Genomic DNA, 72,089 nt, shown 5'->3' with positions numbered 1-72,089 from the left:
TATCAGGCATTTTTGCTTTGCCAAGGAAGGATAGGGTTATTGTGAACCATGTGATGCGTAGAAGCAATGAATCGCATGTTTACACGTATTGGAGTAGTTGTAACTGTTGACCTAGTTTATTACCTTTGGGAAAGGTTCATCCTTGTCGCAAGACAAGTATATGGTGTTGTCTAAGTCACCTAGACCACAAGGGATTCATTTGGGCATGGTTCAGTCGATATGATAGGTAGCCCAAGTGCTAACTAGGGTTTTGTGCGGTAAGAATTCGACCTAGCTTTACACTTGTTGCCAAGTCAAAACCGCAAACCCAAAGATCTTACACACAGTCACTAAATGTCGAGTCAAGTGGATGCTCATACATAAAATGATCTAAGGTTTCATCCTAAGGATCACTCGTACAAATGATGAAACTCCGACTGAGTTGGAAATTCCTAGGGCCGTGGGCCAATATAATTAGGAATGGATTGGGTAAGAAGATACCCTAAACCCTGCTACTCGGCTAGAGGTAATTCCGTGGCCGGAGGACGCCATTCAGTGGGTGGAATGATCCCATGGAATGATGCAACGCATGTGCAAAAAGGTTGCAACATCGTATAGACTTGAGATTTGTCCACAAGAGAGTTTTGTCATCTCTCGAAATGGGGTTGGAAAGTTAGTGAAAGAATTTAACTTACAAGAGGATGAGTAATCATCCTGTTACTCAGTTTTCTTGGGGAATAATTGCCAAGGAAAAAGGAAAGTTAGGTATTTGCCTTGAAGCAAATAACCAGACAATAAACTAAAACGACATGGTCGCTGGAACCTACCACAACAAAACCTAAAGGATTGGTAGGGTATGACCCTAACCCAAGAATGATAGGAATCTTGCCAAGTTGCAATTGATTCCGGATCGAATGCGGGTTGCATTCGGAGGAAAGGAAGTCACTCCTTAACGGTTTGCCAGCCAAACGACCACTGGAATTTGATTGTGCTTGTAACAGTTTAGAAAGCACTGTTTGCATTGTTTGCTCAATGAACTAAAGGAGGAAAACATATCTAAATACTTCAGGTTGAAGCCTGAAGGGAGAGGCAGCTTCACTTACCCCCGACTGCCTGCCTAACCCTAACCAAGGGGGTTGTTAGCCGCGCCGGGAACGTGGACCGAACCCGCCGTGAGAGGTCTCTCCGTTGAGTTCTGCTTGGAGCAGGAGGACGCTTGGGTGCCAGGGGGGCTCTGGCTATAAATCCCTCGCCTTCCGGGCCCTGCACAAGAGACTAACGTGACTCGGGATTGGATCTCGAGGCCCGCATACTAGTCTACGGGCGGAAACTTGGATTAGTGATCCCTGGTGGATTACTGGATAGCCTTCGGGCGGATTATGAATACACCTATAGGCGGAAACTCCTTGTATTTCAAAGATAAAAGGATAAAATGATAATAAAGAAGTTGTTTTGGCATTGTTTTCTTTATGTCCTGTGATAAGATTACGTGAAGGAACCAGTGCATAAGAGGGTTAATCAAAGAAGCTGTTTGTATATGTCAAACTAATGTGGTAGGTAATTACATAACTAAAACAAACCGAGGAAAGTGCGGAGGATGGACCATGGGCCCGTCCTATGGATGGGTGGTCCCGGTTAGCCGGGAACTTTTCTCAAAGTCTTCAACGAACAGAGGATGATCGTCATCACCGAAACAAGTAACGAGAACGATGACTTAGAATTAACTATTACCCGATTCGCGCTGTTTTAGGGGAACGGAATGGGACTATGCCTTGTGGCAGAGAGGTGGAGCCTTGCATCCCTCTCGTTTCCCATTCTCCTTGAACCAAGTGCAGTGTGAATCCGCTTCGGATCTGGCGTTTCTGCGTAAAGTAGTTCGCTCGGATCTGACGCTAGTTGTTGCTAGCTAATGACCAAACAGGAAAACCCAAATTCAGGTCGATCCTAAGTGGGAACGGCCAGGATACTTCCGCTACGTGGCAGACGCAGGAAGACCTAGATCGCAAGTCCCGTAACATTCCATGGGAGTGCCGGGCAGAGCTTTCTAGACATCCTTCCCGATGGACTGCTAAGACGTGTCCGAAATGATTCTAGCGGACACGTTACAGTTGGTATCAGAGCAAACCAACAAAGGACTTGTTTTTAGGAAATTTTAATAAGAAGAAGTAAAGCAAATGTTGTGTCCCAAACATTTCCTTACTTTGAATACTGTCTTGCAGAATTATGAAGCATGGAACAGGTTCTTAGTGTTCCGAGTCATGTTTATGACCGCGATGCATTCCACGGATTATCGACAAAGGGTTGAGATGATGAACATCCTAGATCGCATTTACAATCCATCACCTGTGTACGTGGAATGGAGATGGATGGGTGTTACAGGGATCTATTACATAACTGCCTATCAACCTGTGTACCTTCAAATTAACTTGAAGAGAATCAAGTGGATGGAGGATTTGAAGATCGTAAAGCTGTTCGTCTTTATTGAGGCTCACGCAAACGTGACCCTACGGGTCGGAGGTCGAAGGGTTAACCAGAATAAGTATGTGTACGGGGAAGTGATTCAAACAATCCCTGCCGACCGAATCAAGGTTTTGGGACGTCATGAGAAGAATGGATATCAAAGGAAAAGATACCCTAATCTTCCAATGAACTATCGATTCCTGAAAATCAATGACCCCAATCCGTACTACTACTCAGTTCCTGTAGCTGAATGCAACAACATCTTATTCTCCTCGAATTAATGTATTAACTTGTTCCATCGGCCCAAGAAATAATTGTAAGGGCTATGCTGAGATGAATGGAATAAAACTTTTTCCCGATTATCTTGACTATGAATATTGATAAAGAAGTAAAGTGATTTGGTCACTTGGCTAAAGGAATACGGGGACGTAGTTTCTGAAGAGTTAACAGAACTCCCGCTTCAAAGAGAAGTAGATCATGAGATCAAGTCAGTAATAGGAGCTGCGCCGATTGCGAAGAGACCCTATAGGATGTCCATTCCGGAAGCTATTGAGTTGAAGGAACAACTCAAGCAACTGTTAAACCAAGGCTACATCCGACCTAGCAATTCACCATGGGGAACTCCAGTCCTATTCCAGAAAAAGAAAGATGGGACACTTCGACTATGTATTGATTACCGTGGGTTGAATTAATCAACAGTCAAGAACAAATATCATATTCCTAGAATAGATGAGCTTCTTGATAGCCTTCAGAATGCTAAGAACTTCTCCAAGATTATCTCAGGTCAGGCTACTATCAAATCAGGATCAAGGATGAGGATATTCCAAAAACGGCCTTCAATACAAGATATGGGCACTTTGAATTCTTGGCTATGTCATTCGGCCTTACAAATACACCTGCCACCTTCAATAGATTAATGCAGGATATTTTTAGACCATATTTTGATGATTTCGTGCTTGTCTTCTTCGACGACACTCTATTCCAAACAGGAAGGAGATCATGAATCCCAACTTCGGATTTTCCTTGAGACAAGGAGGTCACGCAAGCGGTATGCTAAGATGATGGAATTGCACGTTCCTCAAACATCAAAATGATCATCTAGAATTCATCATATCGGAAAAAGGAATCTCAGTGGAGCCAGCCTAAGTTAGAAATGTTCTAGGATGGCCAAATACCAACAACTGTCAAAGAAATACTCAGCTTTGTTGGATTGACAGGATGGTATGGGGTCTTCATCTAAAACTATGCCTTGATTGCAGCACCTTTGACAGAATTATTGAGGAAGCAAACGTCCATTGCATGGTCAACTGCCGAACAAACTAGCTTCGATAGGTTGAAGCAAAGTTTGGTATCACCACCGATCCAAAAACTTCTAGACCACAGTAAGGAGTAGAGGTAGTAACTGATACTAGCATGCTTGCCTTAAGATATGTGCTCATGTAGGAAAATCATCAGCATATTCTTCAAGGAAATTGAAGAGTCACGAAAAGAATTATGCCACGCATGATCTGGGGTTATTAGCTGTCATCCATGCTCTAAAGCTTTGGAGACACTACCTGTTGGGTAACAAGTTTACTCTAGTAACCGATCATAAGAGCCTCAAATGGATTTTTACCCAGAACGAGTTCAACATGAGGCAACATCGACGGATTGAAGTATTGGAGGAATATGATTTTAAGATCAAGTACCGACCTGGAAAATGTAGTTGTTGATGCATTCAATCGCAAGGCATTCCTTAATTCATTAATCTTGCAAGATCTATCAATAGCTAGATCTCTAGCTACAGAGGTGTCCATGCCAAACGACCTAATACTTGAGCTAGCTAGAGAGGAAGGATGCCATGATCTAGCCTATCAAAGGATGCTAAGGGAAGTCCCTATCAAGGACCAGGAACAAAAGCTAGAGGCTAAGTATCGTGAATTCTCTGTCAATAATGGACACGTCTACTATAGGACGAGAGTATGTATACGAGCAAGCCAGTTATTTAAATAGAAGATATTGTGCGAAGCTCATGATTTCACTTTCTCGGGACATCAAAGCTGCGAAGGATAGACAGAAGGCATACACGGATTTGAAGTGTCAAGATAGAATATTTGAGGAAGGAGACATGGTCTTCATTCACGTATGCCCAAGGAAGAATTCTCTATCCTTAGGAGATTGCAGGAAGCTAAGTCCAAGGTATTGTGAACCATACAAGATCCTCAAGTGCTTAAGACCTAATGTTTATAGACAGCAACTCCCTGAAAACCTAAGGTTCATAAAGTATTCCATAACAGTCTATTGAAGAATGAAGTATGCACCTAGCCCTAATCATGTACTTGATAACCAACAACTTGTAATGCCTAGTCAAGGAGTCCTTGAACTAAGGCCGGACAAGATTTTAGATGCTAGGGTGAGACAACTGACAGAATGGCTCGTCCAGTGGAAAGATTATCCTAAGGAGGATGCTACCTGGATGGATGAAAGCTCTCTCAATCTTCAATATCCCCAGTTTATCTCGAGATGAGGACATCTCAATTCTTCTAAGGGGGAGAGAATGTAATATTTCCACACACTGCATGCCGTAAATATTGACTTCCCTCATGTCATGTAAATCTCGTGCAAAGATTATCACTAGTGCCAGCAGCTAATCTATAGCCATACGCGGGTAATGGAGACACTCCACCTTAGGAAAATAAGGTCAGGGATTCAAACCGGCATAGCCGCGGGAAAACTCCCTCTTGGGAGGAGGATAAGGGGATAAAGGTGGAATTATTACAAATTTTTTTATTATCTTCCCCAGCCGAAGTGTGGCTGGGGGAAAGGGATGGGCTAGCATGAGGGAGGTGAGAAGGGAGAGAGCCATGCAACTGACACGTAGGGAGGACCCCTCACCCTCCTTGGACTATAAGAACCCCCTCTTGGGGGGGGGAAAAAAAAAGCGTGAGAGGGAGGCTGTGGAGGGACAGAAGGCTGTCATATGGAAGGGCCGTAGAGAGGAGGCGCCGGACATGAGAGGGAGGGGGCGCCGGACATGAGCTGGAGGAGGTGCAGGCGTGAGAGGGAGGAGAGCGGGCCGTGTGGAAGGGAGGAGGAGGGCTGGACGAACTGGGGGGGAGGTCGCCGTGTGAAGAAAGGGGCCGTGAGGGGTGTCGGCCGTGTGAAGGAAGGGCCGCCAGGCCACCGTCATCAAGCGCAACGCTGCCACCTCAGTCCGCCAGCCGCCCAGTCCGCCATAGCCGCTGTGAAGCCGCCGGCCCTTCAGTCCGCCGCCACTGGAATACGATCCCCCTCCTCCTCCACACGTGGACGCTGCTGCAGAAGCTTCTTAGAAGCTTCTCTAGGAAGCTTCTAAGGGGCTTCCCAAAGCCCCCCCTTCCCGTGGAGCCTTTATAGCCCATTTTACACCGGGATTTTTAAGTCCCCTTCCTTTTTGATCTCACACAAGCCATGCCCTAGGCGGGTTTTTAAACCCCTTCCCACTACATTGGCCATAGATCTATCCACACACCCCCGGGTCTTTGAAGAGAAGGAGGCGACGGACCTTCTCACCGATTTTCCATAAGGCCTCTAGGCCCAGATCTTGTAGAGAAGAAGAGGGGATCTCTTAACACCTTTCCCCAATATCTTTAACCCCCGAGATTTTGAAGAGTAAAAGAGGAAGCCTATAAAGGCCCTCCCACTAATCACTTACAAGGCCAGTCCTAGGATTTTTGGGAAGGAGAAGAAGAACTCTAAAGCCCATTCTTGCAAGGCCCACTCGCAAGAGCCCTTTTCCGCGAACATCATCGTAAGGCCCACACAATCCTTCCTAAACCCGGAATTTCAAGGTGGATTAAAGCTCTCCAATCTCCATTGTTCAAGGGATCTCATAAGAACCCTAAGGCCTTCCCAAGGCAAATTCCGCAAGTCGGAACTTCGGTCAAGGAAGCCATATATCAAAGAGAATTGCGCATACAAGGGAGACGGACCAAGGTCATAAGACTACAAGCCAAGGCCAAAAGTTGAAATTTACAAAGGCTAACTGGAGATCGAATTCGCGATGGCCTCTAAAAAGATCACAAGGTGCGATGCGGAAGGTTCACCCCGAGCATACGTGGACATTTCCCGGAATTCACAAGTCCAGGTTTGATCTATTTGGATTCCACACAAAAGTATTGAATTAATCACGATGACTTCACGGATTAGGAAGCACTCATGCATGCTCGAATTCAACTAGTCAAGTTAAGTGCAATTGGAAAATGAATTGGCTATTTGAACATTTATTAGAAATAGCCTAAGATATGAAAAATTGATCATTGGTACGTTCAAAGGAATGGGTGAAAAGAGCATAAGGTGTCTATGCATTTGTAGGACCTTATCAGCAAGTTTCCTTTTTGTGTATTCAAAAGTGACGAGCCTAGGACAACTATTGCCTCATTTCAAGGTTGAAATTATTGAGGTACACTTTTTTTACTAGGCATGGAAAGATTAATGGCATGTCACCTTTTTAGATAAATCCTCCCTGTAATGATTCATGAGGGAAAGTTAACACCCATAAGACGTTACTCGAAAAGGAATAGAAGGCACGAAATTGATCTATGGACTTGCAAGAGGCATGATTATTTGAGGTAAGTCCTAGTAGGACCTAGGAAAGTTAGTGTCCGGATTATCAGGCATTTTTGCTTTGCCAAGGAAGGATAGGGTTATTGTGAACCATGTGATGCGTAGAAGCAATGAATCGCATGTTTACACGTATTGGAGTAGTTGTAACTGTTGACCTAGTTTATTACCTTTGGGAAAGGTTCATCCTTGTCGCAAGACAAGTATATGGTGTTGTCTAAGTCACCTAGACCACAAGGGATTCATTTGGGCATGGTTCAGTCGATATGATAGGTAGCCCAAGTGCTAACTAGGGTTTTGTGCGGTAAGAATTCGACCTAGCTTTACACTTGTTGCCAAGTCAAAACCGCAAACCCAAAGATCTTACACACAGTCACTAAATGTCGAGTCAAGTGGATGCTCATACATAAAATGATCTAAGGTTTCATCCTAAGGATCACTCGTACAAATGATGAAACTCCGACTGAGTTGGAAATTCCTAGGGCCGTGGGCCAATATAATTAGGAATGGATTGGGTAAGAAGATACCCTAAACCCTGCTACTCGGCTAGAGGTAATTCCGTGGCCGGAGGACGCCATTCAGTGGGTGGAATGATCCCATGGAATGATGCAACGCATGTGCAAAAAGGTTGCAACATCGTATAGACTTGAGATTTGTCCACAAGAGAGTTTTGTCATCTCTCGAAATGGGGTTGGAAAGTTAGTGAAAGAATTTAACTTACAAGAGGATGAGTAATCATCCTGTTACTCAGTTTTCTTGGGGAATAATTGCCAAGGAAAAAGGAAAGTTAGGTATTTGCCTTGAAGCAAATAACCAGACAATAAACTAAAACGACATGGTCGCTGGAACCTACCACAACAAAACCTAAAGGATTGGTAGGGTATGACCCTAACCCAAGAATGATAGGAATCTTGCCAAGTTGCAATTGATTCCGGATCGAATGCGGGTTGCATTCGGAGGAAAGGAAGTCACTCCTTAACGGTTTGCCAGCCAAACGACCACTGGAATTTGATTGTGCTTGTAACAGTTTAGAAAGCACTGTTTGCATTGTTTGCTCAATGAACTAAAGGAGGAAAACATATCTAAATACTTCAGGTTGAAGCCTGAAGGGAGAGGCAGCTTCACTTACCCCCGACTGCCTGCCTAACCCTAACCAAGGGGGTTGTTAGCCGCGCCGGGAACGTGGACCGAACCCGCCGTGAGAGGTCTCTCCGTTGAGTTCTGCTTGGAGCAGGAGGACGCTTGGGTGCCAGGGGGGCTCTGGCTATAAATCCCTCGCCTTCCGGGCCCTGCACAAGAGACTAACGTGACTCGGGATTGGATCTCGAGGCCCGCATACTAGTCTACGGGCGGAAACTTGGATTAGTGATCCCTGGTGGATTACTGGATAGCCTTCGGGCGGATTATGAATACACCTATAGGCGGAAACTCCTTGTATTTCAAAGATAAAAGGATAAAATGATAATAAAGAAGTTGTTTTGGCATTGTTTTCTTTATGTCCTGTGATAAGATTACGTGAAGGAACCAGTGCATAAGAGGGTTAATCAAAGAAGCTGTTTGTATATGTCAAACTAATGTGGTAGGTAATTACATAACTAAAACAAACCGAGGAAAGTGCGGAGGATGGACCATGGGCCCGTCCTATGGATGGGTGGTCCCGGTTAGCCGGGAACTTTTCTCAAAGTCTTCAACGAACAGAGGATGATCGTCATCACCGAAACAAGTAACGAGAACGATGACTTAGAATTAACTATTACCCGATTCGCGCTGTTTTAGGGGAACGGAATGGGACTATGCCTTGTGGCAGAGAGGTGGAGCCTTGCATCCCTCTCGTTTCCCATTCTCCTTGAACCAAGTGCAGTGTGAATCCGCTTCGGATCTGGCGTTTCTGCGTAAAGTAGTTCGCTCGGATCTGACGCTAGTTGTTGCTAGCTAATGACCAAACAGGAAAACCCAAATTCAGGTCGATCCTAAGTGGGAACGGCCAGGATACTTCCGCTACGTGGCAGACGCAGGAAGACCTAGATCGCAAGTCCCGTAACATTCCATGGGAGTGCCGGGCAGAGCTTTCTAGACATCCTTCCCGATGGACTGCTAAGACGTGTCCGAAATGATTCTAGCGGACACGTTACAGTTGGTATCAGAGCAAACCAACAAAGGACTTGTTTTTAGGAAATTTTAATAAGAAGAAGTAAAGCAAATGTTGTGTCCCAAACATTTCCTTACTTTGAATACTGTCTTGCAGAATTATGAAGCATGGAACAGGTTCTTAGTGTTCCGAGTCATGTTTATGACCGCGATGCATTCCACGGATTATCGACAAAGGGTTGAGATGATGAACATCCTAGATCGCATTTACAATCCATCACCTGTGTACGTGGAATGGAGATGGATGGGTGTTACAGGGATCTATTACATAACTGCCTATCAACCTGTGTACCTTCAAATTAACTTGAAGAGAATCAAGTGGATGGAGGATTTGAAGATCGTAAAGCTGTTCGTCTTTATTGAGGCTCACGCAAACGTGACCCTACGGGTCGGAGGTCGAAGGGTTAACCAGAATAAGTATGTGTACGGGGAAGTGATTCAAACAATCCCTGCCGACCGAATCAAGGTTTTGGGACGTCATGAGAAGAATGGATATCAAAGGAAAAGATACCCTAATCTTCCAATGAACTATCGATTCCTGAAAATCAATGACCCCAATCCGTACTACTACTCAGTTCCTGTAGCTGAATGCAACAACATCTTATTCTCCTCGAATTAATGTATTAACTTGTTCCATCGGCCCAAGAAATAATTGTAAGGGCTATACTGAGATGAATGGAATAAAACTTTTTCCCGATTATCTTGACTATGAATATTGATAAAGAAGTAAAGTGATTTGGTCACTTGGCTAAAGGAATACGGGGACGTAGTTTCTGAAGAGTTAACAGAACTCCCGCTTCAAAGAGAAGTAGATCATGAGATCAAGTCAGTAATAGGAGCTGCGCCGATTGCGAAGAGACCCTATAGGATGTCCATTCCGGAAGCTATTGAGTTGAAGGAACAACTCAAGCAACTGTTAAACCAAGGCTACATCCGACCTAGCAATTCACCATGGGGAACTCCAGTCCTATTCCAGAAAAAGAAAGATGGGACACTTCGACTATGTATTGATTACCGTGGGTTGAATTAATCAACAGTCAAGAACAAATATCATATTCCTAGAATAGATGAGCTTCTTGATAGCCTTCAGAATGCTAAGAACTTCTCCAAGATTATCTCAGGTCAGGCTACTATCAAATCAGGATCAAGGATGAGGATATTCCAAAAACGGCCTTCAATACAAGATATGGGCACTTTGAATTCTTGGCTATGTCATTCGGCCTTACAAATACACCTGCCACCTTCAATAGATTAATGCAGGATATTTTTAGACCATATTTTGATGATTTCGTGCTTGTCTTCTTCGACGACACTCTATTCCAAACAGGAAGGAGATCATGAATCCCAACTTCGGATTTTCCTTGAGACAAGGAGGTCACGCAAGCGGTATGCTAAGATGATGGAATTGCACGTTCCTCAAATATCAGAATGATCATCTAGAATTCATCATATCGCAAAAAGGAATCTCAGTGGAGCCAGCCTAAGTTAGAAATGTTCTAGGATGGCCAAATACCAACAACTATCAAAGAAATACTCAGCTTTCTTGGATTGACAGGATGGTATGGGGTCTTCATCTAAAACTATGCCTTGATTGCAGCACCTTTGACAGAATTATTGAGGAAGCAAACGTCCATTGCATGGTCAACTGCCGAACAAACTAGCTTCGATAGGTTGAAGCAAAGTTTGGTATCACCACCGATCCAAAAACTTCTAGACCACAGTAAGGAGTAGAGGTAGTAACTGATACTAGCATGCTTGCCTTAAGATATGTGCTCATGTAGGAAAATCATCAGCATATTCTTCAAGGAAATTGAAGAGTCACGAAAAGAATTATGCCACGCATGATCTGGGGTTATTAGCTGTCATCCATGCTCTAAAGCTTTGGAGACACTACCTGTTGGGTAACAAGTTTACTCTAGTAACCGATCATAAGAGCCTCAAATGGATTTTTACCCAGAACGAGTTCAACATGAGGCAACGTCGACGGATTGAAGTATTGGAGGAATATGATTTTAAGATCAAGTACCGACCTGGAAAATGTAGTTGTTGATGCATTCAATCGCAAGGCATTCCTTAATTCATTAATCTTGCAAGATCTATCAATAGCTAGATCTCTAGCTACAGAGGTGTCCATGCCAAACGACCTAATACTTGAGCTAGCTAGAGAGGAAGGATGCCATGATCTAGCCTATCAAAGGATGCTAAGGGAAGTCCCTATCAAGGACCAGGAACAAAAGCTAGAGGCTAAGTATCGTGAATTCTCTGTCAATAATGGACACGTCTACTATAGGACGAGAGTATGTATACGAGCAAGCCAGTTATTTAAATAGAAGATATTGTGCGAAGCTCATGATTTCACTTTCTCGGGACATCAAAGCTGCGAAGGATAGACAGAAGGCATACACAGATTTGAAGTGTCAAGATAGAATATTTGAGGAAGGAGACATGGTCTTCATTCACGTATGCCCAAGGAAGAATTCTCTATCCTTAGGAGATTGCAGGAAGCTAAGTCCAAGGTATTGTGAACCATACAAGATCCTCAAGTGCTTAAGACCTAATGTTTATAGACAGCAACTCCCTGAAAACCTAAGGTTCATAAAGTATTCCATAACAGTCTATTGAAGAATGAAGTATGCACCTAGCCCTAATCATGTACGTGATGACCAACAACTTGTAATGCCTAGTCAAGGAGTCCTTGAACTAAGGCCGGACAAGATTTTAGATGCTAGGGTGAGACAACTGAGAGAATGGCTCGTCCAGTGGAAAGATTATCCTAAGGAGGATGCTACCTGGATGGATGAAAGCTCTCTCAATCTTCAATATCCTCAGTTTATCTCGAGATGAGGACATCTCGATTCTTCTAAGGGGGAGAGAATGTAATATTTCCGCACACTGCGTGCCGTAAATATTGACTTCCCGCATGTCGTGTAAATCTCGTGCAAAGATTATCACTAGTGCCAGCAGCTAATCTATAGCCATACGCGGGTAATGGAGACACTCCACCTTAGGAAAATAAGGTCAGGGATTCAAACCGGCATAGCCGCGGGAAAACTCCCTCTTGGGAGGAGGATAAGGGGATAAAGGTGGAATTATTACAAATTTTTTTATTATCTTCCCCAGCCGAAGTGTGGCTGGGGGAAAGGGATGGGCTAGCATGAGGGAGGTGAGAAGGGAGAGAGCCATGCAACTGACACGTAGGGAGGACCCCTCACCCTCCTTGGACTATAAGAACCCCCTCTTGGGGGGGGGGGAAAAAAGCGTGAGAGGGAGGCTGTGGAGGGACAGAAGGCTGTCATATGGAAGGGCCGTAGAGAGGAGGCGCCGGACATGAGAGGGAGGGGGTGCCGGACATGAGCTGGAGGAGGTGCAGGCGTGAGAGGGAGGAGAGCGGGCCGTGTGGAAGGGAGGAGGAGGGCTGGACGAACTGGGGGGGAGGTCGCCGTGTGAAGAAAGGGGCCGTGAGGGGTGTCGGCCGTGTGAAGGAAGGGCCGCCAGGCCACCGTCATCAAGCGCAACGCTGCCACCTCAGTCCGCCAGCCGCCCAGTCCGCCATAGCCGCTGTGAAGCCGCCGGCCCTTCAGTCCGCCGCCACTGGAATACGATCCCCCTCCTCCTCCACACGTGGACGCTGCTGCAGAAGCTTCTTAGAAGCTTCTCTAGGAAGCTTCTAAGGGGCTTCCCAAAGCCCCCCCTTCCCGTGGAGCCTTTATAGCCCATTTTACACCGGGATTTTTAAGTCCCCTTCCTTTTTGATCTCACACAAGCCATGCCCTAGGCGGGTTTTTAAACCCCTTCCCACTACATTGGCCATAGATCTATCCACACACCCCCCAGGTCTTTGAAGAGAAGGAGGCGACGGACCTTCTCACCGATTTTCCATAAGGCCTCTAGGCCCAGATCTTGTAGAGAAGAAGAGGGGATCTCTTAACACCTTTCCCCAATATCTTTAACCCCCGAGATTTTGAAGAGTAAAAGAGGAAGCCTATAAAGGCCCTCCCACTAATCACTTACAAGGCCAGTCCTAGGATTTTTGGGAAGGAGAAGAAGAACTCTAAAGCCCATTCTTGCAAGGCCCACTCGCAAGAGCCCTTTTCCGCGAACATCATCGTAAGGCCCACACAATCCTTCCTAAACCCGGAATTTCAAGGTGGATTAAAGCTCTCCAATCTACATTGTCCAAGGGATCTCATAAGAACCCTAAGGCCTTCCCAAGGCAAATTCCGCAAGTCGGAACTTCGGTCAAGGAAGCCATATATCAAAGAGAATTGCGCATACAAGGGAGACGGACCAAGGTCATAAGACTGCAAGCCAAGGCCAAAAGTTGAAATCCACAAAGGCTAACTGGAGATCGAATTCGCGATGGCCTCTAAAAAGATCACAAGGTGCGATGCGGAAGGTTCACCCCGAGCATACGTGGACATTTCCCGGAATTCACAAGTCCAGGTTTGATCTATTTGGATTCCACACAAAAGTATTGAATTAATCACGATAACTTCACGGATTAGGAAGCACTCATGCATGCTCGAATTCAACTAGTCAAGTTAAGTGCAATTGGAAAATGAATTGGCTATTTGAACATTTATTAGAAATAGCCTAAGATATGAAAAATTGATCATTGGTACGTTCAAAGGAATGGGTGAAAAGAGCATAAGGTGTCTATGCATTTGTAGGACCTTATCAGCAAGTTTCCTTTTTGTGTATTCAAAAGTGACGAGCCTAGGACAACTATTGCCTCATTTCAAGGTTGAAATTATTGAGGTACACTTTTTTTACTAGGCATGGAAAGATTAATGGCATGTCACCTTTTTAGATAAATCCTCCCTGTAATGATTCATGAGGGAAAGTTAACACCCATAAGACGTTACTCGAAAAGGAATAGAAGGCACGAAATTGATCTATGGACTTGCAAGAGGCATGATTATTTGAGGTAAGTCCTAGTAGGACCTAGGAAAGTTAGTGTCCGGATTATCAGGCATTTTTGCTTTGCCAAGGAAGGATAGGGTTATTGTGAACCATGTGATGCGTAGAAGCAATGAATCGCATGTTTACACGTATTGGAGTAGTTGTAACTGTTGACCTAGTTTATTACCTTTGGGAAAGGTTCATCCTTGTCGCAAGACAAGTATATGGTGTTGTCTAAGTCACCTAGACCACAAGGGATTCATTTGGGCATGGTTCAGTCGATATGATAGGTAGCCCAAGTGCTAACTAGGGTTTTGTGCGGTAAGAATTCGACCTAGCTTTACACTTGTTGCCAAGTCAAAACCGCAAACCCAAAGATCTTACACACAGTCACTAAATGTCGAGTCAAGTGGATGCTCATACATAAAATGATCTAAGGTTTCATCCTAAGGATCACTCGTACAAATGATGAAACTCCGACTGAGTTGGAAATTCCTAGGGCCGTGGGCCAATATAATTAGGAATGGATTGGGTAAGAAGATACCCTAAACCCTGCTACTCGGCTAGAGGTAATTCCGTGGCCGGAGGACGCCATTCAGTGGGTGGAATGATCCCATGGAATGATGCAACGCATGTGCAAAAAGGTTGCAACATCGTATAGACTTGAGATTTGTCCACAAGAGAGTTTTGTCATCTCTCGAAATGGGGTTGGAAAGTTAGTGAAAGAATTTAACTTACAAGAGGATGAGTAATCATCCTGTTACTCAGTTTTCTTGGGGAATAATTGCCAAGGAAAAAGGAAAGTTAGGTATTTGCCTTGAAGCAAATAACCAGACAATAAACTAAAATGACATGGTCGCTGGAACCTACCACAACAAAACCTAAAGTATTGGTAGGGTATGACCCTAACCCAAGAATGATAGGAATCTTGCCAAGTTGCAATTGATTCCGGATCGAATGCGGGCTGCATTCGGAGGAAAGGAAGTCACTCCTTAACGGTTTGCCAGCCAAACGACCACTGGAATTTGATTGTGCTTGTAACAGTTTAGAAAGCACTGTTTGCATTGTTTGCTCAATGAACTAAAGGAGGAAAACATATCTAAATACTTCAGGTTGAAGCCTGAAGGGAGAGGCAGCTTCAGTTACCCCCGACTGCCTGCCTAACCCTAACCAAGGGGGTTGTTAGCCGCGCCGGGAACGTGGACCGAACCCGCCGTGAGAGGTCTCTCCGTTGAGTTCTCCCTGGAGCAGGAGGACGCTTGGGTGCCAAGGGGGGCTCTGGCTGTAAATCCCTCGCCTTCCGGGCCCTGCACAAGAGACTAACGTGACTCGGGATTGGATCTCGAGGCCCGCATACTAGTCTACGGGCGGAAACTTGGATTAGTGATCCCTGGTGGATTACTGGATAGCCTTCGGGCGGATTATGAATACACCTACAGGCGGAAACTCCTTGTATTTCAAAGATAAAAGGATAAAATGATAATAAAGAAGTTGTTTTGGCATTGTTTTCTTTATGTCCTATGATAAGATTACGTGAAGGAACCAGTGCATAACAGGGTTAATCAAAGAAGTTGTTTGTATATGTCAAACTAATGTGGTAGGTAATTACATAACTAAAACAAACCGAGGAAAGTGCGGAGGATGGACCATGGGTCCGTCCTATGGATGGGTGGTCCCGGTTAGCCGGGAACTTTTCTCAAAGTCTTCAACGAACAGAGGATGATCGTCATCACCGAAACAAGTAACGAGAACGATGACTTAGAATTAACTATTACCCGATTCGCGCTGTTTTAGGGGAACGGAATGGGACTATGCCTTGTGGCAGAGAGGTGGAGCCTTGCATCCCTCTCGTTTCCCATTCTCCTTGAATCAAGTGCAGTGTGAATCCGCTTCGGATCTGGCGTTTGTGCGTAAAGTAGTTCGCTCAGATCTGACGCTAGTTGTTGCTAGCTAATGACCAAACAGGAAAACCCAAATTCAGGTCGATCCTAAGTGGGAACGGCCAGGATACTTCCGCTACGTGGCAAACGCAGGAAGACCTAGATCGCAAGTCCCGTAACATTCCATGGGAGTGCCGGGCAGAGCTTTCTAGACATCCTTCCCGATGGACTGCTAAGACGTGTCCGAAATGATTCTAGCGGACACGTTACAAAACACTTCCAAAATTGTTAGTAAAACAACTTTGATCACAAGGCCTAGCCATGGTAGGGTATATGGACTTCAAATCCATGACCAGTAGAGCAAGGGAACTCCTACCTCAGGCACTCCCACACTAAAAAACTTATATAGTCTCCAAAGGATAGGGTTCTATTGTCAACATGGCCTCACAGGAATAACTCCTCCATCCCAATAGGGGAAAGAAGAATGACTCCCTCCAGCATGTAGCTCTATAGGCACTTGAGGATGAAAGGGTTGGTTGTAGAAATAGCTTCAAGTGTTTAATTAGGTGGAGTTTACTAGTGCTATTAGACACGAGGATAAATCAACAACTCTTGTGAGAACAAATCTTAAAGAGAGTTATAGCTTAGCAAAAATGTTTTCATTTTGAATGTTTTTTATATGAAGTTAGGATTATTAAGCCTTAGGTTATCATGTGGAATTTTTTCTTTGTTTTGTTTTGTTATTTTTCTTTTTCTTTTGAAAAATGATATTTTTCTTGAAGAAAATGTTTTTTCAAGGGTTACTCCTTTGTTAAACCTTATCTCTATGCTCCCTTGTGATTCTTACTATGCTAGATGGACTACCAAAAGTGGAATTATAGGTAGAGCATGATGATATGTGTTGAGAAGGAAAGGGATGTACTAAGAAGGGCAAGAGGGGGGGACATGCACAAGGAAATGGCTAGAGCTTTGGAATAACAATCTTCTCACTAGAGTGTATGTGATACGCTTGGGTCTTGTCTCTTTTTCAAGGATTGTGGGAATTCAAAAGATAAAACGTGGGCATTACCTCTTGAAAGAAATTATATTGATTTTTTTGGTGAAAAGTTATGATTAGGTTATGTTCTTATATGCATATTTTTGGAAGTATCCATTGATGAGGGCCTATTAGATATATGAGGAGGAGGGCACAAATGGTGTTGTGTTTGATGGGGAGAGGTAGGTGAGGAGGACAAAGGAGGGGAGGAATTGTGGGAGATGCTACAATATACTACCATGGAAGGGAAGATGAGGTGGAGAGGAGCAGCATTGTAATCCTGGCTGGATGTAGAGAAGAGGAGGTTTTCGAGATTGTGAATCCCAAATTGAGAAACATAATTTGACGTTGTTGGAAAGGGAGCAATAGTAATTGGCTCTTGATGCTTTCTCTTTCCTCAATGATGCTTCTCCTTTCTTCTCCTTATGCTCTTGTTTCTACTTGGGGTGCATCAAGGAAAGAAGGTTGAACAAGCAAATGTTGTTGTCTAGTTCCTCATTATCTTCTCTTTCTTCTCCATTGACATTTCAAAATCCATCTTTGCCATCCTCTTCTCTACAACTTTTTGACTCACCTCTCCACGACTTCTATATCATCATGGTGTCCTTGTTTTGATGAAATCTCCTTCTTCTTCTTCTTCTTCTTCACAAAAATAGTGCGTCTCCGGGTCTTATTCTTCTTGTCGAAAACCAGTATGCATTTTTCTGTCTTTTTCACAAAAAGAGAGTGCTTGGTTATTATTATGATATTCGCTCTTCTTCTTCTTATTCTTCTTCACTCCATCCCCTACATGGCTGAAGACATAGGTAGGAAAATGAAAAGGAAAAAGGGCCAAGAGACGGAATGGTGAAGGGGAAGGGGCATGGAACAAGGAAGGGGCCAAGGGGGATAGGAAGGAGCTTCTTGTGGAGACCCCCTACCTACTTGCACCTTTTTGTTCTTCTTCTTCTTGTTATTCTTCTCGCTATCCACCTCACTTCGTCTCTTCAAATTAACAACATTCTCTCCCACCAAAAATGACCTTCTATGGAACATCCTCCTTGCACGATGGTTGCTAACTTGTAGGTAGAAGGAGCTTTTGCTTTTGTCACACATGGGAGACATAAATCGCCATCTTCTCTTTTGGAAGGACCTTGGATTAGGGTTCTTTTTTTTCACAAGCATTGATTCCCTACTTCATTTTGTGATGATCCCCTACAACTTTCCATCTCGCTCTCTTTTTGTTCTTCTTATAGCCATGTTGAAGTGAATAGGAAATGATACAAAAGATCATAGTGAGTTTGAAGATGTTGTCTTTGTCATTGCCTCCAAAAAATTCCACCTTGGTGGGTCATTTATCACTAGTCCTTCTAGTGTATTCCACAATCTTGAGCTTGGCTTTTGACTTTCTCTTTCTCCTTTAATTCTTTCTCTTAATCTTGCATTCTTATTCCATGTCATGTTCACATTTTATGCATAATATCTTCACTCGTATCTTTTTTTTGTCACTTTCATATCTTATTTTATATTTCTTCTCTTATCCTTTTCTTCTCAACAATATTGGGGTGCCACCAGCTTCTCATTTCACTGCCACATTAGTTGTTCTTGTCACCATGTAATCTCTATCAAGTTGTTGTTGAGATCAGCTTGTTTCCTTGGCTACGTACCAAAATGAAAGCAGCTTTCCCACTAATAGAAACAACTACAAAACCGATAACAAAGCACACAAAATCTATGTGTATGGCTATGCCATTGATCTCAAAATTGTAAAGAAACCATAAATATCTCTCTTAATAATGAATAAATTCATCATCTTCTTCATGTTCATCCATAGGTTCAACCATTACGCACAAAAGAAGGAGCAAAAAGGGAAAAGAGGAATTTTTGGAAAAAAGACAGAGGAGAGAGGAGAGAGAAATATTGAAACCATCCAAAAGGAGAATGTGTGTACAGGAGTATGCAACGGCCATTTTCGATGCAAATTAGCGGCGTCACTATTTGCTTGGAAAATGCCATGCAAATAGCGATGGTACTCAAGTGAAAAAAATTGGGCCAAAACCCGAGCGTAGCATTTTGCGTGAACGAACGAAAGAGGGAGCGAAAGGGAGAGCAAACTACATCTTGCATTTGAGAGGGAGAGGGAGAGAAAGAGAGAAAGACGGAGAATGAGAGCTTCTCACCGCCGCTGCTTTCGTTTGCAAAGAAGAGGAGGAAGTGTACAGAGGGCGAAGAGGAGGCGCCATCGTGAAGAGGAGCTGCGAATCCATCCCCAGGCCTTTGCGGTGAGTGCATTTTTACCTCTTGGTTTGGTTTTATTTTTTCTAATTTTGTAAAACTTTTTTTGTTAAAAATGATGTGTACTGAGAGAGAAAGAGAGGAAATGAGAGAGGAGAAAGAAGGAACGAGAGAGAGGGAAAAAACATTAAACATAATAGAGAAAGAGAGAAAGAGAGAGAGAGGGAGGGAGAGAGGATAATGAATGGATAAAAAACAACAAGAGGGTAAGATCATGTTCTTTAATTTCTTCTTTTCTTGTTTGTAGTGGTAGTAGTAGTAGTGGTGGTAGTAGTAATAGTAGTTCTTTAATTTCTTATTTTCTTGTTAGTAGTAGTAGTAGTGGTAATAGTAGTTCTTTAATTTATTCTTTTCTTGTTTGTAGTAGTAGTGGTGGTGGTGGTGGTGGTGGTGGTGGTGGTAGTAGTAGTAGTAGTAGTTGTTGTTGTTGTTGTTGTTTTTTCTTCTTTTCTTGTTTGTTGTAGTAGTAGTAGTTGTTGTTATTGTTGTTTTTTTTCTTCTTTTCTTATTTATTGTTGTTGTAGTAGTAGAAGAAGAGAGAGAGAGAGAGAGAGATTTTTTGTTAAAGGAAATGAGAGAGGGAGAGAAAGAGAGAAAAAGAAAAAAGGAATGAGAGAGAGAGAGGGAATAAACATGCAACATAATAAAGAAAGAGAGAAAGAGAGAGAGAGGGAGGGAAAGAAGAGAATGAATGGATAAAAAACAAAGAGAGGGTAAGATCTTGTTCTTTAACTTCTTCTTTTCTTGTTTATATAGTAATCATAGTAGTAGTAGTAGTAGTAGTAGTAGTAGTAGTAGTGGTGGTGGTGGTGGTGGTGAGGTTTGGTGAGGTTCAGTACAATACCACGAGACGGGAAATACTCGGGGGACATATGTTAATTTGTGGGCGAGTGGAGACTTTACATATGTTAATTTTGCTGAGTTACAAGAGAAGATATCCCTTCTCAAACAATTTAAGAAAGAAAAAAAGAATGATAATTAAAAAAAATGTTTGTCGTAATGTAGACCAAATGGAAAACGATGAAGGTCGTGATGTTCAAGATCATGAGGTGTATCTTAATCATCATGTCCCTTGTCCTTGCTCTCAATGTAAGCTAGCAATTAGATGAACGTCAATCGTCTATAGAACACGTACGATGCTTCAATGAGTTTCAATTAGAGATCATTGATCAGGCGATCTCAAATTTTGAGAAAACGGTAAGAAAAGTATATATCAATCATGCATTACATTTGCAAACTAATTGAATATCATATACAAAAACATTGGGTGTGGCCAACAAATTTATTACAGGGAGGTGACGTCTCATCCCAAGGAGAACTGCATCCTTTGCAGCTAGTTAGAAGAGTTCGTGGACACGCGATCGATGGAATGCCTAAGCCAATCCACCACTTGGAAGATACTACCCAATGTATACCATCAATACTAGAGGAGATAAGAAACCTTCAAGACTTTTCTACAATCTTGGAGCCTGAGATGGAGGAAATGATCGATGCATTGATGGCCAAGGATGTCAAGACATCTGATCCACTTAGAGAGGATGAATCCATACCATTATATGATGGGTGTTGAGTATCTTGCCTAAAGACATTGCTTGCACTCCTAAGTGTGCAAGCAAAATACGGGTGGAGTGATACGAGTGTGACCGAGTTTCTCAGGTGCCTTGTACGTACGCTTTGTTGATTTTTTTTCGGCACTATCATAAAAAATAATAATTATTTTTCAAGGTGTTTTATGATTTTTTTAAGGTTACTGAAGTATCATATATTACCACTTGCAAATACCATGCATGAGTCTTGTGATGTTGCGCAACATGTTTTATGAAAACTTGGCATGAAATACAACAACATCCATGCATTTATCAACGATTGCATACTCTTTCTAGGACAGTACGAGACTATGGAGACATGTCCAAAGTGTGGTGCTCACAAGTATCGATAGGACTTGCAAGGGAAAACCGTCCCTCAAAATTTTCTTAGACACATTTTGATGGGACCTAAAATGGGCCGGCACTAGCTATGGCACTAACCACGTCTCATGCATACAATAGACAACCCCACCACACGGCCTCCCAGGCCAAGAGCATCTAAAACTCAGTTTGCACTAAATGCTTATGAAAATTTTGTGTTTGTATCCAATATGTAGTCCAACGTTCATTTTCCCTTCTCCTCAGAGGGAGATTCCATAACATATAGGTGTAATGCCTCGTAATACACACATAGGGAAGCACCTCTCGATTGATTGCCGCGGCTTCACTACGATCTTTCTACACCTCGGGGATTGGGCCCAAGATGTATCGCTAACACACATAACAATCGCACAAACTCCACACTTTCATAATTCATCGTTCCAGGAGATTTTGATTTTCCTCACAAAACTTTCTTCAATGGAAGCGCTCGTCTAATTGACGACTTAGGTTTTCTATCCTATCAGCGTTAGTCAAATTTTATCAATCAATTGCAATGCATTCTAGGAGATACCACGTGACATGCTTGATGCAAGGTGTATGAAAATTGTGCACAACCATTTTAAGACTTTAAAAACAGCCATATGAGGTGCGGAAAACAACCCTTTCACGAATTTTAACTAAGCATTACGTGATGCGCTGCTTTAGGGACTAGCACCAGAACTTTCGTGCTACTAGTCACCTATATTTAATTATGGAACGATCCCTAAATGCTATTCACAAAGAGGGAAATTAGAATTTGTATCTTTTTAGCAATTATATTGTCGCACAAACTTCGTCCCCCCCCAGTTTAGGTGTTGCTGCGGTGCATAGGTGTAAATGATTATTTTGTATCATTTTTATATGTAAAAACCAATAAACACATTGTGAAATGGTTTTCTAAAACAAAGTCGTGTCTACAGAAGACCTTGTTAAATTTCAAGATGGAAGATCAATCAAGAGAATGAATACAAATCTGCAACAACAACTCTAGAATAATGTGCATTGAGCAAAAGAATATTTTTAACAATCATGCCCAGCAACATTTAGTTTCAATTCTAGGCCTGATATGATTGCAATTGCCTCTTGTGATGTTGATCAGTTGGAAAGATCTATATTTTTCATGGTCATGCACAACCTTTTGTATTGAGAGAACCAACAGTCCTTCATAAACGTGGAAGAAGTGCACACAGCAGTCTTATTCACTCCTATGAATTTTCCTATCATATATCAACATGTTTTTGACATCTCTGGTTCGTTCTCATCATTTTAGAATATGGATTAATGCAAATCGTTGAAATTTGTGAATAATTTGCAATCATATTTGCCTTCTTGCCATAAAAAAAGGATGTTTTGCATGGTATATATCATGTGTCTGTTGTAATTTGCTTCATTTCAGCAAGCAATAGCAATACTTACAGGGCGGTAGTAACATGAAAAACAATGTGATCCAAGCATCATGATAGGATCATTTCCAAGAGTGTCATTGCAGGAATGCCATGTATGACACCTCCAGGTACAAAGACTTTGCATCTAGAACAGCTTATATGAGATTTTAATTAGAATAGAAGCAGCCAGGTAATAATTAATATGAGCCCATCTGATACTATTTGTAGTGATGATAGGGGTTGAGTTTGAGTGGCAAGAGTAAACATTGTTAGAGTCATGACAGCTTGTGACAGTTTTCAAAATCCATTAGAATGCAGCCCATCTTAGTTCAATTGCAAACAGTTCTTAAACCTCCTGAGCCCTCTAGCATAGATAACATGAATTGTAGATAGCAATCTATTTTAGGGATGTCCATAATGCTTTGACTGTCTCGTTAGCAGGGCCAAAAGCCTGTCGTCGGAAGCAATTAGCAATCTGTTGCACGTACCTCCGTGCAATTTCCAGTCATACATTAAGCATGATTAACACTTCTATCATACTGCAAGTTAGGCCATTCCAAAGACCTGCATCAGGATGTCATTCTAAAGCCAAAGCTGCACACATGCATCGCCACCTTGTGCAGAAGATGGTGGTAGAAGAATTGCATGGAGTGGAGACTATAGCAAGTGATGATCTTGTCCATGTGAGCTATAAAGCTTGAGGGAGTTGCATCAAGCCGTCCACACTAAAAGCGTGGAGGTAAAATTTCCTTTTGGGTTCTCTTTTTCCTGAGTCTTTTGGCAATTACCCAAACCCCATGTTCCCTACACAGACATAGACACCGAGAGAGAGCGCATGATGGTCCAGACCAACTAAGGCAAATGCCTATATCACCTTCTTTTGCAATTGCTGCAATAGCCCGCTGCTTCACCTCATCAGAATCATCCTTGTTTATTACCTCATGATCACTGAGCTATGACAAGTGGACAAGACCCTGTTTTAAGAAGCCATCCAAATGGACAAAGATGCCAAACGACGGCACAAATTGCACTTTAGCGATGAACAAAGTATAGCTCTAGTAGTTCTGCATCAGCATTCCGAGGTGTCTCTCCCAACCTTTTAGGTCCATCAAGTCTGTCCTTTTTAACCCCCTTCGAAGTTGGAGAGCTTTGTCCTCTTTTTTCTCCAATTGAAGAGTCCACTTGCCAGCAATCTCGATCACTTGACAATTGCTTTTTCAGCTTTTTGTTGTCATAATGCATCGAACGGACTCCAATTTGGGAAGAAGCTCAAAGAGTGAAAGAAAGCGTTGTGGGAGACGCAGGGAACTCTCGTGGACGGTTCCCAGAAAGACATCCATACAAAAGGCATTCTGCCCCAATTTTCAGAGTTCGAAGATAGTTTGGCTGTTGCTTCTTTGTCTTGATCGTGTTATCACGACCAATTTGTCTGCTTTTTCATCGAATTCTATTACACTTCATCTTCATCTTCATCTTCGTTGCAGCCTTCTAGTCTCTTTGCATCACAGCAATGTTTGTGTTCTCCGTCCTCTTCTTGTGTTCCTATTCTGTCCCTCTTTCTCCGATTTCCTTCAACCCCAAAAACTGCTCTTCTCCCCCATTGACGAAAAAAAATCTCCCCCAAAAAAACCTTCTTTCAAAAATAGGACACCCTTTCAAAATAGGATCCCTCACTTTTCCTTTCCCAAAACATAAATGACCGAAAGCAAAACAGTCAACAAATCTGATTGTATACCCTGCCCTTAGGTTTCCACCACTTGTAAACATGGGTTTTCCCAAATATAAAGCAAGGCACTAAAGAAGCTCCTGTCTCAATTGCACCAATACTCTGCTTCAGATAAGCTACCTCACGATCATGTTTCATAAAGAGCATCTCTCTAACACCTCCAGCAATCAGAACATAGCTACAACCATCTTTTAATAAATCGCAAAGAACCTTTCATGAGGCAGACACTAGTCTCAACCAAGTCCATATGTCTCTTAAAATAGGAGTCCTAAAACCCGCACTACTTGCCAGACCCTTAACTTTTTAACTGCAGAAACCTCCATTGCAAAATCCAAGGTAGATGGTATTTTATCTTCTAGTGCTTCTGAAACAGATCCAAAATTCCCAAACATCTCCATTACTATGCTTTCAAACTTCTCTCCACTATACTCGCATGCAGAAAATAAATGTAAACATGACTAAGTATGTACAAAGTAACAAAACACACAACTTTTGGGTGGATTTCACACCTCGGATATGTAGCAATACGACGTCCACCCCCTCTAATCCTACGCATCCTCTGGATGGGCCAACTACCCATGATCATTATCATCAAGATCCACAAACAGATCAATCTCTTCATTGTGCATTTCCGGTATATCAACAAGATTATCTGTCATATCATTTGTCTCTTCTATTGGAGTTTGTTCTCGTTGCTCTTCTCTTGCAAATTCTTCCAATGCATAATCTTCATCATCTCTTTTCTTGAAAATCTTGATTCTTCTTCCTGCAATAGGCACTCTAAGCACTGCTCCATCCAATTCTGTCAACTCATATGTTGCATTATCAAAGACATGTCTGACTATGTATGGCCCAAACCATCTTTTCACCATCTTCCGAAGTGCAGTATGCTGATTTTCAAGGCTGCTATCAAAGACTAATACCCAGTCTCCCTCTTCTATTGCTCTAGGTCGCAAGCGATGCTTGCTATCAAACCTCTCCTTATTTCTTAGTCTAGCAATCTTCAACCTGTCAATAGCTAGCTCTGGTCTTCTCTACAACTGCCGAATTCGAAGAGCTAAGAGCTCCTCTCTCGTCAAATCCTCCTGCCAAGGTAAAACTGATCAAGTCCAAGCACAAGTCTCAATCGGCATAACCGGTTTCTGACCCTACATCAACTCTGCGGGCATATATCCTGTGGTAACACTGTGAGTCGTACGATCAGCCCACAAAGCAAATTGTAGAAGTCTTGGCCATTCTCCAATCTGTCCTCTGCATGCTTTAGCTAATGCTTTCACTCTCGGCGGATGCCCTCTTTCACTCTTCCCATTTCCCTCTGGATTGTATGCTGTGGTTAGAGCCAACTTGATTCCTAGTTGAGAGAAAAACTCCCTAGCTTCATCTGCATCCAATTCACCACGATCCGTAGTGATCTTACCCACACAGCCATACCTGTAGAAAATTTCTTCCAATAAGAACTTACACACTACACTAGTGGTCTTCGTTCTCAAAGGTCTGCCCTCAACATGATTGGTAAGATCCTCTCTAGCCAAAACAATATACCTCATCTACCATAGACCCATAGGCATAGTAATCCAGTCAACTACCCACTTATAATGAATGCATAGCGGATAGGTCGAATGAAGCTCATCTTGATGACGCACTACCGAGCACATCTGGCAGTCTCTGCAAGTCTCTACAAAGTGAGAAACATCTCTATACGTGCCTTTCCACCAATATTTCTCCTTGATTTTCTCATAAGTAGCCCGCACTCCTCTATGACGAGCCCAAGGACTCTCATGAAACTCCCTCATCACCTGTAACTGTGTCTCTCTATCGCAGACAACCTGCAAAGGTAATCCACCTCTTTTCTTCGGATGCTTCCAAATAAATCTGTATTTGAGAAAATAACCATAGGCTTTTCTTCTGATCTTCTTGAACTCTTCATCTGTCCATTCATCTCTTTTGCTTAGTGTACTAAGGTACTTGCCAATCTGCAACCAATCTCCAACATAGAGTTCTTCTATGAAAGCCACAATATCATAAACATGGCAAACATGATCAACCATAGTGGCTCAAATTTCTGCATCATCCTCTTGTACAAGTAGAGTCTCCTCATTATCATATCTGGCTCTAGATAACATATCTACCACTAGATTATCCTTCCTTGCTATGTGTTCAAATTTTGGATTTAATGACTTGATGTATGCAATCCATCTCAGCATAGCTATATCCGGAGTAGAGCAACTCGTAATCATACCTATCAATGGCAAGCAATCTGTCTCTACCACAACTAAAGCTCCAATAAAGTACTTCTTGTCACATTTGAGAGCCGTAACAATCCCCAGTAACTCCCTCTTGATTTGCGGATATCTCCTCTGTCTCTCGTTTAGGACTTTTGCCCCAAACCGAATAGCATACATGTTTCCATCTGCATCATCTTGACCCACATCCCAACCTATGCCAATTGGACTAGTGTCAACTGTCAATAGAATAGGCCTTCCACAATTATAATCCGCTTTCTTGAGAGTAGGAGCAATCTGCAATAACTTCTTCAATTTCCACATGGCTCTAGTGTGGCTCTCATCCCAATAAAATTTTTGCCCCTTTCGAGGCAACTGATATAAACAATCTGCTATGTGTGCAAAATGAGGTATCCAAATCATATAAAACACACAAGCTCCAATGAACCTCCGTACGTCTAAGTGGTAGAACAATACTCCGTAATCTTGCCTATAGCATCCACCTTATCAGGTGAGGATTTCCTGCCATAATATCCACACATATTTCCAACAATGACAACCTCATTCACTCCAAAAATAGATTTTTGCCCTGATAGTGTCAAGTTCACTTCTTCTAACCTAGCCAAAATCTTCTCACAAGCTGAAATATGATCAGCCACAAAGTATCTGCATCCTTGCTCATTTAGACTCTCATTCTTCTCTTCTTTTGCACATCCCTTAATGGGCACATCATCCAAGAAAGGCATGGTAAGCTGAGGTATGTAATTACAAAGGACCTTATGCATGGCATTCATCATATGCGCAATTAAATTAGTGGCACCTTGAGGCAAGGTATACATCCTAACAAGCCCAATAGGAGTTCTCATGGTGGTTATGTCCCTGCTTTCCAAAGCCAACTGAAACTGATCATATCCTGAATACAAATCACCTAAAGAATAGATGGCACGTCCAGCAAATGCTTCTGCAAACTCATCCATAACTAGATCTATACCAACATTCCTGATAGTAACTCTGTTTACTGGCTGCATGTCCTGTATAAATCGAAGAGTACCATTCTTCTTTAGAACCGTAAACCACCTATTTGAGTATGGTGCAGATGAAGGCTCAAGAATTCCCATCGTGATTTTCTCATTCAATAAATCAATCAGCTTTGGCAGGTGTGCCTAAGGCACTGGAATAGGTCGGAGGTTCCATGGAATATGAGAAATAGTAAAAATGACCATAGGAGCAACAATATCCGAATTCACACATCCAATCTCATGCGGCAAAAAAGAAAACCCCCTTCCATGTCGCTCAAGCATCTCCTGAAAGCATTGCTTCTCTGTGTGTAGCAATGAATCACTATTTCCAATTTTGAATTCAGTAAGAGTATCTGCTGAAAATTTATGGCCTATATGCTCCAGATTCCTCAAAATTGGCTATTTGGTAGCCCTCTCTATTTGCTGATCACTGTCAGGTGGAAGCAGTACAGCTATCGGCTTCACCTTCTTATCCACAGTCTTGTATTTCGTGTCAACCGTGGCTTCATTATGATCCTCTGCATTACTCAAATCTTGCTGTAAATCAGCAATTCTGCACTTCGCTGAATATCCTCAGCCCTCTGCTCTATGGACTACATAGGAACAGCCCTAAACTCTGGATGCTGAAATATTTCAGTAGTAAACTCTGTTGGCTGAAAGTTTTCAGCCCTCTGTGTCTCTATAAGCTGATCATAATTAGCGGGAAACTCTGTTTACTGAATTTCTTCAGCACTCAACACTTTTTGCTGAGCCACCTCAGCCTTGGACTCAATCTGTGACAAAAAATCTGCAATTTCATGAAACATGTCCAGGGATTGCACTAATACATTACTGTGACAACTCTGCATATCAGTTTTCAGCATATTTTCCATCTCTATCATCGTATCTGCACAAATCATACTATCATACATCCCATCTATATGCTCATCATCTTCTAAAATTCCTACATTTTTCAAATTTTTCTCCTTCCTGCATATGTACTACCTAGCAGCTCTAGGCAACTTAGAAGTCTTTTGATAACTCATCAAACTGTTTGCTGAAATTCCAACAAAATTGGAGGAGAAAACACTGCTGCCAAGAGGCGAGAACTCCAATCTCCTCTGCTCTGTACCACTGTCGTCTCGCGAAACAACGGTACCTAACGAAAACCCGAATCCCTCACAATGGGCAAAGGTGCATCTCTAAGAGTATCCCTGTTTCTAACATGGTTCACACACAGAGTCATAAACTGAACTGCTCTCATACCATCTTTACTGCAAATCCGTGCATAAGCAGATCCATCATCCATTACCTTTGTTTCCATGCGCATCTCTGTGATGAATGGATGTCCAAGAATTATGGGATAAGAGCATGAATCCTGCACAAAGAAATGAAAATCCTCCTCTACATCTCCAATAGAAACTGTGACACTGGGATAGACAGTATACAAATCACCTGCAATGTTGTTGGCGGCTCTCATACGCCACCCATACTCTACATCCATAGGTCATCTGTTACTTTCATAAACTCCACAAACTATGAGATTAATCTCTGAACTATGATCCACCAAAGCAACATAAGGCACCTGTTTCTCTCCAATTTTTACCATCGTCTCTGTAGTTGCCCTAGCTCAATGACTCCGCCAAAAGTGACCACGCGGTATCAAGACAGGCTCATCAGTTTCAACATAATGCATAGGCTGAACCCTCTTCTCTATTTGTGGAAAAACAGAAGCATTCTCAACCATAACCTCATCCTCATCGTCATCCAACTCCCCAATCAAAACTCCCTATGTATTAGTAGTAGCCAATGCATGTCTTTTCCTCTTCAAGACCTCTTGAAACTGATCTTGAAACTCTCTTTTCGAGATTCCCAAAACCTCAGAAATAGTAAAAGTCACCTCACTGCCAAGTATCTTGTCATTAAAGATTTTCTTCATGTCTATAGATGTTTCAATATCGGACATCAATCTAAACCCTAACTGCTTTCTCTCTCTAGGCTCTTGCCTCTTTTCTCTCTTTTGAGCATCTTCCATCTGTCGTTCTGGCCCTGGTCTCAAAGACGGTCCTGCAGTAGGTGGAGTAAAAAACTCACCCCCTCTAGTCTTTTTAGCTACACTTGGATTTTCTTCATCCCTCTTACGCTTCTCCTCAACAAGTACATCTGCTCCCTGAGACTTAGCCAAGTAGGCATAAATAGAGTACCTGTCAACAGGCGAAGCCCAACCTGTCTCAGATCTGATGCTAGAGCCTGCACTAGTCAAAACAGTTTGCTGAATTTTTCCCTTGTTTGCCGTCTCCATAGCATAAGTCCATAATGCTGACTGATTCTCTGATCCTTTCTCAATCTGGACTCCATATGCAGAAGCATCTCCTCTACCTGCCACATAAGAAGTACGCGCAGCCATGTCATCCACTAACTTCTTCATTCCGCCTTTCCCAAAGTTGGTAGCAAGCGGAGCTCCTGCTTCAGTCAGCCAAATCTTACCATCTTGTCCCCAAAATACCAAATTCTTCCTCCTTGCATCCTGAAAAGATTCACAATCCCTGCAATGCTGATGGTCTGTACTATCGCACCAAATACATCTTCGATCTCTCCTAGGTGCACTAGGAGCACTTCTAGGTGCAGTAGGTGCACTAGAAGAAATAGTAGGCGCAGTTGAAGCAAACCGCTCTTTCAATTTTCCCACCAATTTTGCTTTAACTGCCTCTAGTGTCAAATCCGTTATGCCTTTGATTATGTCATCAAGAGAGGAAGGCACCGATGGAGGGGATGGTTTTGGAGCAGAAGGAACCGGCATTGGTCTTGGAGCAAGAGGAATAGGAGGAGTAGAAATAGTAGGCACTGGCATAGGCCAAGAAACTGGCTGAGGAGGAGAAGAAATAACAGGGATAGAAGCAGGCATAAGAACAGAAGACGGTGTCAGTGTCATAGAACCATTCTGTAGGCGGGTCTTCCATATCCTCCTCTTGGTCAAAGTCGAGACTGCATCCTGGGCATCTTGCCAATCCATATTAAGTCCCATAGGCTTCGTGCGATCCTCAAGAAGCTCTCCCAATTCTTCCTGAAGAGTAGGATCTGCAGCTTGCAAGAAAAGCTCAACTATCTCAACATCCAATGCTCTTTGTTCAATGGCATCAAGCTGACTATACCTTTCTTCAAATTCTCGTATCAACTCTAAAGCAGCTAGACCTTTGTTTGGCATGTAGACCCACTCTCGGAATGACCCCCGTGTAGCCATCCCAAAGTCTATCTGGTACTCCAGAAAATCCCATCTTAATCTCATATGTCTTTAAATATGCTGAAACATTACGGCCATCAAATAGCTTCTTCTCATTCTCAACTGCTTCAATCGCCTTAGTCGCGCTAATTGCATTCTCCTGCTCCGAATATAGTTGCCTTTGCTGAGACAACTGTTGTTGATGCAATTGCTGCTGCTGCTGCATATACAATTGTGTCTGTTGATTTTGAAGCTGCATATACATGGACATATTCTGCAAAATCTGCTTTAGATCATCTGTTGAAGTACTTGAAGCGATGGAGCTGAAGTAGAAGACGAAGCTGGAATTGTAGAAGAGGCTTAAATGGATGCTGAAGTATCTCCCATCCTGAAATTTATGTGACGCTTTCACGTCGGGTTCACCAAAGATGTCGAAGGGTTTTCGAAAGCAAAGTCATGTCTACAGAAGACCTTGTTAAATTTCAAGATGGAAGATCAATCAAACCAATGAATACAAATCTGCAACAGCAACTCTAGCATAATGTGCATTGAGCAAAAGAATATTTTTAACAATCATGCCCAGCAACATTTAGTTTCAATTCTAGGCCTAATATGACTGCAATGGCCTCTTGTGATGTTGATCACTTGGAAGGATCTATAGTTTTCATGGTCATGCACAACCTTTTGTATTGAGTGAACCAACAGTCCTTCATAAACGTGGAAGAAGTGCACACAGCAGTCTTATTCACTGCTATGAATTTTCCTATCATATATCAACATGTTTTTGACATCTCTGGTTTGTTCTCTTCATTTCAGAATGTGGATTAATGCAAAACGTTGAAACATGGTATATATCATGTGCCTGCTGTAATTTGCTTCATTTCAGCAAGCAATACCAATACTTACAGGGCGGTAGTAACATGAATAACAATGTGATCCAAGCATCATGATAGGAGCGATTCCAAGAGTGTCATTGCAGGAATGCCATGTATGACACCTCCAGGTACAAAGACTTTGCATCTAGAACAATTTATATGATATTTTAATTAGAATAGAAGTAGCCATGTAATAATTGATATGAGCCCAGCTGATACTATTTGTAGTGATGATAGGGGTTGAGTTTGAGTGGCAAGAGTAAACATTGTCAGAGTCATGACAGACTGTGACAATTTTCAAAATCCATTAGAATGCAGCCCATCTTAGTGCAATTGCAAACAGTTCTTAAACCTCTTGAGCCCTCTAGCATAGATAACATGAATTGTAGATAGCAATCTACTTCAGGGATGTCCATAATGCTTTGACTGTCTCGTTAGCAGGGCTAGAAGCAATTAGCAATCTGTCGCAAGTACCTCTGTGCAGTTTCCAATCATACATTAAGCAGGACTAACACTTCTATCATACTGCGAGTTAGGCCATTCCAAAGACCTGCATCAGGATGTCATTCTAAAGCCAAAGCTGCACGCATGCATCGCCACCTTGTGCAGAAGATGGTGGTAGAAGAATTGCATGGAGTGGAGACTACAGCAAGTGCTGATCTTGTCCATGTGAGCTATAAAGCTTGAGGGAGTTGCATCAAGTCGTCCACACTAAAAGCCTGGAGGTATAATTTCCTTTTGGGTTCTCTTTTTCCTGAGTCTTTTGGCAATCACCCAAATGCCATGTTCGCTACACAGACATAGACAGCGAGAGAGAGCACATGATGGTCCAGACCAACTAAAGCAAATGCCTATATCGCCTTCTTTTGCAAGTGCTGCAATAGCCCGCTGCTTCACCTCATCAAAATCATCCTTGTTTTTTACCTCATGATCACTGAGCTATGACAAGTGGACAAGACCCTGTTTTAAGAAGCCATCCAAATTGACAAATATGCCAAACAGCGGCACAGATTAGACTTTAGCGATGAACAGAGTATAGCTCTAGTAGTTCTGCATCAGCATTCCGAGGTGTCTCTCCCAACCTTTTAGGTCCATCAAGTCTGTCCTTTTTTACCCCCTTCGAAGTTGCAGAGCTTTGTCCTCTTTTTCTCCAACTGAAGAGTCCACTTGCCAGCAATCTCGATCACTTGACAATTGCTTTTTCAGCTTTTTGCTGTCATAATGCATCAGACAGACTCCAATTTGGGAACAAGCTCAAAGAGTGAAAGAAAGCGCCGTGGGAGACGCAGGGAACTTTCGTGGACGGTTCCTAGAAAGACATCCATACAGAAGGCATTCTGCCCCGATTTTCAGAGTTCGAAGACAGTTTGGCTGTTGCTTCTTTGTCTTGATCCTGTTATCACAACAAATTCATCTGCTTTGTCATCGAATTCTATTCCACTTCATCTTCATGTTCATCTTCATTGCAGCCTTCTAGTCTCTTTGCATCGCAGCAATGTTTGTGTTCTCCCTCCTCTTCTCATGTTCCTATTCTGTCCCTCTTCCTCCGATTTCCTTCTGCCCCAAAAACTCCTATTCTCTCCCATTGACGAAAAAAAATCTCCCCCAAAAAAACCTTCTTTCAAAAATAGGACACCCTTTCAAAATAGGATCCCTCACTTTTCCTTCCCCAAAACATAAATGATAGAAAGCAAAGAAGTCAACAAATCTGATTGTATACCCTGCCCTTAGGTTTCCACCACTTGTAAACATGGGTCTGCCCAAATATAAAGCAAGGCACTAAAGAAGATCCTGTCTCAATTGCACCAATACTCTGCTTCAGATAAGCTACCTCACGATCATGTTTTATAAAGAGCATCTCTCTAACACCTCCAGGAATCAGAACACACCTACAACCATCTTTTAATAATCGCAAAGAACCTTTCATGAAGCAGACACTAGTCTCAACCAAGTCTATATGTCTCTTAAAATAGGAGTCCTAAAACCCACACTACTTGTTAGACCCTTAACTTTTTAACTGCTGAAACCTCCATTGCAAAATCCAAAGTAGATGGTATTTGATCTTCTAGTGCTTCTGAAACTGATCCAAACTTCCCAAACTTTTCCATTACTATGCTTTCAAACTTCTCTCCACTATACTCGCATGCAGAAAATAAATGTAAACACGACTTAGTATGTACAAAGTAACAAAACACACAACTTTTGGGTGGATTTCACACCTCGGATACGCATCAATACGACAATGTACTATAATACAATGTACGAGGCCAAACTGAGGCTTGACCTCATGCTTTATCCTTGCCAAACATTCACACACATAAATCTTATTTTTTCATATTTTTTGAGAGCAAAAATCCCAATTTTTTCTATTTTTTACTTTTTTTTCTCTATTTATTATTCATGAAAATAACTATTTTCTGATTTATTTGTGTTGTCTTATTATTTTGACTGAAGCTTAACATTTCCTATGAGTTTGTCCCATTTTTACTCCTTTTTTCAACTCAAAAACAGAAAAAGCCACTAATTTCCATTAAAAATGACGTTTTCCATGTTTTAAAGAATTAATAACGGCTCTAAATCATTACAGGTTCTATATTTTTATAGTTATAGCCCTCAAATTTGATGCAAACAAGGTTCAAACAAAAATTCATCGCGTATGAATAACATTTGGACCATGAAACACAAAAAACAATCAAATTTCTTTATAAAATTGAAGCATACCACGTGTCTTGCGTGTTGCGGGTTTTTTAATAATTATTTTGGGGCAGCCCACGGACCAACCAGCAACCATTCTTTGAGTTCTCAACCTCTTTCCTCAGCCTCCTCTTCATCTTGAAGCAATATCACAGCCGGACAAGCATCCTTCAGTCCCCCTTCTTCTTGATTTCTTGCACATGAATTGCCTCTATGCAGGAGAGAGAGGGAGGAGAGAGAAATACTGAAAACTAGTTTCTTCAATTCTCCACTATATTCTACAAGATTGGAGCCATCATATTCCTCTCACGGAGTAGATTAGCAATCTCCCCTTGTCTCTCTTCATCCCCCATCCTTCAGGAGGCATCAATCATGGACTTGAGGGGGAACAAAAAAATTTGCGCCCCCCTGCCGTATGCAAAAAATGTTTTTTTTTTCCCTCCTTCATTATTAACTTAAGATTTAAACATTTAAGAAAAACTAGTTCTAGCTTGTTGGTTTCACAACTACTACAAGTGGTTTTTTCACTTTTGGAGGGTCAAACGACATAGGATTCGAGATCGGTCTAGACGGATGGCTTCGTGACATCGAAATCTACAAATCTAGGCCTCATCCCGCTCTTCCTGGCTTGCCGATCTGATAGCCACTTCACAACCTTGAACCTTGGAGGGATTAAATGGGGGATCAAACAACCTCAAAATTGAGATCTAAGACTTGTGTTGGATTCCTGACGTCGTTTTTTATCTAGGGAAACTCCAACTCGGCCATCCATCATCATTTGATTTTCCACGAAAATTAGCACTAGCGCTTTAGGGATTTTCCGCTTAGCATCATACTGATTACCACCGCCGTCTTTGATGAAGTATAATTTTCCCCTGATATTCGTAATTTTTGGCTATTTTTAAGCACTTCTTGGCATAAAAAATCATCTCTCATTGGCGACCATGGGATAGGGCAACTCAGCCCGTCGAATCCCATGAAAAGATCTGCACATAAACAACAAAAGGTGCATCAAGCTGATACAAAAAATACAGAACACAATACATCACATCTCATACCCTACCCCCTAACAAAACCAAGGCATGAAATCCATGAGGAGTAGGCCCAGCATAATCTAATAGAAGGCCCGAAGCAAGTCGTTAACCAACTGCTCCAACACAACCAAGCTAAAAAGAACTATCAAAGAGGTCACTCTAAGTGGTGGTCTGAACTACCTAACTAGCTAAGGACAACTCAACCAGGAGCTCCTACTAGGCAAGGACTCCTATAGCCTGAGTAAGAAATATATTCTTTTAGTATATTTCTTCTTTTTCAGCGTCTAATTGTTCATACTCGGGCATGTAAAAGGGAGGGAGCTGAGCGTAGTCACCCGAGGAGAAAGGGCATCGGCCTCAGGTCCTGTCTCAGAACCCAAGAACCTACCAAGCCCTCGCAATGTGACACTTAATCCTTTTCTAATGCTCACTTTTATTTTTGCTCCAACCTTCTTGTATTCTTTGTTTTTTCAACTAGATGCCACCCCTCGGAAGACAAGGCATCGGCCTTGGGTCTTGTCTCGTCCCCAGGAACCTACCAGGCCTTCGCAAAGCGATAAACAATAACTCAAGGATTTTTGTTTCTTTCCTTTTCTATCTTTATAGGGGTTAGAACCCCTTTTTACACACCTCTGTATATTCACATATTGTCTTGCAGATATTTAGGGTTTTGCCTCTTTCCATCATTATTTTAGTAGTCTTCTCTAACTACCTCACAACTAGCAAGAACTCCTAAAACAACTGCCAAGAAGGTCAGCAAAATAGGGTCACTAAAACTCCCATCTAAAACAAGTCTTTCAATGCATGAAAATGCCTTGCAGGAGGCAATGACTACTCAAACCTCCCCCAGATATACAGAACCTAAACTTGGGACTTCATGCCTTAAGTGCTGGTCCCCAACAAACAAAAGAAAGTAACCCTCACCTGCACATATATCATTAAAATTGCTTAAGGAAAAAACTCTAAAAGGGAGATGAAACCACCTAGAATCACCACAAGAAGCTCCTTTGCAGCAACGCCTCCCTACAGCGACTTCGTCAACCTGTATGGTGCAATCACTAAAACAATAAAGCATTAAACGTACCTGCACCAAATAGAGATAGGGCCCTCTTGGCCTAAAGAAATAGCAGTTTTCACTGCAAACTAACGGGCCCTCTTGGTCTAAAGAGATAGATTATTAAAACCTAAAAACAAAGGGACCTCTTAGCCTAAAGAAATTAGACATTAACTACTTAAGGCTACTTGCCCTCTTGGCCTAATGAAACAAATAAACCAGCTCATAGAGATCCCTCCTTGGAAGAAGGCAGATATACACAAATACGGTCCATTCCAAGGGGAAAAATAGGGCTCTCAGCCCTAAACTAAATGCATCAAATTATGGCCCACACCTCCTCCATATGTAGCAAGAGGCGTACACATAACATGTCTTCTGATCAACCTATGGGTCCAAGATAATAGTGGTAGATGGGTCTCGACTATTCTTTGCATTACCCATATCAACCATCGCCTGCCATATAACGCGTGGTCGGATAACATCCCCCACAAGCAACCAGGTCCTATCTCAGTATCAATAACGACGTACGGACTAGAACCACAATTGAAAAAGAGGTCCTCTTCATAAGCAAAATTAGCTAAGGAATCCGCAAACTGATTGAGGATTTTGGACTGTATATGTCTTGTTGAGTTTATTCAAGATCGGCTAGGAATCCCCTTTTATTAACAACCGCCTAATGCTACCTTTCTTGGCAATATTCAATCCCATAATGAGAGCTTTATACTTGGCCATGTTGTTAGTGAATCCTACCTTGAGGTAAGCAGCTAATTTCATTGTAACTCTACATCGACACCTTCTTCATTAAACTGACAGATGAACTGATGGATCCATCACACCTTCTTCATTAAACTCAACAGGGATGCTTATCAAGATTTGTAAATAATGATGGCAGAAAACTTCAATCTTCCACACAAAGATACCATCTTCTTGCTCAATCACTTTATATCCCTTGCTCCACCAGATAAGCCTCCCCTCATGATATCTTTGCTTAAGACATGGGTGCTCCAAATAAGGAATTCATCGCCCCATCAATCAATTTAAGCTCTCCTCCCACATGTCTCCAATCAACCCTAGCATGGACTTGCAATGCATTTTTTTGCGTTAGTATACTTAAAAATAATAAGGGTTAATCTTATTATGATTAACCTTAAAATAAATTCCACCCCTTGTAGATTAGCTAATAGAATTGTGGACTTATCTTTACCTATCCGAACTATCTTGTAAGGGCCATCCCATCGAGGTTCCAGCTTTCCTGGAAATAGCTCCCTATGTGCATCGTAATATAGAACTAATTGCCCCTTTTTAAAAGTATGTTTCTTTGCTTTCAGATTATGCAACCGCTTTATCCACCCTTTAGCTACCTCCTGGTGCAACAAACTCTGCAATTTGAGCTTGTCTAAGTGGGCTATAGTCGTAAACCGCTCAAATAGGGCATCTTCATCACCCAAAGAATGATTGATTGCAAATCTGATGGTTGGCAACTCAATTTCTAATGGAAATACACACTCCTCCCCGTAATACTAATTTGAATGGGGTGTGACCAGTGGCTCGTTTAAACATCGTATTATACGCCCAAATCGCCACATATAATTTTGTATCCCTCTCTCGCTTCTTTTCGGAGACTATCTAGGATAGGATACCCACAAGCTGCTTATTGGTACTTTCGACTTGTCCATTTGCTTGCGGATTATAGGGGGTCATCTTGTTATGCTTGATTTTCCAAGCTTGATTCAGATTTATAATCACTTTATTTAAAAAGTGAGTTCCACAGTCCGATACTATTTCTTTTGGTGGACCAAATCGACAGATGATTTGCTCAAGTAGGAAACTAGTGGTCTCTTTTGCATTGTCCTGCCTCGTCACCCGTGCTTCTGACCACTTTGTAAACTAATGAGTTGCTACTATAATATATCTTTTCTGAGTAGTAGACGACGGGGTAATAGGACCCACAAAGTCAATGCCCCACTTCTCAAATGGAAGGATAGCCATGAAAGGCGTAAGTGGACATTTCCTATTCCTCGATTGTTATGCCTTTGACAGGTTGTATCACATCTCTTAACATACTCAAAGTAATCTTGGAAGATGGATGGCCACCAATATCCAGATCTTAAATCTTTGTGTGCCATTAACAACCCAGCAAAGTGCCCTCCACAAGCGCAGTCATGGTACTCTTCCAAAATAAAGGTAACCTCGTCAGACATCACACGTCACCAATAGATATCATCAACACCCTGCTAATATAATGTGCCTGCGATCAAGGAAAATTTCAATGCCTGCGGTTTTATTTTCCTCTTCTCCAATTTTGATAAAGTAGCTCCACTCTCTCCCGTAGAAAGATAGTATGTTATAACAGCATACCAAGAGGGAACAGACGCCATATCAATCTTGAACAAAGTCTCCATGTCACTTCCTTCAGCCAAGACCTCTTTTGGCTCTCCGAAATCCACAAGACACTCTACAATTCCTTGAAGCCTTGGCGGCTTGCTCTTAATCTCATAATCAAATTCATGCGAAGTGATTAACCACTTTGCTAAAGGGTCAGGCGGCTGTAACTTATTCAACAATAATCAAAGCCCTTCTGCCTTCCTATAAAAAACCACCCTCTCATAAAGAATGTAATGCCTGAACTTTTTGGTCGTAAATACCATCACAAGGCACAACTTCTCCATATAGGTGTAGTTAATTTCCAATTCACCCAACTTCCGACTGGAAAAAGCTATCAGATGGTACCACTTTTCCTCCTAGAGTTGGGCCAAAGAGTAGCGAATACTATACATGGTTGCTACTATAAATATATAGTACATTTCACCCATTTTTGGTGCTTTTAAAATAGGTGCTTTGGCAAGCTCCTGCTTCACATCCTCAAAAGATACTTTGCAAGCATCACTCTATGTAAATTGAAAGGACAATAGGTTCATTAGCGTCAACGTTCTTTCTACCAAGGCATTGATAAACCTCCAATAATACCCTACTTATGACAGAAAGGTATGCACTTCCTTTGGAGTAAGTGACGGCGAGTATGACCTTGATCTTTTTAGGATCAGTCGCAATCCCTACAGAACTGACCACATGGCCTAACAAGAGCCCATAAGGGACTCGAAAGACGCACTTCCGTGGGTTAAGAGCTATGCAAAATTGTCTGAAATGCTCAAAACACTTGCGCAAAATGATCAACTCTCTATCCCTTACGATGGCTGCCCCGAGATCGTCAATGAATACTTTCAGCTCCTCTAGGGAGATGTCACAAAAGGTCTTGTGGACTGTTCTTTGCCACGAACCAGGTGCGTTACACAACCCAAATGCCATCACATGGTACGAAAAGGTACTGAAGGTTGTAATAAATGTCATTTTTAGCTTGTCTTGCTCAGCGATCGCCATTTGGTTATACCTTGCAAAGCAGTCCATGAACTAATATATTTTCCTACCTGCTAGTTGATCCAATATTTGGTCAATAAATGGCAACAAGTAGTAAACTTTAACAGTCTGCTTATTCAACTCTCCAAATTCTACAAAAAGATGGATTTGATTATTATTATTCTTCTTGATCACAACTGTTGAGCACCATTCTATATGTTGAATAGGGAAGATCAAACCCACTTTCTGCAACTTCTGCAATTCCTCTACAACCCGCCCCTTAATTCAAAAGGCATACACCTTACTTTCTGACATACAGGGCAGGTACCTTCCTTTAATAAACAGTATGCACAGCTAGACTGGGAGGAATACCCCGAAGTTTGTCATAGCTCCAAGCAAAGATATCTTGGAACTCTCGAATTAAGGACATATAATCCTCTCTTTCTTCCGAATTAAGCATGGATCCTTATTTAATTGGCCGCGAATCATTTAGCGTACCAAGATCCAACTCAATAACGTCTCCATCTCTTATTCAATCATGAGTCTCTATCGGCTCATGCAAGGTTATCAGATAAATATACTCTATAGTGGACCCTTCCTTAGATCCATCGCTTGATGACGTCTCACTACCAGATGGATCATCTACGGTTTCTAGTTCAATGAAGGATAGTGGAGCTCTCTCACTATGAGGAGACTCAGGATAAGCATCCACTTTTACATGATGGGCACCTCAACCTAGAATCACTTGACCAATGGGTATATGGACTTGACAATTTGTCCCTAGAATCCATGGCGTGCCTAGCGAAACTCGATAGCTAGGACGTCCTGCAAACCTTATCACCCTAAAGTCTAGATAGCATTCCACACTCGCAACTGTAACGTGGACCTTAGTAATGCAACCTTCTAGTTTTCTTAGACTATCATCAGCCATCCTAAGAAGTGTGGAGCCATCTTTTTGGATCTCTAGACCTAGCTTCTCCATCAAGTCTGAACTTATGATATTGACAGGGAATCCAATGTCCACGATAGCGTGCTCCACTAATATTCCATCTACATATGCTGGAACCCTAGGGCAATGCTTTTCAACATGATCCAACCAATCTTCCCTCACTCTAGCTATGCCCAAAGGTTCTACTATATACCCTATATGCAGGATTTTCTTGAATTCTTTGCGTACTCGTGGAGAAAGTTTAATCAGTTTTTGCAGGAGATTCACGTTTGGTTTGACTTCGCAAAGGGAACTTGCTAGATCAAAGTCATGATAGTTTGCCAAAGTTCTCTTCTCTCGCCAAACAATCCTCTCCTTTGGTCTTTCCATCAGCTTTGGTGCCTCTTTTTTAGCTTTACCTTCTTTCTTGGCAATCCTTTATCCTCCTCGAGAGTGATTTTACTACCAACAAGTCTTAATGGTCCACTTTCCATATTAGGATTCAGGACTTGCCTTTCCCTAGCATCTTGCTTAGGGCTTCCCTCGACTGGTTTTACAATTACTTTGTCACCCTCTTTAATCTTTTGACCTCTTGTTACGGCTCATAGATTAGAAGTTTCAGCATCATTGACACGTACAGCCTCAATAAGGCTGACTCCACTGCCATGAGGTAACTTCTCTACAACAACCTTTCCTCTTTATAGTATTTGCCTTGGTCCATCGTCTTGCTAGAGATTATTCCCTTATGCACCATGGTTAACTGGACATGGTTGTTTACTCCCTTGTTGGAGAGAAGTGATCTTACTCCAACAGGTAGCGACTAAGTGGCCTGACTTCCGACAAATATCACATTTGACATTCAGACAATTCCTAGGGAAATGTTGGCCCCCACACCACTTACAGCTGAATCTTGAGGGGCCACCCTCTTCAGGGCGTCCACTCCCTATCAAGTTATGTTGCTTCTTAAGAAAATTGATATCCACAACTATTTGTCGATACTATTCAGAGATCATATTGGTGCAGTGCTTCATCATGTCCTTAACTTCACCAAGGACATTAGAAGCACTCGACTCATAGTGCGAACGTCAGTCTGTCGTCCCATGGGCCTAACCACTTGATTAGGAATCGGTAGTTGACCAACTGGGACAATATTAGGACTCATTGTTTGGTTTCCACCACTATTTAGGGAGGCCGCCTGACTAGCCATAGGCATAGTCATGCTAGGAGGAGCTAGTAACATAGGCAAATTTGACATAATACTTCCTCTACCACTCCTATTTAACATGGGGTCCCCTTGACTCCCATTGGTCAAGGTCAAATTATTAACATTCCAATTTATTGTTGCTGCATAAGCCGCTTGTAAGCGTGACTCTACTCCTTTTGCTTGGGTAATGGCAGTGTCAATATTAGACAGAGCAACACTACTCAGCTGCACTTGGATATTAAAATCCAATCCATGTAGGAAATATTGCAACTGTGCTGCCGTTGGAATAGGAATATAAACGGTAAGTTTGCGAAGGACTTGCTTTAGTTTCTTGGCATACTCCTGGACATTCGCATTTGGCTCTTGGTGTGTTACATTCTGAACATGCAACCAATATTCTCCACCCTTCTCAAAGGCAAACTCTCTAGGGAACGCCATAATGAATTGGGCGCACTGCTAGTTATGGTTCTGGCTTCTAAACCGTGATACCACACTACTACTCTTCCTTTTAACATCATATTGAAGAACATCATTAGGTGTCCTTCATCTTGCATTCGATAGTTGAACATGAGCATTTGAAACTCCTTAATGTGGAGTTCTCCATCACTCCACCAGGTTGATGTACTCGTGTATGTTTGGTATAAAAGGAAAGAAGATTGGTTTTATTTATAAAGGAAAATAACTATTCTAATAGCTAGAGCCTAGTATGATGCTTGTGTGAGGGAGCAAGGCTCTTAGTTGAGAAGATCATGTGAACAGACTTTAAAGAGATTTTGCTTGTTCATTGTAGGGGATGAGAGAGAGATGAGAAAGTTGTGGCTATTGTCGTCTATGTGGGATATGGGGAATGAGAGGAAGAAAATAGAAAGAGAGGAGTGAAGTGGGAGGTCTCTCTCTCTCTCTCTCTCTCTACTCTTATTATTTACTATGAGGTGCCATAGCCATTCTCTACGTGTTTCTATGGGGATGGAGAGGTTGATGCCGATGGTGGGTTCTGGAGCCTTTTCTTTCACCTCCTCTAGCTTCCATTGGCCCGAAGGTATCGATAACAGATACACGGGCTTCTCAATATCATCACTTGCAAAAGCACGAGCCTTATCCCCATGTGTGAAGAAAGTGTGTGCAATCCCTTTTTTCCTTGCTCGACCTGTTCGCCCTATACGATGCACATAATCTTTTGTCGTCAAAGGAAAGCTGTAATTAATCACATATTCCACATCCGGTATATCCAAGCCTCTTGCTGCTACATCTATCGCAATCAGTAAAGGACGGGTCCCATCTTTTAATGACATTACTGCTTTGTTGCGATCTGCTTGGCCTTTGTCTCCATGAACTGCAGAACCCTCTAGCCCCTTCTTTGTAACATACACTCCACACGTATAGCTTCTTTTTTGTAGAGCACAAACACAAGAACTTGATTTCTTTCAATTTTGTGATAATCCTTCAACAGATCTTGATGGGATTCTCCTTCATGAATTCTTTTGATAGCTCGTTGACTGCTGAAGGCCACGTGGCACTAAACATGATCATTTGTCGACTTCTTGATGTTTGATTGATTAGTGCACGAACTACCTGCTCAAACCCAAGATCGAGCATCCGGTCTGCCTCGTCCACTACCACATATGAAACATCCTGAATACACCAACAACCTTCCTCAACTAGGTCCATCAAACGCCCTAGTGTAGCCACAACCACTGCCACTCCAGCTTTCAAAACTATAACTTGCAGTTTTTTTGAAGATCCTCCATAAAGGCATACAGTGTTCACTCCACAAGGTTCTCCAGCCTCAACAAGAACCTCAGAGATTTGATGTGCAAGCTCTCTTGTAGGGGAAAGAACCAGGCATACTGGGCTAGTTTGCTTGGGTTTCTTCCGGTCTCTTTTGAGAACATGGACCAGAGAAGGGAGACCAAATGCCAAAGTCTTCCCTGAGCCAGTTGCCGCAATGCCAATAAGATCTCGTCCTTGGAGGAGGAAGGGCCATGCGTGACCTTGAATAGGTGATGGTTTTTGAAAGCTTCTGTAGCAATCCAGCACATTCTCTGGCACCTGCAAGTCTTGGAATGACATCAAGGGCCTGAATTTCTTATCTTCTAAACCAGGACCAGACACGGTGACCTTTGTGCTGTCATCAACTCTTGCATTATTACTGATAGGTACATCACCGTCCCGGAGAACTCTACTATGTTCTTGAGTTTGAAAAGTCTCTTTGGTTCCTTTCTTATACGTGCCATTAGCCCGCTCTGCATTCCCTTCATGGTTCCCTTTTTTCTTCTTCTTGACCTTGTCCTCCTCCTCTTGCTCATTGCAAGTCAAGGTAGTTGCTGTCGTTCCCACATCAAGCCTTCAACCTCTCGTCTCTCTCCACACAGCAAGCTGCAATACACTTTTCTCATTTCCTTCTTGCAAAGCTTGAGAGCATCCATGAGTAGACCCCTCGCAGGATTGCCAAAATGAACAGCCCAAGGATAGCACCTAATCTACCAAGAGAGCAGGCCTCATGGTGGCATCTACAATGCCCGTGCCCTCAAAAACTTGCAAGAAACACCCTTCCTCTCAACAAGAAACCATTCTCACACACAAGATTTGGGCACACAAGAGATAAGACCATCATCTTCATCCTCACTCTCTCCTTCCATGGAAGAGATAAATCAAGAAAGCACAAGAAAGGAAAGAGAGCAAGAGTTGTGCCAATGCAAGAGAGAAAAGAAGATACGTGCAAGTAGGTAGATAAAGGAGAGGAAGAGAAGTTGTAACTCCCCAAACCACCTTTTTCCACAAATTGCATGGCTCTTCATTTTCACCTTTTCATATTACTTTAAGGGTTTGTTTTACATGAGCATTCTTAGACCTTAGAAAGGAGGTCTATGAATATTAAAACATTAAAACCTTTCAAATTTTTGCAAAACACACACACTACTTCTCATGCCCATGGCTTTATAATGCAGACCCACTAAAATACTGTGGCAAATTACAAAGAATATTATCAATGATAGTTGCTTGAAATTTATTTTTTGCCGATGTAGACCACATTTTGTGCCTTTTTCTTGCATAAATTTTGGGTTATCAAGCAGAAAATTGATATGCATTTCTAGCAAGTAGTTTTTGTGCATTTCAATAAACTGAACTTAGATTAATGTCCATATTTACAAAACTGAATTAAGATAGTGCACTCTGTTTAGGCATGGAAGTATAAATTGCATGTTGCATTATTGGGCCATATCTTCCTCGCAATGAGTTATTATGGAAAATGCTAATAATCCATAGGAAATTGCAAGGCATGAAATGATTCCTAAGTTGCATAAATTGGTATGAATATCATTTTTTCAATTGTATAATTAATAGAAAAGGCTGCATGTTTTAGCTCGAACCTTCTTCACAAGTTATAGGATGATTGATCAAAATTAGGCTATAACCTAATCTATGCTTGATCTTAAACCGAAAAGTTAGAATTTGAAAATTCAATTTACGCATAGACAATAAGTCAGGTGGTTATGGAAATAATAGTGTAATTATCGTCAAGAATAGATAGGTTAAAATTAGCATAAACCTAAACACCTAAAAACCGCGGAGTACTCGTTTAGAAAGGGGTTAATTCAATATGACGTATCCCAAGGAATTGACGAGGGTTAGCTTGGTGGAGACATTTACCTAGTCGCATGCATTGCCAAAAATTGAAACTCCTAAACCCTAAATACTTGCCCACATTCACAAAATATAGGGACAGGAGGACCTACTTGTGAGAAGTGATCTAGGGTTTTCCTAAGAATCTCTCGCTAAAATGATGAAACTTGAAACCACAGGATTGACAAGTCGGCCTAATGCCATCAAGAACATACTATTTCGTGACTCTATTCGATGGGTAAATAGTCCCATAGTTGATGCGACACTTGTGCAACAAGTGGTAGAGTCGCATGATCTTGTGATTTGATCACAAGGGAATGGCCAATTCCTCAGAATGAGATTGGCAGATTCTTATGCAAGTTATCTTGGAAGACGATGAATAATCGTGCTAATACAGTATCTTTCTTGAGTAAAGATAATTGCTTGGAAGCAAAAGACAAGCCAATAAATTGGAATAACATATGAACTTAAGGTTTTGACCAAGTCGAGTTAATAGGGTACGCCCTAACCCAGGATATAGGGGATCTTGCCAAGCTGCAATTGATCGCGGATCGAGTGCTCAATGCATTCAGAAAGAAGGATTCACTCTTGAGCAGTTGGCCAACAATAATGACCAATGGAAATGATTTTGCTTGTTACAGATTTAAGAGCACTATTTTGCTTTGTTTGATCGAAGAATTAAAGAATAAATAGATATCTAATGCTCTAGGTTGAAGGCTCGAAGGGAGAGGCAGCTTAAGTTACCCCCGACTGCCTACCTGACCCTAACCAAGGGGGTTGTTAATTGTGCCGGGAAGGTGGACGGAACCTGCTGCGAGAGGTCTCTCCGCTAAGCGCTACTTGGAGCAGGAGGATGCTTGGGTGCCAGGTGGGCTCTGGTGGTAAATCCCTCACCTTCTGTGCCCTGCACAAGAGGCTAACGTGACTCGGGATTGGATCTCGAGGCCCGCAAACTAGTCTACAGGCGGAAACTTGGATTAGTGATCCTTGTGGATTGCTGGATAGCCTTCGTGCCGATAATGGATAAGCCTACGGGCTGGACTTTATGTATTTTAAAGATAAATATGATAACCTGTGAAAAAAGAACTTGTTTGACATTGTTTTTTCTATATCAAGTGATATGATTACATGAAGGAACCAGTGCCTAACGGGTTAATTAAGGAAGCTGATTGATACATGTCCAACTAAATGTGTTAGGTAATGAGATAACTAAAACAACCTGAGGAAAGTGCAGTGGATGTGGCCATAGGTCCGTCCTATGGATGGGTGGTCCCGACTAGACAGGAACTTTTCTCAATCAAGATGGACATCAAAAAGATCGTTCAAAGAACACGAACAACAAGAGCGTTGACCTAGAGTTATAACTGATCCGGATTTAGGCTGTTTAAGGGGAACGGAATGGGACTATGTCTTATGGCAGAGAGGTTGAGCTTTGCCTCCCTCTCATTTTCCATTCTCCTTCAACCAAGTGTAGTGTAAATCCGCTTTAGATCGAGTGTTTCTGTGTAAAGTAGTTTGCTCGGGTTCGACGCTAGTTGCCATTAGGAAATGACCAATAGAGAAAACCCTAATTCAGGTCGGGGTCCTAAGTGGGAACAGTCGGAATACTTCCGCTATGTGGCAGACGTAGAAAGTCGTAGATTGCAAATCTAGTAACATTCCATGGGAGTGCCGGGTGGAGCTTTCTAGACATCCTTTCCGATGGACTGCTATGATATGTCCTAAAGATAACAGGTGGACACGTTACGGTTGGTATCAGAGCCAATCAATAAAGGAATTGTTTTTATGAAGTCTTAAGAAGATAAATAAAAGAAAATGTGGCTATTCCAAACATTTCCTTACTTTCAATGCTGTCTTGCAGAATTATGAAGCATGGAACAATTTCTTAGTGTCCCAAGTCATGTTTATGACTGCGATGCATTCCCCACATTATCGACAAAGGGTTGAGATGATGAATATCCTAGAACGAATCTATAATCCATCACCTTTGTACATTGAACGAAGATGGACGGGTACCTCAGGAATCTACTATATAGTTGCCCACCAGTTCGCATACCTCCAGACCAACCTAATGAGGATCAAGTGGTTGGAAGACCTGAAAGTCGTGAAGTTGTTTATTTTTGTGGAAGCTCACGTAAATTCAACTCTACGTATTCGAGGTCGGAGGGTTGAACTGAACTCATATGTATATGAGGAAGTGACTTGTGTAGTCCCCGCCGACAGGATTAAAGTGTTGGGGCACCATGAGAAGAATGGGTTCCAAAGGAAAGGATACCGTGGACTTCCAATGACTTACCGATTCCTGAAGATCCATGATCCGAAACCATACTATTATCCAATTCCTGTAGATAAATGTAATACAACATTATTCTCCCCAAACTAAATGTTAACAGTTGGCTTATCATTGCAAGGAATGTTGTATTCCGAACGGGTCATGCCCATATAAATACAATAAGACTTATTTTTTTTCAATGTCTGTTCCGTCGTTGAGAATTGATAAAAAGTTAAGTGGTTAGATTACTTGGATTGATTTGCTGAAATAGAAACGAAATATAAATCGTAACGATTATTGATTAATAACGTTAAGAAACCTTTATCCAAGCACAACCACAGGTACAGGATCCCAGTTCGCCTCCTACATCAAGTACTGGTGTAATCCAGGAGAAGAAATTTCTTCTCAAGCAGATTAAGCCACCTGAATTTGACAGGAGAGGCAAGTCTCCAAGCAGATGCTGAAATTTGGATTGAATCCATGGAGGATTACTTTGAAGCAGCCGGTAATGCACCCACCAACCAGGCTATGCTCGCCAAGCTAAAGCTCATCGGTGAAGCGAGGCTTTGGTGGAAGCAATGGTGCAGAGATCAAGGGATCGCGGAAGGATCTGTTACCTAGGAAAAGCTGAAGAAAGCCGTGCAGGGAAGATACTTATCACCTGCGTATCGCATACAGAAAATGAATGGGTTCTATGAGCTAAAACAACTGGGACTCACTCTTGACGCATACTATTCTAAATTTGTCTCACTTCTTAAGTATGCACCGCAGATGGACATGACATAGCAAGTGTCCAAATTTTGTGTTGGTTTAAACCCACCAGTAAATACCCGTCTCGAATCTATGCGTCCATCAGATCTTCAGGACGCTCTCATTTGAGTTGCGCCTATACTTCAGGAGGTGCAGGCTAGACCATGGGGTAACAAAACTTGGTCTTATAATGACCCGAACAGAGGAGCATTCAGGCCTCAAATGAAGAGAGTTCAAGGTCAGAATCAGGGACAAAGAAAGAAAGAAAGAATTAACAATGTCAAGGACTTTGTTCCTACTCAAAGCAATGGCCGAAACCTCCGTTGTTTCCACTACAATGAGCCCGGTCATTTCAAGAGACAATGTCCCAAGCTTGGAGGAGGAAATCGTCAAGCACCTTTCCAAGCAACGGGCCGTGGTCAGGGAGCCTCCACTCGAGGCAGAGGAAGAACTGCCTGCATTGCCAATAGGAAAATGTGCGAAGAAGAAGAAGATCCGACCATGGAAGCAGAGTTTGAAAGGGTGACAGTCCATGTTGCTCTTCACAAGAAAGGGTCGAATCGCTAGTTCTCAGTGATTCAAACACCATCGGACTATCAAGGTAAAAGTTTCAAGAACTTGATTGATTGTGGCAGTACACATTCCTTTATCTCACCCGCTTGTGCAAAAAGATTAGGAATAGCCATAGTAGAAGCACCTATCTTGCTTGTGGAATTGGCAAATGGTCATGAGGTTACTTGTACCAGGCAAACTGCTAAGGTGGAATTCTTTCTGGGAAGAAAGAAGACTTTGGTTGAATTCACAGTCATGAGCCTAGGTTTCCATGAGTGTCTACTTGGAATGGATTGGCTTAAACCTAATGATGCCCACATTCATTGTGAAAAGGGCCAAGTTTCCTTTCAAAACTCTGAAAGGGAATTAGTCACAACTCAAAGTGAGGTTGGAAATCCAAAAATCCAATTGGTCAAAGCATCTCGGATCATAAAAGGAGTTAGAAAAGGATTATATGTCTACTTGATTAAGCTCAACAAGTTAGATCAGAAGCAAGAGTCTAGTGAAGGACCTTCTTGGCTAAAGGAATACGCGGATGTATTTCCTGAAGAGTTGACAGAACTCCTGCCTCAAAGAGAAGTGGATCATGAGATCAAGTTAGTACCAGGAGCTGCACCAATTGCAAAGAGACCTTATAGGATGTCTATACCAGAAGCAATTGAGCTGAAAGAACAACTCAAGAAACTGCTAGATCAGGGCTACATCCGTCCTGGTAGTTCACCATGGGGAGCTCCAGTATTGTTCCAGAAAAAGAAAGATGGAACGCTTCGACTATGTATTGATTACAGAGGGTTGAATCAATCGATTTTCAAAAACAAGTACCCTATTCCTAGAATAGATGAGCTTCTTGATCGTCTTCAGGGTGCCAAGATCTTCTCCAAAATTGATCTCAGGTCGGGTTACTATTAGATTAAGGATCAAGGAAGAAGATATCCCAAAGACGGCCCTCAATATAAGATATGGACACTTTGAGTTCCTAGTTATGTCATTCCGGCTTACGAATGCACCTGCCACCTTCAACAGGTTAATACAGGATATTTTTAGGCCATATCTTGATGATTTCATGCTCATCTTCTTCGACGACACTTTATTCTATTCTAAACAGGAAGAAGATCATGAAACCCAACTTCGGATTGTCCTTGAGATGATGAGGTCACATAAGCTATATGCTAAGATGAAAAAATATGCATTCTCAAACGTCAGATTCAATATCTGGGATTCATAGTATCAGCGGAAGGAATCTCACTGGATCCAGCCAAGGTCAGAGATGTGCTAGAATGGCCAATACCAACATCTGTCAAAGAAATATGCAGCTTTCTTGGATTGACTGGATAGTATAGGGTCTTCATAAAAAACTATGCTTTGATTGCAGCACCTCTGATGGACTTACTGAAGAAGCAAACATCCATTGTATGGTCAACTCCCGAACAAACTAGCTTCAACAGATTGAAGCAAAGTTTGGTATCAGCACCTATCCTAAAACTTCCAGACCTCAATAAGGTGTTCGAGGTAGTAACTGATGCTAGCACACTTGCCTTAGGTTGTGTGCTCATGCAAGAAGGTCATCCTATAGCATACTCCTCAAGGAAGTTGAAGAGTCATGAGAAGAATTATGCTACCCATGATCTGGAATTGTTAGCTGTCATCCATGCTCTAAGGCTTTGGAGACACTATCTAACATATGACTTTGAAATCAAGTGTACCGACTAGGAAAAGAGAATGTAGTTGCCGATACACTCAGTCGCAAGGCATTCCTTAATTTTATAATCTTGCAAAATCCATCAACAGCTAGATCTCTAGCCACAAAGGTAACTATGCCAAACAATCCAATGCTTGAGTTAGCTAGAGAGGAAGCATGCCATGATCCAGCCTACCAAACAATGCTAAGAGAGATCTCTATCAAGGGCCAGGATCAAAAGATACAGGCTAAGTGTCATGAATTCTCTATCAACAATGGACTTGTCTACTATAGAATGAGGCTATGTATACTGGCAAGCCAGTCTTTTAAGCAAAAGATATTGTGGGAAGCTCATGATTCCCCTTTCTCAAGACATCTTGGCTATGCCAAGACTCTCAATGCAGTTAGGAAGAGCTACCATTGGGAGAGGCTTAAAAGTGACATTCTCAAATATGTCACCGAGTGTTTGTCTTGTCAACGTATCAAAGCCGAACATGTCAAGATGCCACGGAAGATGCATCCGCTTGACATTCCCCAAATGAAATGGGAATTCATCAGTATGGACTTTGTTGTTGGCCTACCCCAAGTTCAGGGAGGATACAACTCCATCATGGTTGTGGTTGACATGCTTACTAAGATTGCACACCTTATTTCAATGAAGACAAACTATAAAGCCTTAGACATTGCAAGATTGTTTATCAACGAGATATTCAAGCTACATGGGCTACCAAGAAGAATCGTTAGTGATCGTGATTCTCTCTTCACATCACACTTCTGGAGGGCCATCTTTGAAGCCATTGGGACTCAACTCTGTTTTAGCACAGCTTACCATCCCCAAATGGATGGCCAAACAGAGCAAGTCAATCAAGTCATCGAGGATATGCTTAGGGCATACTGCTGTTGTGAACCAAAAAGGTGGATTCAATACCTACCTTTGGTTGAATTTGCCTACAATGCTTCTTACCAACAAAGCATTCAGATGACCCCTTTCCAAGCATTGTATGGTCATGACTGTCGAAGCCCTCTAAACTTCTCAGATCCAATCTTGAGGTTTGAAACTTCAAGGCAGATGTTGAAAGAGATGGATGACCAAATAAAGTCAATAAGACAGGACATCCAAGCTGCCAAGGATAGGCAGAAGGCATGCATGGATTTGAAGCGTCAAGATAGAGCCTTCGAAGAAGGAGACATGGTCTTCATTGGTGTATGCCCTAAGAAGAGTTTCCTATCCTTAGGAGATTGCAAGAAGCTAATTCCAAGGTATTGTGGACCGTACAAGATCATCAAGTGCCTAGGACCTAATGCTTATCAATTGCAACTCCCTGAGAATCTAAAGGTTCATAATGTATTCCATATCAGCTATTGAAGAAGTAAGTACCTAATCCTAACCATGTACTTGATGACCAACAAGTTGTAATGCCTAGTCAAGGAGTCCTTGAACTAAGGCCTGACAAGATCTCAAATGTTAGGGAGAGACAACTGAGATCAAGAACCTTGAGAGAATGCCTTGTCCAGTGGAAAGATTATCCCGAAGAGGATGCCACTTGGATAGATGAAAGCACTCTTAACCATCAATATCCCCAATTTTTCTCGAGATGAGGACATCTCGATTCCTCCAAGGGGGAGAGAATGTAACATACCAAACTTTCAATAGCACGCGTGAACCGTCTTTATAAGTAGTAAGGATAATTGTTGATTTGAATAATGGCAAAAATTTTTATTCCCCTTACCCCCCAACCAATAGTCATGCTGGAGGGGAGGGGAATAGCATGTGTAAGCAAGCTCCTTGCTAGAGCTTGCTAAGGCTATGGGTGCATGCGTGAAGCCACACAGGGGAGGGAGGATCCCCTCCCCTCTCCTATTTAAATCAGGGATGGTGGGACAATGAGGGAGGCGCTGCCATGAGATGCCGTCTGAATGCATGAGGGAGAGAAGAGAGGAGATACTCTAATTGCGTGAGGGAGAGAAGGGAGGAGATACTCTGCGTTGGCGGCCGTGAGGAAGAGAGAGAGGAGCGGATGCGACACTGCAAAACGAGAATTTGTCGTTGAGACAAAGAGGTTGTCGCTGCCATAAGAGAGAGGGGGGAAACCAACTGCCATGAAGGTGCACGCCACCGTGTTGCCATGGAGGAGGAAAGGAGTCGTGAAGCCGTCACCGTCGCCTTGTCTTTCGCCACGTGGAGGTCTCACGACTCCACCAGGAAGCTCAAAGGCTTCTTAGGAAGCTTCTATAGCTCCTTATAAGCCCCCTTTCACGTGGCCTATTTAAGGCCTTTCTTTACACACCCCCCAAAACCTTCTTTCAGGCTCCCCCCTAGCCCTAGTTCTTGTGGGCTTGTTAAAACACCCCTTGCCCCTGGAAATCCAAAGCCCTTTCATGTGCTCTTCATATAACACCCCCCATACACGAGATTCTCTCATAAGGGCTCCATAAGCCCCCTTTTCCCCCTAACATTTGACTTGAAGAGCCTTTGTGTGGTCCTTAGGCCCTTTTTCCCCCCCATGAAAAAAATTCATTCTTAACCCCTTTTATACCTTTGTTCCCCCCCTTTTTTTTTCCTTTCCACCAAGAGTTATTTTCCTTTTCCCCCCCTTCGATTCAAAGCCCCTTCTCGTGCCCATTCCTAATACCTTTCAAGTGGGTTGAAAGCCCAGTTATTCCGTGATTTAACCCCTCACTAGCGAGTTATACATTCTCCTTCCCTCCTTTTCCAATCCACTAAGACCGTTTAAAACCCTCCCGAGGTTTAAGCACCCCCTTTTTTGTGAAATCCCTACTTCAAGGAGGAAGCCTTCTAAAACCGTTTCGGACGGACGGTGCAAGTTATCACAAAAGGAGCTACGGTGGAATTTCAAAAAGGAGTTTGCAAAGCCGCATCCAAGACAGAAAGGCTACATTCGGGATGGCTCCAAAGAAAGCCCAAGGCGCAGCCGCAGGAGAATTGTCTCCTAACATCCATGTGGACATCTCACCCCAAGTCCAGGTTTTCCTTCCTAATTTTTATTTTTTCATTGTTATAACTTTTCGCGCGTGGATGACTTTTGGAGATTGGATGCATTTTCCATCTTAAATATTTTGGTTAATTTTAAAAGAATTAGCTTACGACGGAAAAGTTCGGTGATTAGTATTTTCAATAAAACGAGTAAAAATAAAGTGAGCAGAAAATTGATATGCATTTCTAGCAAGTAGTTTTTGTGCATTTCAATGAGCTGAACTTAGATTAATGTCCATATTTACAAAATGGAATTAAGATAGTGCACTCCGTTTAGGCATGGAAGTATAAATTTCATGTTGCATTATTAGGCCATATCTTCCTCGCAATGAGTCATTATGGAAAGTGCTAATAATCCATAGGAAATTGCAAGGCATGAAATGATTCCTAAGTTGCATAAATTGGTATAAATATCGTTTTTTCAACTATATAATAGATATAAAAGGCTGCATGTTTGAGCCTGAACCTTGTTTACAAGTTATAGGATGATTGATCGTTATTAGGCTATAACCTAATCTATGCTTGATCTTAAACCGAAAAGTTAGGATTTGAAAATTCAACTTACGCATAGGCAATAAGTCAGGTGGTTATGGAAATAATAGTGCAATGATCTTCAAGAATAGATAGGTTAAAATTAGCATAAACCTAAAAACCTAAAAACCGTAGAGTACTTTGTTTAGAAAGGGGTTAATTCAATAAGACGTATCCCAAGGAACTGATGAGGGTTAGCCCAGTGGAGACATTTACCTAGTCGCACGCATTGCCAAAAATTGAAACTCCTAAACCCTAAATACTTACCCACATTCACGGAATGTAGGGACAGTAGGACCTACTTGCGAGAAGTGATCTAGGGTTTTCCTAAGAATCTCTTGCTAAAATGATGAAACTCAAAACCACAGGATTGACAAGTCCGCCTAATGCCATCAAGAACAGACTATTTCGTGATTCCATTCGATGGGTAAATAGTCCCATAGTTGATGCGACACTTGTGCAACAAGTGGTAGAGTCTCATGATCTTGTGATTTGATCATAAGGGAATGGCCAATTCCTCGGAATGAGATTGGAAGATTCTTATGCAAGTTATCTTACAAGAGGATGAATAATCGTCCTAATATAGTATCTTTCTTGAGTGAAGATAATTACTTGGAAGCAAAAGAGCAGCCGATAAATTGGAATAACATATGAACTTAAGGTTTTGACCAAGTTGGGTTAATAGGGGACGCCCTAACCCAGGATATAGGGGATCTTGCCAAGCCGCAATTGATCTCGGATTGAGTGCTAGGTGCATTCGGAAAGAAGGATTCACTCCTTAGCAGTTTGCCAATAATAATGACCAATGGAAATGATTGTGCTTTTCACAGATTTAGGAGCACTGTTTTGCTTTGTTTGATCAAAGAATTAAAGGATAAATGGATATCTAATGCTTCAGGTTGAAGGCTTGAAGGGAGAGGCAGCTTCAGTTACCCTCGACTGCCTACCTGACCCTAACCAAGTGGGTTGTTAACCGCGCTAGAAAGGTGGAACGAACCCACCGCGAGAGGTCTCTCCGTTAAGCGTTACTTGGAGCAGGAGGACGCTTGGGTGCCAGGGGGGCTCTGGCCATAAATCCCTCACCTTCAGGGCCCTACACAAGAGGCTAACGTGACTCGAGATTGGATCTGGAGGTCTGCATACTAGTCTATGGGTGGAAAATTAGATTAGTGATCTCTCTGGATTTCTGGATAGCCTTCGAGCTGATTATGGATAATCCTATGGGCTGGACTTTATGTATTTCAAAGATAAATATGATAACTTGTTAAAAAGGAACTTGTTTTACATTGTTTTTTCTATGTCAAGTGATATGATTACGTGAAGGAACCAATGCCTAATGGGTTAATTAAGGAAGTTGATTGATACATATCCAACTAAATGTGTTAGGTAATTAAATAACTAAAACAACCTGAGAAAAGTGTGGTGGATGTGGCCATAGATCCGTCCTATGGATGGGTAGTCTCGGTTAGCCAGGAACTTTTCTCAATGAAGATGGACAGCAGAAATATCGTTCAAAGAACACGAACAACAAGAGTGTTGACCTAGAGTTATAACTGATCCTGATTTATGCTATTTTAGGGGAACAGAATGGGATTATGCCTTATGGCAGAGAGGTTGAGCTTCTCCTTCCTCTCGTTTTCCATTCTCCTTGAACCAAGTGCAGTGTATATCCACTTCAGACCGGGCGTTTCTACGTAAAGTAGTTCACTCGGGTTTGACGTTAGTTGCCATTAGAAAATGACCAATAGGGAAAACCCTACTTCAGGTTGGTCTTAACTGGGAACGGCCGAAATACTTCCGCTACGTGGCAAACGTGGAAAGTCCTAGATTGTAGACCCCATAACATTCCATGGGAGTGCCGGGCGAAGCTTTCTAGACATCCTTTTCGATGGACTGCTAAGATGCGTCCTGAAGATAACAGGTGGACACGTTACATAGGGAGTAGATGAACAATCTCCCCTTCTCTCTCTTCATCCCCTATCCTCCAGGAGGCATCAATCGTGGATTTGAGGGGGCGCAAAAAATTTTACGCCCCCCCTGTCGTATGCCAAAAAAGTTTTTTTTCCTCCTTCATTATTAGCTTAAGATTTAAACCTTTAAAAAAATTTAGTTCTAGCTTTTTGGTTTCTTTCTATTGCAAGTGGTTTTTTTGCTTTTGGAGGGCCAAATGACATCGGATTTGAGATCCGTATGACGGGTGGCTTTGTGATGTCGAAATCTACAAATTTGGGCCCCATCCCACTCTTCCTAGCTTCCCAATCCGGTAGCCGCTTCACAACCCCAAACCTTGCGGGGATTAAATGGGGGATCAAACGACCTCAGAATTGGATCTGAGACTTACATTGGATTCGTGATATCGTTTTTCATCTAGGAAAACTCTAGCTTGGCCATCTGCCATCATTTGATTTTCCATGAAAATTAACGCTAGTGCTTTAGGGGCTTGTCGCTTAAAATCAATAAGACGTATCCCAAGGAACTGACGAGGGTTAGCCCAGTGGAGACATTTACCTAGTCACAGGCATTGCCAAAAATTGAAACTCCTAAACCCTAAATACTTACCCACATTCATGGAATGTAGGGACAGTAGGACCTACTTGCGAGAAGTGATCTAGGGTTTTCCTAAGAATCTCTCACAAAAATGATGAAACTCGAAACCACAGGATTGACAAGTCCGCCTAATGCCATCAAGAATAGACTATTTCGTGATTCCATTCGATGGGTAAATAGTCCCATAGTTGATGCGACACTTGTGCAACAAGTGGTAGAGTCCCATGATCTTGTGATTTGATCACAAGGGAATGGCCAAATCTCCGGAATGAGATTGGAAGATTCTTACGGAAGTTATCTTGCAAGAGGATGAATAATCGTCCTAATATAGTATCTTTCTTGAGTAAAGGATAATTGCTTGGAAGCAAAAGAGCAGCCGATAAATTGGAATAACATATGAACTTAAGGTTTTGACCAAGTCAGGTTAATAGGGTACGCCCTAACCCAGGATATAGGGGATCTTGCAAAGCTACAATTGATCCCGGATCGAGTGCTAGGTGCATTCGGAAAGAAGGATTCACTCCTTAGCAGTTTGCCAACAATAACGACCAATGGAAATGATTGTGCTTTTTACAGATTTAGGAGCACTATTATGCTTTGTTTGATCTAAGAATTAAAGGATAAATGGATATCTAATGCTTCAGGTTGAAGGCTTGAAGGGAGAGGCACCTTCAGTTACCCTCGACTGCCTACATGACCCTAACCAAGGGGGTTGTTAACCGTGCTGGGAAGGTGGACCAAACCTACCGCGAGAGGTCTCTCTGTTAAGCGCTACTTGGATCAGGAGGATGCTTGGGTGCTAGGGGGGCTCTAGCCATAAATCACTCACCTTCTAGGCGCTACACAAGAGGCTAATGTGACTCGAGATTGGATCTCGAAGCCCACATACTAGTCTACGGGCGAAAACTTAGATTAGTGATCCCTGTGTATTTCTGGATAGCCGTTGGGCTGATTATGGATAAGCCTACAGGCTGGACTTTATGTATTTTAAAGATAAATATGATAACCTGTTAAAAAGGAACTTGTTTGACATTGTTTTTTCTATGTCAAGTGATATGATTACATGAAGGAATTAGTGCCTAATGGATTAATTAAGGAAGCTGATTGATATATGTCCAACTAAATGTGTTAGGTAATTAAATAACTAAAACAACGTGAGGAAAGTGCGGTGGATCTAGCCATAGATCCGTCCTACGGATGGGTGGTCCTGGTTAGCCAAGAACTTTTCTCAATCAAGATGGATAGTAGAAATATTGTTCAAAGAACACAAACAACAAGAGTGTTGACCTAGAGTTATAACTGATCCCGATTTACGCTATTTTAGGGGAACAAAATGGGACTATGCCTTATGGCAGAGAGGTTGAGCTTCGCCTTCCTCTCGTTTTCCATTCTCCTTGAACCAAGTGTAGTGTAAATCCGCATCAGATCGGGCATTTCTGCATAAAGTAGTTCGCTCGGGTTCGACGTTAGTTGCCATTAGAAGATGACCAATAGGGGAAACCCTAATTCAGGTTGGTCTTAAGTGGGAACGGCCGGAATACTTCTGCTACGTGGCAGACGTGGAAAGTCCTAGATTGCAAACCCCATAACATTCCATGGGAGTGCCAGGCAAAGCTTTCTAGACATCCTTTTCGATGGATTGCTAAGATGTGTCCTGAAGATAACAGGTGGACACGTTACACAGCGAGTAGATCAACAATCTCCCCTTCTTTCTCTTCATTCGCTATCCTCCAGGAGGCATCAATCGTGGATTTCAGGGGGCACAAAAAAATTTACGCCCCCCTTGTCGTATGCAAAAAAAGTTTTTTTTTCCTCCTTCATTATTAGCTTAAGCTTTAAACCTTTAAAAAATTTTAGTTCTAGCTTTTTGGTTTCATACTACTGCAAGTGGTTTTTTTGCTTTTGGAGGGCCAAACGACATCGGATTTGAGATCCGTATGACGGGTGGCTTCGTGATGTTGAAATCTACAAATTTGGGCCCCATCCCACTTTTCCTGGCTCCCCGATTCAGTAGCCACTTCAGAACCCCAAACCTTGCGGTGATTAAATGGGGGATCAAATGACCTCGGAATTGGATCTGAGACTTACGTTGGATTCCTGATATCGTTTTTCATTTAGGAAAACTCTAGCTCGGCCATCCGCCATCATTTGATTTTCCATGAAAATTAGCGCTAGTGCTTTAAGGACTTGTCGCTTAAAATCGTACTGATTGCCATCGCCGCCTTCGACGAAGTCTATTTTTCCCTTGATATTCATAAATTTTGGCTATTTTTAAGCACTTCTCGGCATAAAAAGTAATCTACACTTTTTGCTTATCCCCCACATAAACCACATGTTTCGTATGTCTGGTATGGCGAGCTTGACAACATGGCATATACAAAATAGATCCATAGATGGAGTTCAATGAATATCAGTGGATTCACACGCATGGAGACACATTGACGCTACCTTTCCATGCTTTACGTGAGAGCTAAGGAATCTTCGGCTCGGTCTTACTATGGATGGCATAAACCCACACTAGAACAAAAAGGCCTCATAGACACACATTTAGATGCGATTTTTGAATATAGAGAAATTCTTACAGGCACGTCTATCGGCTTGTCTATTTGCGCATTTACCATTTCGTGTCTATAATCGCATGTATCAACAAATTTACATGCACAAATAGACGCGTAATAGACGCACATATATACACGTATATAGACATGCTGGTAGACGCACTTTTACAAGCACTGATAGACGCGAACGGAAAACAAAAAATTACATTTAAAAAATATATATATTTAATTTCTTTTTTTAATTTGAATTATGAAGCGCGTGTAGTCTGCATTATAGACGCGTGAATAAACGCAAATTATCTACAATTTAGACGCGCTGATAGACGCGCAAAGCAGAACTTGAAAAAAAAACCAGAGAGCATGTGGTTGCTCTCTGGTTTTTTTTTTCCCCCTCCCATACATCAGATTGTGTATTTGGGAAAAAGATAATGTATCTTACGGGCACGAGAATTGAAAATAAAAGTCCATGTATTCATTATATATCAAAAACATTTACAAGGGAAGTCTAAGTGCTTGCGACCTAAAGCGTGGCCGCAAGTAGTAGGCTCAAAGAGATATCATACATATACAAGAAAAGAAGGCCTCATGAGGAGGTATGGTGCTCCTCTACAAATCTGAAGAGGAAACATCTTCGCTAGTACCACCATGGCTACTAGCGTCGCTATCCCCCTCCTCTCTATGCTCCACATCTGGGTTCGCCTACACACACAATAGATCAGGGTTGCTTACATAGACAAGGTGGAGAAAAAGTTATAATTAGCTATACTTTTAATAGGAAAGTAAGAAAAACATACCTCCTCTGGCTGTCGAATCCTCATGGCCCGGTTGTATTGGTCCTCAGTGATGAGACCCTCCTCATAAAAGTGAAGCCATGTCGCTGCGCGGTTATTGCCTTGATGGTAACCTACCTCTCTAGGAGTAGGTGTCCTACCAACGATGGTAGTCTGTAAAACATTTAGAGATATACAAACAATTATGAGTCACAATATATTAGACTAAAATATATAAAGAATTGAAAGAAATATAAATTAAAAAAAACTAGAAATCAAAATATACTTACAAACTCTACCTCTCACGACTCTCTGTCGCTCAATCCGTAATGCGACGATCCCATTGTTTCCATTTGGATCCGTCACGCCTCTGCATGCTGCCGACTCTTCACTTTCTCAGCTGCTTTCTTCTTGGCTTTCTTCCACTCTATGCGGTGGCACATAGGTGGTTGGCTATAGGCTCCACGCCCCTCCTCCAGCCTCCACAGTGAGTCCCTGGCCCATGTCATGAGGTGGGATCTTTTGTTGTGAAGCATATTCCTCACTTTTGTACGTCCCCAATCATCCGAGAATCGCTAACCCTCAGGATTTGGGTACCTCCTCTAGACTGCCCTCAACACCTCCTGCCACAAGCCGCTTTTCTGATTTTTGAAGGCAATGAAACAATCTTTATACGTCGCATGCACGACGCTCCTCATGTACGCCATTACATCCCTTCCCTCATGATCATGAAAGATGCCACCAGCATCTGTAACTCTATAGTACTGGCATACAACCTCCTCTACGTGATCTACTAGTGAGGGTGATCGCTCGCCACCTCCTAGGCAACCCCCACACAAGCCTCGTCCTCCCCCTCGACTCTCCCTCCTCCCTCTCTGTCGACTACCCTCTGCCTCGCTGGACGCACGACCTTCTGCAGATGCATGTGCTTCTACAGATGCTTGTGCTTCAGCCGATGCACGTGGAGCACATGGAGTACCTACAAATGGAGTACCTGCATATGGAGTGCCTGCATATGGAGTACCTATATGTGGAGTACATGCATGTGGAGTCTGGGAAGTAGTGCTAGGCAAAGAAGCCAAAGGCGTCCCAGACATGACACTAAGCACCTCGTCCGCTATGGGAGAGCGGCCAAGGTGTCTGATCATCTCTCCCATGAAGTCTTCCCTACTAGGAAAACCTCCAAAAAATGCATTACTCCCCTTGCCAAAGGAGGCCAATGTATCATTCATGCAATCCACATCTGGGTCATTGCTAGATGAACCAGGATACAACATCTGCAAGAAAAACACAGAAAAAAGATAAATTTATTTGCATACAAAAAATCATATATTACCTACATTTTCAAAGAGCTTTCTTTAGACATTGAGCATAACACTTAAGTGCTAATGCTTCTCTTAAACAAGAAAAATGATAAACACAAACATGGAATTGGTCACATTCATCATTGCAAAAATATATTGTTTACTATCAGAACTGGGAGACCTTCCGCGTGTATCCCCGCGTCTAAATTGCAAGTTAGATGCGCCCTCAGACGCATTCCAGAGTGAACCTTCTGTCCAGTGCGTCCATCTGCACATCTAAGATGCAGCACAGACACGCTATCAGACGTGCATCCCAAGTCAATGCGCATGTATAATCACATGTAGACTACATGTCAACCATCTGTGGAGCGCGTGTATCATCGCGTGTACACTGCAGAGCACACGCGCCAGCACACGCGCTCTAAGACGCGCCCTCAGATGCTCTGAGAGGAAACATTTTTCGTGTCTATGTCAGCGTCTACACTGAGATGTAGACACGCTATCAGACGTGCTTGGTCGGTCGATTTTAGGCCGACGACCGCCATTGATGATTTACAAAATGCAATACATAATGGAATCACAAATTCTAAATAAACAGACAGAGCAGAGAGAGGAAGAGAGCAACAAAGAGAGAGAGAGAGAGAGAGAGAGAGAGAGAGAGAGAGAGAGAGAGAGAGAGAGAGAGTCACCTTGGGTGTTTGGTGTGGCGGGTGGTGGCGCTTCTTCCTTCTCCTTCTTCCTCTCCTTGATAAGTTACCCTCCCTTGATGCTTGCTTGCTTGCTTGCTGCTTCTTCTTGTTCTCCTCTTTCTTGTTCTCTCTTTCTTCCTCTCCTTGGCTTTCATTTTTCCCTTCTTGTGTGTTTGAAATGAAATAAGAGGTGAGTCATGAGGAGGTGAGGCATGAAGAGACTGCATGTCGGCTAAAATCAAGCTTTAGAACCGCAAAAAACGCAGGAAAGGAAAGGCGCAGTTTGAAAAGAAATTATTTAAGTATGGTTTTAATTTTGACGTGTGCATCTATTTTCGCGTGTATATGTGCGTCTATTGTTCAGATAGACGCAAGTATAGACGCGAATATAGACGCATAGTTAAACGTGGATATAGACGCGCATTTGAGATTTATCATACTTTTTTGTTTTTAAGATAAGTTTTGTTAGTGAATTCTTATCGTAAGTTTTAATGTATTTATGATGATTTTTGTGTATTTAAAATTAAGATCTTATGTAAATATATGAATGACAAATATTTTGATGTTGTCATGAATTAGGTTTAATCATGTCGATGTCGTCATCACCTAGTGCGGTGCAAGTTGGTGAGTTAATGAGCACATCCTCAAGTGAGGATGAAACATTGCATCTTCATAATCGAGATGTATGGCTACGACGAAAAATTAAATGCATGTGTGATCGTTGTCGAGGGTGTATTTTTCGAGCATGTCGAATTGCAATGTCACACCTCAGCTTGTATGGAGAATGGGACCGAGAAAAATCACCAGTATTCATTGTTTTTTTTTACCACTAAGATTGCATGTCTATGTTACGTGAATTATATATTAACGCACATGAAACTCCCTTTTGTGGTTGAGTAGGATGCGGTGCCACATCCTCAGATGCTCCCTCTCGGGTGTCAAGAGGCTGCAAAACGTCGACGCAAGGAGGCAGAGTCTTCAAGAAGAGTAGAGACTGACGATCATGATAGTAGCCCTCATGAAATGCCCCATCAAGTCGTAGAGGATAAGATTTTGGACAACATGGTACACCATCTATTTTCGCAACCGGTTTAGGGAGAAGGTCATTCTACAAAGCCTGATGATCCACGATATGTAGCATCATCTACTCCGTTGTATGAAGGTTGTACGTACTCCGTTCTTCGTGCGTCCCTCGAGATATGTAACTTGCAAACAATTTATGGATGGAGTAATGTCAGTTTGGATGCGTTATTGAAGTAGATATCAATTCATTTTGGCTTATGAATCATAATATTAATTGTTAATTCTATTTTGAAATCGGACAAAAATATATGTTGATGGTTTTTTAACTCACTTTTAAAAATATATGTAGGTTATTATCATAAATGCTTCCAAAAGGAAACAAATTGCCAACTAAGAGAGAGCAAGCAAGATATTACTTGACATCTCTGGGAGGCCTCGATTATGTCAAGATCCATGTATGTGTCAATGATTGTGTCTTATTTCATGGGATTCATGAGTTCGCACGAGAGTGTCTTGTTTGTGGCGAATCAAGATACGAAGTTGAGATGAAGTCAATGGATGTGCCTCGTAATGTGACATTTTCCGATTGTTCCACGTATAAAACTTATATTCAAGTGTAAGTCTATTGGAAAGCTCATGTCATGGCATGCTAGTCATCGTTCAAGTGATGGAAAATGGAGGATCCCTGCAGACACACTCGCATGGCAACATAGAGATAATTTGTGGCCCCGTTTTCAAAGAAGAGCCAAGAAATTTGAGATTTGGTTTACGTATGGATGAAATCAATCCATTTGGCATCAAAAGCACATCATACAGTGTATGGCTAGTGGTATTGATGAACTATAATATTCCTCCATCCATGGCAATTAAAAAGGGACATGTGATGTTGTCCCTTCTGATTCCTGGAAAGCACAAGGTAAAAACATGGACATTTACTTAGAGCCTTTGATTGAAGAGTTAGAAATGTTATGGAAAGGTATTGAGGCGCAAGATAGAAGTGCATTTGCATCCTCTAGAGATTTCACATTGAAGGCCATCTTATTGTGGACCATGCACGACTTTCCAAGATAGGGAGAGTGTTCACGTACATGTATATAACTCTATATTTGAAATTCAAGACTTGAATCAATTGCATTTTATTAATTCACTTGTTTTTTCAGGTTTAACCACGTCAGGATATCATGCATATCCTATTTGTGGTTCCTCTCTAGTTTCCTCTAGACTGGCACGTTTAAAGAAGGTTATCTATGACAATCATCATCAATTTCTTCCTATTGACCATCCCAAATATGTTCTCCCTACTAATGGAATGACTCCACAATCTCTAACCATTCGAGATTGGAAGGAGAGATGGATTAATGTCGACAGCCACCCTCCACTCGGCATGAGTCGGTAAGAAGTGCATTTCTCTCGATTGACTTTAAAGTATTTAGCATGATGAATTGTTTACATAATATATTGTTTGTTTATAGGTTCTCTATATTTTTTCATCTTCCGTACTGGACTGAACTCAAGATCAATCACCTATTGGACCCCATGCATATATTCAAAAATATTGTATCTACATTATGGGATCACTTGATAGGGGCTCGTGATTCAGTTAATGTAAGGGAGTATTTACGTAACATTGGTCGCATGAGACGAGCCTGGCCGTGCATTGGACACAGAGGAAAGATTGAGCTACCCCATGCACCTTGGATGTTGTCAAAGAAGGAGGAAAAAATAGTGAAGGAACAAATATATAGCTTTCGAACACCCATAGGATGTATGAGATGTCTCAAGGGAGCCTTCATAAAGAAAAAGTAAAGAGGTGTGAAGCAACTATCTGGTTTGAAGTCCCACGATTGGCACAAAATGATTCAAGTAAGGGTATCTCTAACCATGAATATAGTAATTAGTAGAGTAACTATGTGTAAACTTTGGTGTATGATGACTTTTTCCTCAACTAATCATTTGATCTATGAATATTTTTTACATTCAGTTCGTACTTCCTACTAGCATATTCCATTGTGTATCCAAAGATGTACGTGATATCATTTACAAGATGGGAGAGCTTGTGAGGTGTGTATACATTGCATTTTTTCATTATATATCTTTGAATTTCTACACAAAAATAAACAAATCTCAAATACATCTTGACAGATACGTGAGCTCGAAGGAAATTGATTCAAACACATTGCAAGATGCTCGAGTATTATCTGTTGAGGTGGTTTGTTTGGTGGAGGAAATTTTTCCTTGATCCATTTTGACTACTCAATTACATTTACTCGTACATTTGATTGATGAGATCGCACTTTGTGGGGCAGTTCATGTAAGGTGGATGTTTTTTCTTGAGCTCTTCATGAAAACCTTGAAAGATTTTGTGAGGCAAAAAGCACGCCGTGAGGGAAGCATGGCTGAGGGTTGGTTAGTGCAATCATCCCTTGTTTATATCTCTGAATATCTTGCTGAAGTGGATCCCTCTCAACTAGGACTATGGAAAGATGATGAAGACTTGAGGATGAGCTCTATAGTACCTCAAGGAAAAGGAATGAGTAAAGTGTTAACAAAAGAAGAACTTCGTAAGTTAAATAGTTTTTGTGTGCTCAATAGTGATGTAATGAGCAAATGGGTGACACTATATAATGAAGAAAGGGCAAGAAGAAAAAGCGAAAGACAAGAATTTCGCACTAGATATAGATGTAATGTCTCATTTCTAGATCATCTAAATGCGCTCCCATGTCATATTGATATAGATTGGTTACATGAGGAAATGGAGAGAGTGGAAAAAGAGGAGGAAATTAATATATCTCAAGAAGAGTGGGAATACGCACGAGGTTGCTTATCAAAAGTGAGACATACTATCAATTAATTTATTTCTATAAGTTTTATTTTATATAAATAATTGAAATGTTTGATCTTTTATCTTTTACTACTAGTGCACATTATTCAATGCACTTTGGTGTGAGGGTAAACATCTTCGAACTCAACGTATATGAGAAAAGATATATCCAAGATTGTGGTGTCCTTGCTCACTTTGAGGATGCCAATGGTACCATGAAAGGTTATTGTGGCTTAATCTAAGATATTTTGAAGCTTGACTTCAGACGATTCTTTATATATGTACTGGATGTGAACTGGTTTAAAGAAGTGGTAAAAACTGGTGAGCATTGCACAATCAGACGTCATCCAAGTGGTTTTGTAATCATCGACTCTACAAAATTTCACCAAAACAAGAATGACACATTAGTACTACCTCAACAATGCGAGCATGTATATATGCAAAGGCTAATTTTTTTATATGTATACATGTGATACATATACACAATATAATAATTACTTAAGTTTTTTGCTTTTGTTTTTCAAATACAGGTTGTGTATCATCCAATGGTAAAAAATAACCGATGGTGGTATGTCATCCCTATATCTAATCGTTCAAAACCAATATATGGTAATATTACCGAAATGGAGATAGCAGATGACAATCCAACAATTAATGATGATGTGCATGATGACACCATAATGGATGATATGCGTGATATAGTACAAGATGAACCTCACGAGGATGTTCAAGGAAACACAGAAGAAGACAATGATGTGATTGTCAATGATATTGATGAAGTTATTGAGCAATATAGCAACGCATCTGATAGTGGGATAGACTTATTTGTTTTGTTACCTCTTGGTAACATATATCTAGAAGTAGATAGTTTAGCAAGGGCTGATCTCATTGAAGATGAGATGGATCATTCACTGTAACATACTTAATTTGCTTATTGATTCAATGTGTATTCCTAATTCTATGCTTTTTATCATGCGCACATATGCATACTCAAGAATCAATAGTCAATTTTAAAGCTAAATTGAATTTTCCATAATAAAAAGGAAGTATCTTTTATCATCTTCAAGTACGTAGAGAAATTACGAGATACATATTGCAATGCTTGCTACTAATTGTAAGGTTTCTGTTGCTTGCCACTAATTACTTATATCAGCCTTGTCAACTGGAGGAACTTCCATTCATTAGAGAGCAATGAAAAAGTAATTATTAACTCTATTTTTTTAATTCAATGATTCAATGTGTATTCTTAATTCTATGGTTTTTATCATGCGCACATGTGCATGCTTAAGAATTAATTTCAGGTGGTTAAATAATTATTAACTTTGGTTTTTTAATTATGTGAATTGCTAATTTTAGGTGGTTAAATAATTGTGCATCTGTTGGCGCGTCTATATTGGCGTCTATTTGCACGGATATATAGACGCAAAATTTGTGTCTATTTACACGCACTTATAGACGCTCTGATAGATGCGCCCGACTTTGTGCATCTAATATGCGCGTCTATGCCTCGTTTCTGTTGTAGTGTCATTCAGTCTGCGCTCAACTTCTTGTAGTGTGTGGCCTCCTTGTCAACTACAACATCCCTCCATGGATTTCTACGAAGAAAGGACATCTCCTCCTTAGCTTGTTCCCAATCGCTACAAAGTCAGAAATATGGTCATATATCTTCATCCATTAGCCGATGAGCTTAAGATTTTGTGGGAGGAGGGCGTGACCATGGAAGATATGAGCAAGCGCGATGGTTGAAAGTCCACCAATATTTGAGCCATTCTCATGTGGACCATGCATGACTTTTTGGGATTCAGGGAGGGCTCAAGTAAGTAGGCTTCCATTCTCGTTGGTAATATCTATCGTAGCTCATTCAAGTTTGTATTCATTGGATAGAGGTTTTGAGACAGGTCTGGTTACCTCAAGTTATCATGCATGTCCATTGTGTGGGCCACACTTAGACTCCTGAAGGTCACGAACCATGAAGAAGATGGTATATCAAGGACACACTGCTTTCTTGCCAGAGGGTCATGAACTCAGGGAAGGTTTTCTTGGATGACCTCTAGCATGTATGAACACCCAAAGCTGGTACGAGTTGAAAATGGTCCACATGGAGTTACATCCAAATGGAATGCGATGGTTCTCAGCTTTCTATGAGTTGCCGTATTGGACCCACTTAGAGATCAACCACTTGTTGGATCCCATGCATATTTTCAAGAATGTGGGTTGCTTACTATGGGACCACATCGCAGGAAAGAGAGACATTATAGAGGCGCAAAGGGATTTGAAGGAGGTAGGCAAGATGGAGGTGCTTTAGCCGCTGTTGGTTGCAATCTTGGCCGCAGTCGAGTGCCGATGATCGCTTGTATCTACTCGCGCTCCTTGGGTTCTGTCTACTAAACAAAAGTGCATTGTAAAGCAAATTATTAAGTCTATCCGCACTTCGACAGGTATGATGCGTTCTCTCAAGTCCGCATTTTCTAAAGACGACCAATTATTAGGGCTAAAATCCCATGATTGGCATAAGATATGACAGGTTTGTACTACGAATGGATTGTAAGTGGCGTGTGTATTTTGCTATTTACAGTATAGTCATTGTTCATAATGCTTCCTCATTTGTTGCAGTTTGTACTACCATTCACGATCGTAGGACACCTTACTCCATAAATACGTGGGGCGATTTACAAGTTGTCAAATTTAGTACAATGGATCTCATAGAAGGAGATTTAGACATCCTCTATTAAATCCACAAGGTGAGGAGCAGTGGAGAAGGTCTGTCTCTTTGAGAAATATCTCCCCACTAGTATGCTCATGATATAAATCCACCTTCTTGTGCATCTTATAGATAAAGTGGAGATTTTTGGATCTGTCCATACGTTATGGATGTTCTTCTTGGAGCGCTTCATGAAAACCTTAAAAGGCTTTGTGCGGAAACGAGCTCGGCCAAAAGGTAGCATAGCTGAAGGTTGGTTGGTGTCTGAGGTATTAGTGCATATTTCACAATGGCTACCAACGATGTATTCAAACAATAGTATGCTATGGTTGCTGAAGGATAATGATGACTAGAGATGTGGTTGGAAATGGGGTAGAAGAAAGAATGAATATTGCAATGGATGAGAAAGTGAATCACTCTTGTATGTTGCACCATGTGTCCATGAGACGTGGTTCACTAGGTACGAGCAAGCCAGGAAAGATTGCAAAGAAGCGCAATGTGAATTTTGATGTAATACGTGCCATCAACCGATTCAATATCCCAAGGGCATGGAGGAGATTCCGCGGTTTATGTCAACGTGATGGTTGCATGTAGCTTTGACCACAATGTCTCACGAAGGGGCCGAGTTCTCATCTGAGGAGTGGGAATTCTAGAGGGGATGTAGTCCAAAGGTGACAATGTATTTAGGGTTTGTCATATCTACATTTTATATGTAACAACTAATTGAGTGTTTCAATGTATAGTACAAAATATATAGTGCGACATGGTTGCGTGAACGACATTTCTACGTCAAGCCTATCGACAAAATACACTCCACAACAAATGGTGGTATCATGGAAAAGTTCAAGCAAGAGAGCCCATGACGAGCAACGGATCCAAACACCATTATAGATGAGATGGAGTATTTTGGGAACTTGCAAAGTATTGTCACAGTGGATTACCGTACCTTCTCTCTGATCCTATTCGATGTGCAGTGGTTCAAAGTTGTACTTGAAGGAGCTGGAGCAACAATTCAATGAGGTCAATCTAGATTTCTTGAAATAGATTCCCAAAAAAGATGGACGGATTTGCGTGACACGTTTGTGTTGCCAGCCTATTATGAATAGGTGTATGAACTCATGTTTTTTTAAAAGTTTATTACGACATGGTACATGTCACAAAAGTTAAATCTCTCTTGTACGTGATTTTGAATATGTAATTTTCTATCCAAACCCCCAACAACCTTGACGGTGGTATGTTATACCTTCAGCTCCCTAAAGTGCGAGAGTATATGATCAAAGCAATGTTCTTAGCGTAGATGAGGATAGTATGAAAATAGAGGGGTCGATATTGTAAGGGATAGAGGCCACCGAAAGCTTGGAGTATGTAAAGGAGCCAAAATCGGGTAAGAATGATGGAAATATAAGAATCCAAGAATTCTTTGAGAATGAGGTGGACTCATCCTTTTGTGGTGGCCTATCTATTGACCTTCCAGTGTCTACGGAGTTGTGTCAGGAGATTGACATGGGACCATAGGGTACTTCATACTTGGATCATCCACCTACTCAATTCATTGACGAATCGCTTATAAGGATACATAAGATATGCATAAATAAGATATGCATTTTAAGTAAGATCATTTTTTAAAGATTTATATTAATGTGCTTTGCTTGATTCATATTGATTATGCTAACATCATTTTTTGTCTATGCAAGTGACCTTCGTAGATATTTAGATCAACACGATGAGTCGAGGGATGAGCAACGGGGAGCTATAGGAGATCTTCACACATATGTCTCTAGATCAGATAGCTCGATTCAAAGATATGGCAAACCAGGAGCTTTCTTGAACACCATCAGGTCATTCGGTTAGATCTACTTTGGTGCGCTCTGATGCTTTAGTTTCGAGTAGACAAGGTCGATGCTCTAGACTTGAGCCGAATGGAGAGAGTGGTTCTAAGGGATGGTGCGGAGACGTGGATACAATGAGCCTGTAGTCACCTCAGCATGAAGGTGCTACTCCTCACTCTCATGTAGGTTCGAGAGAGGGTGGCTCAGGTGGTTGTTGTGGAGGTACTGACACAGTATCTCCGTCTCATCATTCTGCTAGAGTTGTGTCACCTATGGGATGGCATCACACCTATGCTGATGTCTACTCCAGTCACTCCAGCTTTTGCTCGGTCGTCTATGCAAGTGGCACTCCTATGGGTGCTACTTCAAGAGATACTCTCCCCGCAGGTAGACCAGATGTAGAGGGGTCTCTTGGATATTCCAAGGAGCATGGTCGTAGGTGGGAGAGGACATATCTTTGGGATACCCTAGAGGGGTATGGATACCAAATAGATGATAGGGCAGGATCCATCATCATAAATGATGAGGGAAGGAGGGTGATGGCTAATATGAGAGAGTTGTGCTAACAAGTTTTTTAACACAATGTCTTGGATCATTGGAAGAACATACTGGAGGGGAGCAAGGACTACATAGTAGCATCCTTGCATGAGGAGTTTCGGTACCCGCAGCAGCAAATAGGTTTTTCACAGGCTGGATAATGGAGTGCATGCATACGTACATGTCACATAGACGATCGGACGCACAAAAGGCACTTAAGAGTGGGGCCTCAAAGCTCGAGTGGCTAGACGTGGATGATTGGCGTCAACTCAAGGAGGAGGCTACAAATTCTCCAGGATGTTGGAGTTAGCAGTGCGAGGCGGCGAGGGCTGAACTGGAGGCAGGAGTGGTCCATCATCTTGGGAGTGGTGGCCACACGACTTATCTGGAGGACTTTGTAAGTTTTTATTTTGTTCTACTTGCTTATTTTTTGGCAATATCCACGGTACTAAATAATCGTGTCTCTAACAAATGTATTTTGTTTTCTTTGTAGCACTCCATTACAAACCGCGATCCCAGTAGCCTAGAGAATCGATATGCAGAGAGACACGGTCTCACTCCATTGATCTATCGATTGTATGGATGGGGCGGCCCTATTAGTCACTCATCTTTCTTGTCCATAGTTACTAATTTTAATTAAAATGCATTATTGTATGGTGGACTGATATGTAGTTGTTTCTTTTTTTATAGAGTCCGTTCAATGTTCCTTTGTGGCAAGATGAGCTTTCGGATGGCTAGGATCCCCTTGGATGCGTGGAGCACACATGCTCTTGTTTTTTTGTCATGTGATTTATGTAGGCATTTTCTATGCACTATGATATTATAATCCTTTATATCGTGCCATGATTGTGCCACCACTTTCATTACAAGATCTTGTATTTATTTCATATATCAGTCTTATAGATTCAAGTAAGATTTTCCTTCATTTAGATGACCATTGTACACATTACTGAAACTCTTTTGTATGGCCCAAATAAATCACATAGTGCTATTTGTGGCAGGACATCT

General features: G+C 41.8%; 1 pseudogene; it reads right to left on the bottom strand.

Moving 5' to 3' along the window:
* Positions 1-32,742: 32,742 nt before the first annotated feature.
* On the bottom strand, positions 32,743-44,833 carry LOC148013942 (DEAD-box ATP-dependent RNA helicase 5-like; annotated as a pseudogene).
* Positions 44,834-72,089: the final 27,256 nt, after the last annotated feature.

The sequence above is a fragment of the Lygodium microphyllum genome, chromosome 25 (genome assembly GCF_053477565.2).
Source record: "Lygodium microphyllum isolate KBCC chromosome 25, Lygodium_microphyllum_v1.1.10, whole genome shotgun sequence".
In the NCBI taxonomy this organism is placed as follows: Eukaryota; Viridiplantae; Streptophyta; class Polypodiopsida; order Schizaeales; family Lygodiaceae; genus Lygodium; species Lygodium microphyllum.
The sequence above is the reverse complement of the archived record's forward strand: the minus strand, read 5'-3'. Positions and strand labels throughout refer to the sequence as shown.